The following is a 72,089-nucleotide window of genomic DNA, read 5'->3' on the forward strand; positions in this document are numbered from 1 at the left end:
CATATGAATTGTTTATCATATGTTTGTTGAAAGCATAGCAATCCTAGCACATTGTGAAGACACAAATATAATGCATGATAAGAACACCAAAGAACCCATTAAAGTATGTCTGAAAATCTCCATTAATATGAAGTTCACTTCTACAAACTAATTACTTGGATAGAAATTAAACTAAAAGTGGGGCACCTGGGTGGCTCAGTGGGTTAAGCCTCTGCCTTAGGCTCAGGTCATGATCTCAGGGTCCTGGGAGCGAGTCCTGCATTGGGCTCTCTGCTCAGTGGGGAGCCTGCTTCCTCCTCTCTCTGCCTGCCTCTCTGACTACTTGTGATCTCTCTCTGTCAAATGAGTAAATAAAAAGTCTTAAATAAAAAAGAAAAAATTAAACTAAAAGCAAGCACAAATAAAGCATAAATATAGTCAGCAATCCCAAAATAAGTGGAGTAATCTCATGTATGTAGATAAGATCTAGGCGGGCCCTCACTAAAAATTAACGGAATTTAGTCTCACTTCTGATAAGCACGACTATTTAATCCACACTAAACCCTGGAAATTAGAACCCTGTGTTAGTAAGATTAGCAAGTGTTAGTAAGATTAAACACTCCATGCTAGAGATGGTGCTACATTACAGTATCCTAAGCAACACAACATTCTTAGGTGAGACATTGCAATGACTCACAGATAGGAAATAGAAGTCATAGGAACCTGGGGAGCTTCATCATTCTTAAATTCTGGAAGTCACTTTTAGCATCACCAACTCTTGTTCTCTTCACCTTTCTACTTTGCTTCAATCACTATTCCGAGTGAAACCCCCTACATGTTGAATAAATGGTCAGAGGTTGGAGTGATAGGTAGTGGGGACACTTCTTACATCTCTATTAACAAAAGAGAGTGGACTTTCAACATGAACTTCACTTAGAGACTTAAGGAAAAGGCTAAAAAATACGAATTGCTTGACATTCTTAAACCAGAACTGGTCATAATACCTTTGGATATGAACTCATTGTGATTGGCAAAACTGGGTCATGGCACTACTAGATTACAGTGACTGGAATACACAAAGGAAGATATTTCTTTTTCTAGGGAGGTTGGAGAAATGTTATTTGGAAAAAATAGAACAAAACAAGTTAAATAAAGGAAAACAAAATAAAACCAGTAGCTGTCTACTAGACCTGCCAAAGAGCACAATGACATTATTGAGAAAAAATATAAAAAACATGATTCAATAAAAAAATTATTAAAGGATACATAAGAAATGAACTCAAATAGAGGCCTTTAAGAGTTTGATTGGGAGTTCTTAGAAAATACATCCATTATACTTTTATACAAGAATTAGGAATTAGTGTACTTAGAGAATGCAATTCATCATGGAAATGGTAAGTCATCTTTGGAATGCTACCTTTAAGAAGACAGACAAGTATGCTGATATATATCATCTTAACTGACAGCACCTATGTAAGAGCCAACAAAAGTCTTCCTTTCAATCTTGACAAAGCATTAGAATCACTTGGGAGCTTTTTAAAGTCTGGATATTATGTAATATCACAGACCAATTAAATCAGAATACAAAATTGTATTTAACCTATTATCTTATTGATGGATATTGGAGTTGTTTCCAAATTTTAACTGTTATAAATAAAATTCCTATAGATAATCTTAGAGATGTGTTTTCTTGTTGCAGCTGTAGTATTTATTTTATGGTATTGCATTATGATATTAATTTTTAATTTCCTAAGTGCAAATTAAAATGTGAGAATTCAAGTACACTTTTTTTTTTTTTTTTTTTTACATTACTTACTAATTTCTAGGAGTCCTTTATACATACTTTGTCAGGTATGTGTGATCTTTATTTATTGTCAGATAGGTGTAATCTTTATTTATTCCTCATGAGTGGTCTGTCTTTTGGTCTTCTTAAAAGTGTTGTTCAGTGCCAGAAGTTCTTCCCTTTTCTTAATTATAAGTGATTATTATTACTTCCGGGCTAATCTTTTTAGAACCTCAATTATTCCAAAGTCATGAATTTTTTAAATAATTTTTCTTCTACATTTTTCCTTTTATGTTTAATGCTTAGGTCTATGACCTAGCTGAAATTAATTTATGATAAATCTCACTATTCATTCATTTATTTTTGTATATGAATTGCTTCATTTATTGAAAAGATTTTTCCCTTTTGAATTTTTTCACTGTCATTCTGTTCCTTCTTGTGTGTTGGTTTGCAACCTCAGGAATTTCTCAGGTAAAATCTGAAAAGGACCCCCATACAGGGAGGGCAAGCAGAGACCAAAGAAAGAGGCAGAGCCCTCCACATTTGTAGGTGGCAGGTTTAGTAAGCAAGGAAACATATATGAGATTTGTCTTGGGAAGTCGTAAAATGAGTAAATGTCCACACCTGCCTCCAGAATCTTAAAAAGTTTATATAGAGGCTTTAGTGGGGGTCAGTCATGTACACCATCCAGATGGTCTCAATAACACTGTGCTTTCTCGAGGCTATGTCCTTGAACATTTCAGGGCTCCCACTGTGGGAATGGTGCACAGAATGTACATTCTGAAGATTGGGAGGGGGTGAGGACCCTCCGATTATCCAGGCCCAGCTAATGGATCAGTTGACAGTCAGAGCCTCCTGATGAATTCCTCCAACATTGTGTCAATACCACACCCCTATATAAATGTAGCTTTATTTAGAGTTAGTGAGATCCAACAACGTTTTTCTAATCTTGCATAGTGTAGATCTTTTGCATTTCCACACAAAGTTTACAATCGCCTTGTCAGTTTCTACAATAAAAGCTATTAGGGCTTGATTAGGATTTTGCTGAGCCAACTTATTCTTAGGCACCTGAGTGGTTCAGTCAGTTAATTGCACAAGTGACACCTTTGGCTCAGATCATGACCCAGGGTCCTGGGATTGAGAGTCCCATATCAGGCTCCCTACTCAGCCTGGTAACTGCTTCTCCCCTGCCCCTCCCCACCGCTTGTGTTCTCTCTCTCAAAAATAAATAACATCTTTTAAAAAAAAGTGGGATCTTCAAAAAGATAAAACTAACTTACTCTTGTCCATTGATGAGTGAATAAGGAAGATGTGGTATATTCATACAATCAAATATTACTCAGCCATAAAAATGAATGAAATCTTGCCATTTGCAATGACATGAGTGGATCAAGAGAGTATGATGCTAAGCAAAATAAGTCAAAGGAAGACAAATACCATTTGGTTTCACTTATATGTGAAAATTAAGAAAAAACAAATAAGTGGGGAAAAAAAGGACAAAGGTGGGAAAGAAGAGATTAAAGGGCTCAGATTTTTGGTTTGTGAAAATTGAGCATCAAAGTGTATTTTTATGATGAGTCCCTAAGAAGAGGCAGATTTAGGAAAGGAGAAAATGATGTCTAATTTGGATATATTGGTTTACAGGGATATTAAATTAGTGATCCAGGACTATCTGGAAGGAGGAATCCAACTTGAGTGAAGTCTAGGCTAAAATACACATCATAGGGTGTTTGTCTTGCATCACTTTTTTAAGGACACAAACTCAACTCCCAGCATCTCTGCTTTGACTCTGACGGGCAGAGGAATATCTGAGCCAAATATCAAACAGAAGTCTCAGAGATTTTGCTCAGCATTTACCACTACCATGTCTCTTCCATACCTCGTTACTAAGGTCCTCTTTCTAATGAAAACAGTTCCTAATTCATGGTCTAGGTGCTTATTACATGTCCTTGGTATTAACTTTCTCTGGATTTCCTGCATCTGCATGTGTTTATACGCTTATTTTCAGAACAGATGCAGCCTGGTTGCAATCGCCAGAGAGTTCAATGCCCCTAGAGCTGGTGACTGGGGAAATAAGAAGGGGGAAGCCCTCCTATATGAGGAGGAGACTTTCTGGCAGTCAAATTCAATGACTTCTGCGATTTTATACTGAAAGCCCTCAGTTACTATCAAAGATGCTCTCCAAAATATCCACTCCCAGATATCCTTCTTTTTAGTATTCACTTATATTTTAATTTTTTAAAATTCGTATTTTATTTTTAATTTTTTGGTAATCAACAGCACAGAACTTCGTATAGAGCAGGGAGAAGCCTCCAAAAGTCATACCTCTAGCAAGAATTTTCCTTTCAGAGACTAGTTAAAAAGACTGTTTACTTTTTGGAGGATCAGCCTTCAATAGTATTTAAATCCTCCTAAATTGCAATATTGACCGCACCAGGTTATTATTCTTCTGGCAACACTACACAAGTGTTCCACAAATTCCAGGCTGAAAGAAATGAGGTATAATCTGTCAGTAATCTCTACAAGGACTTCCCTGACAAATATATACATGATTTGAAATAGTAATGATTTTTAAAGAAGGTTTAAATAACCAATTTTCAGATGGCAAGAAACAGAATTAAGGAGAGTTTAATTTTGAGAAGGCTATATACATTTGTGGGAAGGGTTAGGAAGAAAAAGAGTATGAAATCCCTTTGCCTTTAATAAGTGTCACTTTGGGAATCATATATTCTACCCAATAATAGATCTAGGACATGAAAACAAAACAATAGACAACTCAAGGGAACTGGTTGTGATGAGTGTCAGGTGTTGTATGTAAGCAATGAATCACTCAATTTTGCTATCGAACCTCATATTACACTATATGTTAACTAACTAGAATTTAAACAAAAACTTGTCAAGTTTTTGTTTAAAAAACTAAAAAAGGGATGGGATTGACGACTGGTTATTAAAACACTACCAAAAAAATGAATTCAGACCTGTATCTGAATGCAAAATAAAGGGGTGCCTGGGTGGTTCAGTGGGTTAAAGCCTCTACCTTCAGTTCAGGTCATGATCCCAGGATCCTGGGATCAAGACACGCATTGGGCTCTTTGCTCAGCGGGGAGCCTGCTTCCTCCTCTCTCTCTCTGCCTGCCTCTCTGCCTACTTGTGATCTCTGTCAAATAAATAAATAAAATCTTGAATGCAAAATAAAGATCAAGTTTCTTTATAAGGAAAATATGGCCAGCAGTAATTTTTCTAAGCTAGGATATCTGAAAAGTCTAGTTCAAAGTGGCATGTATTTTTTACTGTATGGCAGCCACATAAATGCTTTGTTCTGTCAAAAGAGCTGAAAGAAGCTCTTCAAAAAACTGCTTTTTTTCTGTGATATTTTCAGATCCTCATATTTTACTAACTCAGCATCTATCTCTCTCATTGTAGAGCCCTCTAAATGTATCATGTCCATTATCAACATAGTATATGTTGAAATCACCACCTTCTTCCTGGTTGGGATGCCAGGGCTGGAATATGCACACATCTGGATCTCTATCCCCATCTGCAGCATGTATCTTTTTGCTATTCTGGGAAACTGCACCATCCTTTTTGTCATCAAGACAGAGCCCTCCTTGCATGAGCCCATGTTCTACTTCCTTTCCATGTTGGCCATGTCTGACATGGGCTTGTCCTTCTCTTCTCTACCCACCATGGGGAGGATCTTCTTATTCGATGCTCCTGAAATTTCTTCCAATGCCTGCATTACTCAGGAATTCTTCACCCATGGATTCATAGTAGTTGAGTCCTCAGTGCTCCTGATCATGTCGTTTAACCACTTTCTAGCCACCCACAGCAATCTGATATACAGTTCCATCCTGACTCCTGTCAGAGTTGCAAAAATAGGAATGGCATTAGTTTTCAGGCATTTCCTCGTGGTTCTTCCCTTACCCTTCTCTCTGAGAAGTTTGTAGAAAAAGCCAATTATCCCATTCCAACTGTCTCCACCAGGATGTCATGTAGTTGGCCTTCTCTGACTACCAAATTGATGTCTTCTATGTTTTTTTTTTTTTTTTTTTTTTGGAGTACTCTGCCCTATGGTAGACTTTATGCTCATTACTGTGTCTGACATTCTGATCCTCAAGACTATGCTGGTAATTGCATCCCAAAAGGAGCAACTCAAGGCCCTCAATACTTGTGTTTCACACATCTGTACAGTGCCCATCGTCAGCTTGGCCATCATCCATTGCTTTGTCAGACATGTCTCACCTCTCTTCAATGTAATTAAGTCATTACAAGAAATGAGTGTCTTTTTTATTTAATTATTTTTTAAATATTTATTTTTTATAAACATATATTTTTATCCCCAGGGGTACAGGTCTGTGAATCACCAGGTTTACACACTTCACAGCACTCACCAAAGCACATACCCTCCCCAATGTCCATAACCCCACCCCCCTTCTCCCAACCCCCCACCCCCAGCAACCCTCAGTTTGTTTTGTAAGATTAAGAGTCACTTATGGTTTGTCTCCCTCCCAATCCCATCTTGTTTCATTTATCTTCCCCTACCCACTTAAGCCCCCATGTTGCATCACCACTTCCTCATATCAGGGAGATCATATGATAGTTGTCTTTCTCTGCTTGACTTATTTCGCTAAGCATGATACGCTCTAGTTCCATCCATGTTGTCGCAAATGGCAAGATTTCATTTCTTTTGATGGCTGCATAGTATTCCATTGGGTATATATAACACCTCTTCTTTATCCATTCATCTGTTGAGGGACATCTAGGTTCTTTCCATAGTTTGGCTATTGTGGACATTGCTGCTATAAAAATTCAGGTGCATGTGCCCCTTCGGATCACTACGTTTGTATCTTTAGGGTAAATACCCAGTAGTGCAATTGCTGGGTCATAGGGCAGTTCTATTTTCAACATTTTGAGGAACCTTCATGCTGTTTTCCAGAGTGGTTGCACCAGCTTGCATTCCCACCAACAGTGTAGGAGGGTTCCCCTTTCTCTGCATACTCGCCAGCATTTGTCATTTCGTGACTTGTTGATTTTAGTCATTCTGACTGATGTGAGATGATATCCCACTGTGGTTTTGATTTGTATTTCCCTGTTGCCGAGTGATATGGAGCACTTTTTCATGTGTCTGTTGGCCATCTGGATGTCTTCTTTGCAGAAATGTCTGTTCATGTCCTCTGCCCATTTCTTGATTGGATTATTTGTTCTTTGGGTGTTAAGATTGCTAAGTTCCTTATAGATTTTGGACACTAGTCCTTTATCTGATAGGTCGTTTGCAAATATCTTCTCCCATTCTGTCAGTTGTCTTTTGGTTTTGTTCACTGTTTCCTTTGCTGTGCAAAAGCTTTTGATCTTGATGAAATCCCAATAGTTCATTTTGCGCTTGCTTCACTTGCCTTTGGTGATGTTCCTAGGAAGAAGATTCTGTGGCTGAGGTCAAAGAGGTTGCTGCCTGTGTTCTCCTCAAGGATTTTGATGGATTCCTTTCGTACATTGAGGTCCTTCATCCATTGTGAGTCTATTTTTGTGTGTGGTGTAAGGAAATGGGCCAATTGCATTTTTTTGCATGTGGCTTTCCAATTTTCCCAACACCATTTATTAAAGAAGCTGTCTTTTTTCCATTGGACATTCTTTCCTGCTTTGTCGAAGATTAGTTGACCATAGAGTTGAGGGTCTATTTCTGGGCTCTCTATTCTGTCCCATTGATCTATGTGTCTGTTTTTGTGCCAGTACCATGCTGTCTTGATGATGACAGCTTTGTAATAGAGCTTGAAGTCCAGAATTGTGATGCCACCAACGTTGGCTTTCTTTTTCAATATTCCTTTGGCTATTCGAGGTCTTTTCTGGTTCCATATAAATTTTAGAATGATTTGTTCCATTTCTTTGAAAAAATTGATGGCATTTTGATAGGGATTGCATTAAATGTGTTGATTGCTCTACGTAGCATAGACATTTTCACAATATTTATTCTTCCAATCCAGGAGCATGGCACATTTTTCCATTGCTTTATGTCTTCCTCAATTTCTTTCATGAGTACTACATACTTTTCTGAGTATAGATTCTTAGCCTCTTCGGTTAGGTTTATTCCTAGGTATCTTATGGCTTGGGGTGCAATTGTAAATGGGATTGACTCCTTAATTTCTCTTTCTTCTGTCTTGTTGTTGGTGTAGAGAAATGCAACGGATTTCTGTGCATTGATTTTATATCCTGACACTTTACTGAATTCCTGTACAAGTTCTAGCAGTTTTGGAGTGGAGTCCTTTGGGTTTTCCACATATAGTATCATATAGTATCATGTCATCTTCGAAGATGATAATTTGACTTCTTCTTTGCCGATTAGGATGCCTATAATTTCCTTTTGTTTTTTGATTGCTGAGGCTAGGAGTTCTAGTACTATGTTGAATAGCAGTGGTGATAATGGACATCCCTGCCATGTTCCTGACCTTAGCGGAAAAGCTTTCAGTTTTTCTCCATTGAGAATGATATTTGTGGTGGGTTTTTCATAAATGGCTTTGATAATATTGAGGTATGTGCCCTCTATCCCTACACTTTGAAGAGTTTTGATCAGGAAGGGATGCTGTACTTTGTCAAATGCTTTTTCAGCATCTATTGAGAGTATCATATGGTTCTTGTTCTTTCTTTTATTGATGTGTTGTGTCACATTGACTGATTTGTGGATGTTGAACCAACCTTGCAGCCCTGGAATAAATCCCACTTGGTCGTGGTGAATAATCCTTTTAATGTACTGTTGAATCCTATTGGCTAGTATTTTGGTGAGAATTTTCGCATCTGTATTCATCAAGGATATTGGTATATACCTTTCTTTTTGGATGGGATCCTTGTCTGGTTTTGGGATGAAGGTGATGCTGGCCTCATAACATGAGTTTGGAAGTTTTCCTTCCATTTCTGTTTCTTGGAACAGTTTCAGGAGAATAGGAATTAGTTCTTTAAATGTTTGGTACAATACCCCCGGGAAGCGGTCTGGCCCTGGGCTTTTGTTTGTTTGGAGATTTTTAAGGACTGTTTCAATCTCCTTACTGGTTATTGGTCTGTTCAGACTTTCTATTTCTTCCTGGTTCAGTTGTGGTAGTTTATATGTTTCTAGGAATGCATCCATTTCTTCCAGATTGTCAAATTTGTTGGCGTAGAGTTGCTCATAGTATGTTCTTATAATAGTTTGTATTTCTTTGGTGTTTGTTGTGATCTCTCCTCTTTCATTCATGATTTTATTTATTTGGGTACTTTCTCTTTTCTTTTTGATAAGTCTGGCCAGGGGTTTATCAGTTTTATTAATTCTTTCAAAGAACCAGCTCCTAGTTTCGTTGATTTGTTCTATTGTTTTTTTGGTCTGTATTTCATTGATTTCTGCTCTGATCTTTATGATTTCTCTTCTCCTGCTGGGCTTAGGGTTTCTTTCTTGTTCTTTCTCCAGCTCCTTTAGGTGTAGGGTTAGGTTGTGCAGCTGAGACCTTTCTTGTTTCTTGAGAAAGGCTTGTAACGCTATATATTTTCCTCTCAGGACTGCCTTTGTTGTGTCCCACAGATTTTGAACCGTTGTATTTTCATTATCATTTGTTTCCATGATTTTTTTCAATTCTTCTTTAATTTCCCGGTTGACCCATTCATTCTTTAGAAGGATGCTGTTTAGTCTCCATGTATTTGGGTTCTTTCCAAACTTCCTTTTGTGGGTGAGTTCTAGCTTTAGAGCATTGTGGTCTGAAAATATGCAGGGAATGATCCCAATCTTTTGATACCTATTGAGTCCTGATTTAGGACTGAGGATGTGATCTATTCTGGAGAATGTTCCATGTGCACTAGAGAAGAATGTGTATTCTGTTGCTTTGGGATGAAATGTTCTGAATATATCTGTGATGTCCATCTGGTCCAGTGTGTCGTTTAAGGCCTTTATTTCCTTGTTGATCTTTTGCTTGTATGATCTGTCCATTTCAGTAAGGAGAGTGTTAAAGTCCCCTACTATTATTGTATTATTGTTGATTTGCTTCTTTGATTTTGTTATTAATTGGTTTATATAGTTGGCTGCTCCCACGTTGGGGGCATAGATATTTAAAATTGTTAGATCTTCTTGTTGGACAAACCCTTTGCGTTTGATATAGTGTCCTTCCTCATCTCTTATTATAGTCTTTGGCTTAAAATCTAATTGATCTGATATAAGGATTGCCACTCCTGCTTCCTTCTGATGTCCATTAGCATGGTAAATACTTTTACACCCCCTCACTTTAAATCTGGTGGTGTCTTTGGGCTTAAAATGAGTTTCTTGTAGGCAACATTTAGATGGGTTTTGTTTTTTTATCCATTCTGATACCCTGTGTCTTTTTTTTTTTTAAAGATTTTATTTGTTTATTCGACAGAGAGAGATCACAAGTAGGCAGTGAGGCAGGCAGAGAGAGAGGAAGGGAAGCAGGCTCCCTGCTGAGAAGAGAGCCCGATGTGGGACTCGATCCCAGGACCCTGAGGTCATGACCTGAGCTGAAGTCAGCGGCTTAACCCCCTGAGCCACCCAGGCTCCCACCCTATGTCTTTTGATTGGGGCATTTAGCCCATTAACATTCAGGGTAACTATTGAGAGATATGAATTTAGTGCCATTGTATTTCCTGTAAGGTGACTGTTACTGTATATTGTCTCTGTTCCTTTCTGATCTACCACTTGTAGGCTCTCTCTTTGCTTAGAGGACCCCTTTCAATATTTCCTGTAGAGCTGGTTTGGTGTTTGCAAATTCTTTCAGTTTTTGTTTGTTCTGGAAGCTTTTAACCTCTCCTTCTATTTTCAATGATAGCCTAGCTGGATATAGTATTCTTGGCTTCATGTTTTTCTCGTTTAGTGCTCTGAAAATATCATGCCAGCTCTTTCTGGCCTGCCAGGTCTCTGTGGATAAGTCAGCTGCCAATCTAATATTTTTACCATTGTATGTTACAGACTTCTTTTCCCGGGCTGCTTTCAGGATTTTCTCTTTGTCACTAAGACTTGTAAATTTTACTATTAGGTGACGGGGTGTGGGCCTATTCTTATTGATTTTGAGGGTCGTTCTCTGAACCTCCTGAATTTTGATGCTCGTTCCCTTTGCCATATTGGGGAAATTCTCCCCAATATTCTCTCCAGTATACCTTCTGTCCCCTCTCTCTTTCTTCTTCAAGAAATGAGTTTCTTGATAATCATCTCTAAAATAATGATAAAGCAGATGTTCAAGGACAGTAGATATTACATTTTTGTATAAAAATTGATAAATAGAATTTTTTCTGAGGAACGTACCTCGACTCACAGTAGTCAAGAGAAACAATATATACAATGTATCAAGCAAATATCAAACATACACCAAGAACATCAAGTAAAGAGATTCAGTGAGTCTTGAATAGGACCTAGACATCTTCATTTTTATAAAACACCATAGTGAACTCTATCTGTATCTCCATTTAAAACCCTTTCATCTTGAAGATGCTCAATGACAATTAAAATTTCAGAATGTTCTCAACTTGTAGAAGAAAAACCCTGTAACTTTCCGGAAGTAAATCTAGTGGAGGAGACTGACACAGAAAGGCTTAGTTACATAATCTGAAACTGCTCTATTATTTACTTGGTACTCTGGGATCATGGGTGGGGTGACCATAATCATACCAGATGGAGCAGAGGAGGCTTCAGAGTGTTCTCCACAAATGACTAATTCTGACACTCTCATGGTCTCTGGTCCCTTCTAAAGGTTCACCTGTGGGGAATTTTCTTTTTCTTCTGAGTACATCCTGTTATGCTGGACTCTCAAGAGGTTTCTGGGCCCCTGGGAAAACATCGAGGATGGCTAGATTGTGTGAGTCAGCATATATCAGTGTGTTTATATATCAGCACAACTCTAGTAACTGTGTGCCACCTCTAGTTCCTCTTTATTGTGATGTGTGGTACAATGATGTGCCTACCCACTTGCTGGTAAGTTTCCTGATAGTCACAGGTGTCAGTCCCTTTTGATTAACTCAAGCAAGCCAGGTCTGTATTATGAGTCTGTGTGCTTCCCCAGTATCGCCCTCGCCCCACAAGGATGACTAGAACCCTGGTTCGGATGCATCTTCTCTCTCTTTATTTCCGCAAGTCTACACACTTATATATGCTTACATGACCAATCAATGAGCAGGGTATAGGAGGGAGCGAATCAGGCTGTGCACCTAAATGAACAACTTCGCTAGCAACCAGTGCTGTTTACTTCCTCTTTGGGCGTTCCGCTTAGTCTCATGAAGCAATCCTAACCTGGCAACTAGCCAGGCGCCATCTTTTAATGGCGGAGGCCACCCTGGCCAGGGGCCTGCCTCTGATATCTCCCCCTTTTTTCTTTTATGGCAGGGATGGTGCCTGTCTTAGGTTGTCAGTGGCGGGGAATATCCTTACCCGTCATCAGACGGCAGATATCAATGATCTGCGTCCTGTCTTAGGTTGGTATATTTCCCCCACCAATCTTACCCGTCGTTGACTACTGATCCAGCATACTTAGCCACACTTGGGGGGATGTTCCAGCCTTGATAGCTAACAAGGCCTGCACCATGGCTTGTTGTTGCCTATGTTTCTGTCGCCTCCAAATTTGCAGTTTCCTTACTAGCAGAATCAAGCCCACTACGAGGATTGTCATCAGACCAATTACGCTAGCCCATTGTTTCGTAAAGGTTAACACATCTTGCAATGTTTTGATTATCTCTGGGAGGGTTGCAAGCTCACCTCTGGTGTTATTTATCCTTGTTATGCCTAGTAGCAGGTGCTGAGTATAGTTTTGGAATTCTGCAGACTAATTCCCCCGCAAGTATTGGGAGAGCTGTCGGGAGGCATTCTGTAAGTCACTCATATTAGTATAGGCTATGGGAGTTACACAAATTGCCGGGAAGGGTACTATACATCCCAGTCCCAATAGGACCCCCCATATGTCCACTTGTTCTTGAACCAAATCTACTCTCTGGTTGACTAGCAGGATTCCTGCTTGCAAATGTGCATTGATCTGAGTCTATGTTTGAAGAGCAGCCACCATTCCTTCTGCAAGGGTGTTCACAGCTTCCGCAGTGGGTATAGTTGCAGCAAGCAAGACTGCTGCTGCCGTGGCAGCTGCTGTAGACATAGCCAATGCTGTCACAACGGCAGCTGTGATACCAAAATGTTTCTTCTTTTTGGATAGCACCACCGGTAACTTGTCCTCTGGAATGGAAACTGGGATAGGAACATGGGTAGGGATACGCATAATCACAGCCAGCTTGAAGGCCGTGACATTCAAGATAGCAAATTCTTAGTGCAATTCAACGTATTATTCAAAGAGTTAAAGCATCCTGTTTCTTCAAATCCTCCCCTAAGTGGTCCCATTGAGGTATGTTTAGCAAGCCTTCATCTAGGAACCATGGAGCCGCCTTTTCTACTGTATTCAAAAAGGCCCGAGCAGTTTTTGCTTTTAGTGGAGTTCCATTGGCTTTCAGCAGGTCTTCTAAAGACCCTTCCAACCGCACTTTAGATGCTTCAGATCCCATTATGAACACATAGACAACAGACGCGGACGTTAAAGACTCACCGGTAAATTCCGGCTCTAAGGCTGCCCCGCTTCTTATTGCAGACTTGTAAAATCCCGGCTCTAAGGCCGCCCCGCTTCTTATTGCGGACTCGCTAAATCCCGGCTCTAAGTCCGCCCCGCTTCTTATTGCGGACTTGTACAAGTTTCCCACCACCTTTGTCATGGTTTTACCCCGCTTACCTGCGGACTTCTCCCTTTTTCTATTTTTACTCCCCGCTTTACCACGGATTTCCCACTTTTGAACGTGTCCTTTACTCCCCGCTTTACCGTGGAATTCCCACTTTTGAACGTGGCTAATGTCCCCGCTTACCTGCGGACCTTTACTCCCCGCTTTCCTGCGGATTACCTTGCAAGATTCCTTTATTTAGTTCCCGGGTGCCGGCGCCATTTATCGCCCTCGCCCCGCAAGGATGACTAAAACCCTGGTTCGGATGCATCTTCTCTCTCTTTATTTCTGCAAGTCTACACACTTATATACGCTTACATGACCAATCAGCGAGCAGGGTACAGGAGGGAGCGAATCAGGCTGTGCACCTAAACGAACAACTTCGCTAGCAACCAGTGCTGTTTACTTCCTCCTTGGGTGTTCCGCTTAGTCTCACGAGGCAATCCTAACCTGGCAACTAGCCAGGCGCCATCTTTTAATGGCGGAGGCCGCCCTGGCCAGGGGCCTGCCTCCGACACCCCAGTACTTAGCATGAATGCCAGAAGTCCAATTTTCTAACAAGTGCAATACATGTGAATGCATAGGTGGAAATTCACGATCCTGCCAACCATGAGAATCAACTTGTTGATAGGTGCAGGTCACAGCAAGAAACTCCAAGAAAAGAACATTGACCTAGATATTGAGTGATGTGGTTTGCTGTTGTCATAGTTGTCCCCTTATGTGATAATATAAGTTGCTTCTGGGTGTGGGTATATGTGTTTACTGAGCTTGAGGTAGGCATCAGAGAAAAAACGGTGGCCTCCATCAGTCTTTCTCCACAGCCTATACTAACCCTGCATGCTTCTGGTTAGATTGAAATCCTTGCTTTACATTTCCCTCCTGATAAACAAGAAAGCAACCTTATGATTCTAACAAAAATGGTATCTATGAGCTCATAGTTTTAAAATCATCTTTTAAAGGTTTTTTTTTTTTTCATAAATTTTATTTAATTTGAAGACACAGCCCTGCAAGATGAGGTTATAAATTTTTCATTCATTCAGTGTTTGTCAGTACATATTGAATATCGCTGACATGGGATCTATGCAGCCAGAGAGAGGAGGCCAAACAGTACTGTCATCACTGGGACCCCACTGTGACCTGAGTTACTGTTAATCCCTGACCGAAAATTTGAGGATTAATTTGGGTACACTTGATAGGAAGGATTAAAAGAAAACAAAACAACAAAACATCATTTCCAAGCTGTAGGAATTATAGGTATTGCTCAAATTTTACAACATTAAAATTATCATATTCTGTCTTAAGCTCACCTAACACAAAGAAAAGAATCTACACTATCATTTGGAAATATGTATCCTTTAAACAAGTGACTGCTGCCCATTGATCAAGCAATCTTGCATTTCAAATCATCTTATAAAGAAAGAGTATGCAGCATGAAGCTCTAAAAACATGAAATATTTAGAGGCTAATAAACTCAGCTGGTAGAACAAAGGACTTAATTGGAGGAGTGAGGTGGGAAAGAGGCTGGAAATGTGTGTAGCCAAACTAGGGAAAGGGCAAGGTCAGACAAGGAATTGGACATTGGAGTGCACTTCTGAGTTTTCTTAGGGGAAGATGGACTGATCAAATTAATGATAGAGGAAGGCAACTCTGAAACCTGGCACAAAGGCAATTGTAACAATTGTGTACCTATACTGTCCCCCCCCCCCACTTTTGACAGTTTTTATTTTAAATCTAGTTAGTGAGCATACAGTGTAATATTAGTTTCAGGTGTACAATTTAGTGATCTGGCAATTCTATATACCCCCGGAGCTCATCACAGCAAGTACCCCCCTTAGCTCACATAATCTCTTTCAACCACCCCCCCCCCACTCACCTCCCCTCTGGTGACCATAAATTTGTTCTCTAGTGTTAAGAGTCTGTTTTCTGGTTTGCCTCTCTCTTTCTTTTTTCCCCCTAAGCTTCTTTGTTTTCTTAAATTTCACATGTGAGTGAAATCATTAGGTATTTTCCTTTCTCTGACTAACTTATTTAACTTAGCATAATATTCTCTAGCTCCATATACATTGCTGCAATTTTCAAGATTTCATTCTCTCTTATAGCTGATATATATATATGAGAAAAGCTATATATATATATATATATATATATGAGAAAAAAAGATGTGAGATATATATATAATATATATATTCTCATATATATATATATGAGAAAAAAGATATGAGATATATAAATCCCACTTCTCACTTTTTTCATTCATCAGCTTGACATTAGTGGTGAGTGTCTTCCAAGTTTCATGTAATAACTATTTAATCAACTTCTTATAGGTTTTTAAACATTTTCCTTATTATTAGCTGCATCCAGAAATTATCCTGCATCCTCTGCTAAGTGTCCTGTTATTCCCTGTTTTATTTCAAAGATTTCTTGCTGTGGATTCAGTTATCATTAAACTACTGTAGGCAATCGAAAGGGACAAACCAAACTGAGCAATAACTTCAGCCCAGGAGAAGCAATTCAGGAGCTCCAGAAATGTGATCACAGAAGTAGCAGCTCAGAAACATACCACGATTACATTGCAGTTTATCAGTCTACAACTAAGAGAAAAATATACAAGAGAGGGAATGATACATACAGAAAGTTAGGTGCAAGGAAGAGAAACATGGAGAAAGGAATTGTGAGAGTATATGTTTAGGAAAGAATGGCAACAATAGAAAACCTCGGCACCTATTATATACAGAAAGCCTCTATCTGTAAGCCTCTTGCAACAGGGATGAGGGAAAGTGAAGACAAGAAAAAAGAACAAAGCAGTGTAAGGCGACATTGCTAGATGCCTCTTGGTGGAAGAATATAAATTCTCTAATGACTGTGTATTATTGTGAATGCAAAACAGTTTAATTTTATATTTATCCTTTAACAATTTGGAATATAGATGGTTTGTTTATAGAGTGAATACTTTTCTTCAATATAATTGCCTTTTTGTTGTCAGAAGAAAACAATAGTCAAACACTAGTTATGGTAACAAATACATCTCTAAATATGTTCCTCATGCTTTCTAGTTGTAAACTAACATTGACTGCCTTGAGATTGATTATTTCTTCAAGAATACAAGCCTAAGGGCATCTGGGTGGCACAGTGGGTTAAAGCCTCTTCCTTCGGCTTAGGTCATGATCCCAGGGTCCTGGGATTGAGCCCCACATCAGGCTCTCTGCTCAGCAGGGAACCTGCCTTTCTCCACCCCCTCTCTGCCTACTTGTGACCTCTCTCTCACTCTCTGTCAAATAAATAAATAAAATATTAAAAAAAAAAAAAAAAGAAGAAGAATACAAGCCTAGTCGCAAGCCAATGTTTGGAGCACAGAATTTGTGTCCGTGATTATTCTTACTTGTTTTGTTCCTGTCTTACATTTCTTTAGCCTCTTTGTGACAAAGATAGATTGTCCAACAAATATTGAACAAGAACCAAATGTATCACAGGATCGAGTGACCAGGAGATAAATATAAAATATCTTCTGCTCTCAAAGAATGCAGTGAGGTTGGGGAAAGAGATGCCAAACAAATGAACCATAATTAGTAGGATAACCTTGCAAGATTCCTGAAGAGGTTATAGACCAAACCATCTGTCATTTTGCAGTGGAAGGCAGGGGAGACTTCTAGAGTTTTTTTTTTAAATGCTGACTCTCTTAGGATATAAGCAAAGACAGACATTTAAAAAAATATATACTATAGAGCACTGGTAGCATTTGCAAAGGCAAGAGATATAAAACAACATTATATTCTGAAAATTAAAAATACAATGGCCAGAACATAAAGAGTTTGGCTAGCCATGAAGAGAGAGAAGGTTGGCAATTAACTTCCCTCTCTGGTCAGGAATACATTAAGAACACATTAAGATTACTATCATAGGTGATTAACCCCCTATTTTCTCTCTTGTTTGTTCAGAACATGAAAAAAAAATGGACATTACTTTCCTAAAAGAATTCAGTGATTTGTTTTGTAGAAAGCAAACTTCCTCTTAATCTAATACTATTATGCCCTTACCATATCAAAAAAAGGTATCAGAAAAGGTATTCCACAATTCTATGACATTAAAATTCCCAATTGTGGCCTCATTTTTTTTATTTCTCAAATTCCACATATGAGTGGAATCATATGGTATCTGTGTTTCTCTGACTTATTTCACTTAGCATAATACTCTTTACTTCTACCCATGTCACTGAGAATGGCAAGACTTCATTCTTTTTTATATCTGATATATATATATATATGATATGCATATATATCTCTGATATATCATATATATGTGATATATATGTATGTATATGCATATATATTTGATATATATATATGTATACACACACACGTATGTATGTGTGTATATATATATATATATATATATATATATATGTACTTCTTTACCCATTCACCTATTGATGGAAAGTTGGGCAGTTTCCATAATTTGGCTATTGTAAATTATGCTACTATAAACACTGGGGTGCATATACCCCTTGGAATTACTACTTTTGTATCATTTGAATAAATGCCTAGTAGTACAATTGCTGGATTATAGGGTAGTTCCATTTTTAAATTTTGAGGAACCTCCATATTGTTTTCCCAAGTGGCTGCACCAGTTTGCAGTTCCATCAACATGAAGATTCTCCTTTCTATGCATCCTTACCAACATCTGTTGTTTCCTGTATTGTCGATTTTAGCCATCCTGACTGGTGTGAGGTAACATCTCATTGTGGTTTTGATTTGTATTTCCCTGATGATGGGTGATGTTGAGCAAGAAAACTCAGAGGTAGCATCTTTCGTGAGTACAGAAACCCTCAAGGGAGGTAGAGAAATATATAGAAGCAGAACAACAATGAGAAAGACACTAAAACAGAAGAAAGAAAAAGTCATGATTAAGGGACAAAGCAATGAGAGAACATCATGGGAAAACAATGGATATATCCAAAACACTGAAATCTGGGAGAAAGAGGAAAAGACTTCAAAGAGATGGAAGCAGACAGAAGTAAAAGGAAATGGGTAAAAAAGTGAAAATATAGTGAAGGCCCGGCAGGAGAGAAAAAAGGACAAAGACTGAAATATGTGTCAGGGAATCAGAGGAGTAAATACATAGACATATACAAAGGAGTTTTATTCATAGGAGATATGGGTACAGAAAAAGAGGATGAAAATAAGCAGAAAGGGAGATAGAAAAGGTCAGAAAGACCTCTCCCTAGGAGAGAACTCGCTTTTGTAAAAACTTATACTTAACAGAACACTGACCTTAACTCTTCCTTTATTCTTGTCTGCTAGCAAGGCATACCTGACTCCCCTTGTCTATCCAGATTGGAGAGACAGCATACCATAGTGATGAAGAGCACAGAGTCTGGAGCCCTATTAGCAAGTCCTGAAATGCTACTTCACTATATCCTTTCTATGACTTCGGGCAAAATGATTTATTGCTGCATGCCTCAATTTCCTTATATGTTACATGAGAATAATAATTTCCTCGTATGGTTGACAAATAAATATTTGTAAGGTGACAAAGCAGTACCTAGAATACAACAAGTTCTTTGTAAGCTTCAGAAGACCAAAAAAAAGGAAGGAAGGGGTGTTTTTGATCATGAGGAGGGAATCTGGAGCACATTTTACTTTGCAACAATATTAAAAACATTAGCTCAGCTCTGCTTACTCCTCCAACGTCTTGAGAATCACCAGACTGGAAATACAGATGGAGAGACGAATTTAAAGGGGATCCTTCAATATTCTTACTAAAAAATATGGTAATGTTCTGTTTCAGGTCATGGCTGATAGATCATTGCTTACTACATTGCACAGAAACCCCAGGATTGAGAAAGTGAGTATCAGTGAGAGATGGAACCAGAAATCAGTTGAGAGACACACTACAGAGACAAGGAGATATAAAGAGACTCAGTCACTTAGAAGAGTCACAGAAACAGAGTCAGAGAGTCAAGGACAGGGAGCTTGAGAAAGAGAACATGATGGGGACTGATGGACATGGCCCAAGAGTAGTGAGAAAGCATGCTTCTAGAAGTAGGGACTTCTGGTAGGTATTCCTACCTGAGGTAGGTAGTAGCTATTCCTAGAACATTGGTAGGTATTCCTAGAATCTAGCATGGAAGAAGACAGACTAACTAATTAATGGAACTTATGTCCATCTTTCATTCTCCATCTCCACCAGGAGTGAGTGAAACATGAGTTCAAAAAGTAGCCCAAAATGTCATAAAGAGACTCCTCATAGTGAGTAGAAATAACTGTTCTTTCTCTGTAGACACAGGTTAAACTTATAATCTGGGATGTATGAGAGAGGTGCATAGATTAAGTAGTAGGGCAAGGTAGACAGGACAAGATTTTACTCGTGAAGAAGGAGAAAAGAATGTTGAAAGTTGATATCATCAGACCCTAAGAAGTAAAGAATTGTTTGGAAATTATGACAGAAAACTCTCTGGATGAGGGTGGTGGGGGGGTGTTTGTATTTGGTTAGGATAGACCATGGGAAGTTAATGAGAAGCAGTCTTTGTGATACAAGGTCCCAGGAGGAGATTTCAGATTAGACTTGTGAGAACATCCAGAGGAGTCAACAACATGTCAGTCCCCTAGGGGGCAGGATGAGAACCTATGGATCAGGAACTGCTGGACTTGGGAACTTGAGAAATGTATTTATACTTTTTCCTGGAGGCCCTGGTTCCATGTTCCTTCTGAACCTTTCAGCTGTTATGTGGAACAAGGCACACCTTAGAAAATAAGGAAGTTAAATTTGAACCCTCAGGTTCCAAACTCTGCATTAAATATTCAGTTTTCTCTACTAGGAAAGAAATCCACATAAATCAGTGCAGGCAGCTGAAACTTAAAAGAAAGCTCAAACTCTCTGCAGGAAGTTCTCACCCTGGTCTGGACAAATACCGGGGACAGATTTTTAAGAGTTTGGAGATTTAGGCATTGTTGAGAAGGGGAAGGGTAAGATCCTGGTATTTTCTGCAGGTTTTTGAAGAAGAGATAATTTGAGAAATGATAACGAAGGATAGAATTTAGTAATCATGAACATCTAATAATACTGTTCTTTATACTATACTCTTCCTTGCACACATACACACACATACAGCATCTTGACAGATGAAAAGAAAAAGTTTATAGATCACCCCCCCAAAAAAAAATCAAAGAAGATGCTACTGAATACTTGTTAATTGCTAGAAAACAGAATGCTTTTCCATGTTTGCAAGAACAGATAAGCAAAAGAAAAGAGTAGTTTAATTTACTGCCTAAAATTGATTTCTGAAGAATAATGGCCAGAGTAAGAAAATTATAAAAAACTTAAAATGGGTTAACTGTTTTGATTAAACCATTAATTTTGTGTTATTTAGTTAACAAATATAATTGATGTATAAAACGTTTAAGAAGACAATTCACAGAAGAATGAAAATAAATAGTCATTTATGTGAAAGAATGATCTAACTGGTAAACAAATGAGAATAGCTTTTTTTATTTTTGAGGGAAAAGGGGCTTAGAGATAATATTTATTAATAGCCAGAGAGAATTTCTTGCATCATTTAGACATGAACTGATGGTAGAAATACTCATGAATTTCTGGCTATTCTGTTTACTGGTTGTATAACCTTGGACAAATTATGAGACACCCCTGTTGTTTTAGTTACTCTGTTTTTATATGTTCGCTACAATAAGTAAATAAGATGAGATATGTATATATACTTAACAGAAGGACCAGTGTCATATTATTGAAGAAATGAATATTTAACTTTAAGTATTATTGTTAAATTTGTGTTGGGCAATGTATATCAGTATATATTATATCTCAGTATATATTGTTTTATTTTTTGATTCAGTATACCCCTTTTGAAAATCCATGCTGAGGAAAACCTTAAGATATAAAAAATTGATTTACATGGAGGCACCTGGGTGGCTCAGTGGGTTAAGTCTCTGCCTTTGACTCAGTTCATGATATCAGGTTCCTGGATGGAGCCCTGCACTAGGCTCTCTGCTTAGCAGGGAACCATCTTCCCCCACTGCCTGCCTGCCTGCTCTTTGCCTACTTGTGATCTCTGTCAAATAAGTAAATAAAATCTTTTGAAAAAAATGATTTACATGAAGATATTCATATAATCGTAGCTGTGAAAATAGTGGCCTCGAAAATTAGTAAAAATATAGAGATACCACATTATATATAATGAAAAAAAGAATATAATAATATTTATACAGTGAGATCAACAACTACATAGACAAATAAACATACATTGGTGAATAATACAGAAGTCAAAATAATGAACATAAAGCAGCATTTCCTTTCTGATTATCTATTTCAACTGGGTAAAGTCTTGTAATATCAAGTAATTTATATTTTGTATACACCAATTCAAATTTATCTGAGAGCAATAAAAAAATCCATTTGGGGATTGGTATATATTTGTCTAAGTCAGTTGGATAATAAACAGAAAAGGGTAACAAAATATCATTACCAAATATTAAGAAAGTTAAAGTTGAGAGACAAAAGTTCTGACTTAAAACTTAATCATACAATTATTAATATTAAATAAAAGACAAGTGCATAAGAAGGTCTATTGTTGTGTGCTTTGGAACCACGTATGCAGGACTACTCAGATTCCTGGAAAAATAAATAAAAGAATTAGAAATTGGAATTCATTTGATATGTAAATAAAAGAACTAATCAATTAAATCATTTTATTTAACTGAGACATGTGTTCATATGTATGAACAACTATTTTTAAACTGAAAAACAGAATGAAGTGAAGAATGGTAAATAAATAAAATGTTATATATCGTTAACAATGAGATTAAGGATATAAGGCTACCCCTGAAGAATGAAAATAAGATTAAGAATTGATCCACAGGCTAATTTGAAGGAGATCAATGAGTGTCCTTATTTTCACTTAAATTTTGTTGTATTAATGCAAATAATTTAGCTAGAGGATTTATTTCTCTATTTTGCATGTACATTAAATTTTTCAAGGCTGTGATGTACACCTGAAGCATCCTACAAAGATCACAGGTTCCTGTATACAGTTGCAACCAGACTGCCTATTTTATAAGCTGTTCCTGACCTGATGATTCAGCTACCTGGGATGTCTTTCTTCCTACTTGTATTTTTGTAAATCATTTGAACACTAATGGTTGATTTTACATGAATATGGTAGAATTTGCTCACCATTCTGAATAGCCTATAACTTTCTCAGCATCTCTCACACCCAAAGGGCTTCTGAAGTGCCACCATGGTGGTCTGGAATAACAGTGGTACTATGGAACCCACCTTTCTCTTAGAGGGTTTCCATGGACTGAAGTCTGTTCATGCTTGGTTCCCAATTCCATTTTGTCTTGCATACCTGGGGGCCTTCCTAGGCAACATCACTATCCTCTCTGTTATCTGGAATGAGTCTTCACTCCACCAGCCCATTTTTATCTGCTGTCCATCCTGGCAATATCTGACCAGAGCATGTCCATGTCTACACTCCCCACGATATTGACCGTGTTATGGTGGGAAGCCCAGGAAATCAAAGTAGGAGCCTAATTCACTCAGCTCTTCTTCATCCACACCTTCACGTTCCTGGAATCTTCAGTGCTGCTGGCCATGGCCTTTGACCAATTCATGGCTATATGTCATCCACTGCACTACTCAGGCATCCTCACCAATGATGTGATTGGTAAGACTGGTTGGACCACTTGTTACAAAGTTCAGGAGTCATGATGCCCACTCTCATATTATTAAGGCGTTATCATTATTGCCACACTAATGTCCTAGCCACCCCTTTCGCCTGCATCAGGATATTCTGAAATTATCCTGCTTGATGCCAGTGTTAACAACATCCATGGGTTGTATGTGGTCATTATCACACTGGACACCCACTCAGTCCTCATCCTCCTCTCCTATGTCCTAATTCTCCATGCTGTGCTGAGCATTGCATCTCGTGAAGAGCAACTAAAGGCACTCAACACTTGTTTTTCCCATGTATGTGTGGTGCTTATCTTCTTTGTACCTCTAATAGGGGTATGCATGGTCCATCACTTTAGGAAACATCTGCCTCCCATAGTCCACACTCTCGTGGTGGTCATTTACCTGCTTCTTCCACCAGTACTTAATCCCATCATCTATAGTGTCAGGGCCAAGTAGGTTCATCTTCAAATTTTCTACATGTTTAGGCAAAGCCTGAGTCTTTAGAAATCCCATGGCATTGGTCTGGAGGAAAATTTTCTCCATCAGATTCTTAATGGTGCAACTTTCTAGATAGGTGGTTTTAGAGAATTCTCTAAATCTCTTTCATTTCTAAGTTTCTTGTTTGTAAATTTGAAATTTTATCTTTGCTCTGATGATGGCTCTGCATTATGTGAACGTCCTCAGCTCGTTTGACATGACCTATGTGAATCCAGGCCCTGATGTCTTCTACTTTTATTGCCATGGGGGTGGTCAGGATGACAGTAAATGGTCCCTTCCAGCGAGGCTCCAAGTTTCCCACTTGATGGCAATGTATCCAAACCAAGTCCCCAGGTTGGTAAGGATGTGGTTCCATCTTTGTTTCCGTCTCCGTCTCATGTTTGGTGGAAAAAGTCTCTATGCAGCCTGAAAAGGTATCTACAAAAACTAACATATACTTGTGCCCATATTTTCTGGGTTTCATTTCTGTAAAATCTATTTCCCAATAAATTCCTTGTTTCTTACCTCTTTCTTTTTTCCCTCTTCCCATTCGAGTTCTTCCCACATTAACTGCCTGGCATTGAGCACATATATCAACTGCATCCTGAACCATACGCCCTAATTTAGAAACCTGGAACTGCTTGCTTATAAGCTCCTTGAGTTTGTGTGTCCCCAAATGAGTAGCCTGATGTATCTGGTCTACTAACTTTTTACCTAGTCTTCGAGAAAGAATTATTTTTCCTGCTTTAGTCTTAGCCCAGTCCCCTTCATAGTCTAACTTAGCCCATTTTTATAAACACTTTAAATCTTCCTCTGAATAGTCCAGTTTTTCTGGGAGTGTAGCCAGGAGTGTAACCAGCTCTGCTTTTTGCGCCAAGGTTCTCTGTGGCAGGTCTGCCATCCAGAGTTCCTGCTCAGGGGAAACCACCACAGCCCACACATACCTCTTTCCATTGACCATGTAGCTACTCCCGTCTGTGAACTGAGTCATCTCTGCAACCAGAAGGGGAATGTCTCTGAGATCCGGCCTACTCCTGTTGCTTGGGTTAGGACCTCCCTGCAGTCATGTAGGTGGTCAGCTAGCTCCTCTGGCAGCAATGTGGCTGGATTTAGCACCGCTGGGGCTGAAGGTCACTCTTGGTTCATTGAGGAGGAGGGCCTGATACCCCGTCACTCGAGTGTTCATCATCCATCAGTCTGGTGGAGTCTGGAGAAGGCTCTCAATAGCGTGCATGGTGTTCAAGATGAGATTTTGACTCAAAGTCAATTTACTTGCATCCTTGACCAGGAGGGCCGTGGCAGCAATTATGCTGAGGCAAGCAGGGAACTGAGGTGCTATTGGATCTAATTTTTTGTTAAGATAGGCTACTGGCCTTTGCCAAGGCCCCAGAGTCTGAGTCAAAACTCCTTTGGCCACCCTTGCTTTTTTATCCACATAGAAGTGGAAGGGCTTCTGGGATGACCAATGCTGGGGCACTCAGGAAGGCTGTTTGTAATTCCCGAAATGCTCCTTTGGCATCAGCTGTCCATTCTATCATAGTGAACCCCTCTTTTGCCAGTTTGTAGAGAGGTCGGGCAATCTCCACAAACTGTGGTATCCACAGCCTACAGTAGCCCACCGTCCCAAGAAACTCCCTTGGGAGTTTGTCGGGATGTAGTAAGGTGGAGATATCAGGTGATCACCTGTTTCCTGGACTCAGACCATGAATGCACTCTCTCATGGAGATCAAAGCTTAGATAAGTGGTTTGGCTCTGACAGAGTTGTGCTTTCTTTGCTGACACCCGATACCCTTTTTCCTGCAGAGTCTGTAAGAGCTCTCGTCCCCCACAACATGACTCATAGTCCTCAGTGGCTATTAGCAAGTCATCAACATACTGTCTGTGACAGTATGTACTGTCATACTGTACAGGCTCTGTACTCATGCAAATTCTTGTGGAGGGCTTGGAGGTTCTGTACTCATGCAAATTCTTGTGTAGGGCCTCGTCGAAGATAGTGGGTGAATTCTTGAACCCTTGGGGAAGTCTTGTCCAGGTGAGCGGCCTTGGAATACTTCCTGTAGGTTGGACCACTCAAAAGCAAAGAGGGGCTGAGACCCTCCTGCTAAAGATATGCAGAAAAATGCATCTTTCTGTGCCATTTGCCCCTTGTACCCAGAGTTCCTCTCTAGATAGTTTTCCCATAGGTTTAAGTAATGATGAAAATTGGGCTCCCGTGTCCACCAAAATATCAATTGATTTCCCCTCCACTTCAATTTTTACCCGAGGTTTGGGGAGGAGCTCTGAACCATGGCCCCTTTAGTTTCTGGTGGCCAGCATTGCCGTCTTCCTTTTGGGGCACTCCCTGGCCCAATATCCTTTTTCCTTACAGTAAGCACACTGATCTGGATCTAAGTCTTCCCACCTGCCTTCTCTGTGCTTAGGCTTTTCCTTCCATTTACCATCCCCTACCTGTCTCCTGTAATGCCAAAACCTTCCTCCTATGCATTCCTGTTGTTAAACAACTTTTCTGCTATTCCCACTAACTCAGTCAGATTCTTCCCTTCAAATCCTTCAATTTTCTGGAGTTTCCTTCTTATATCTGGGGCTGACTAACTGGCAAAAGCAATATTCATTGCCCTCTGATTTTCAGGTGCCTCAGGGTCGATCAGGCTATACACTTTAAAGGCTCCAATAAGCCTTTCTAGGAAAGGTTACTGAGGAGACTCATTCTTACCTTGAGTCACTGTACTAATTTTGGTTTAGTCCGAGTGCATTTTTACTTCTGGAAATTCTTACCCATTTCAGTTCCAGGATTTTAACATATCAAAGACCTGTATTTGTTCTGAAAGTCTCCCATATGAATTTCCTTTAAGGTGGAATTCATCTTACAAGAGAATTAAAACAATTACAAATGACAAAAACTCAGAATAGACATGGTTAAATATCAAGTGATAGGCCTTATCAAAACACCAAAACCTTGGGAAATGTATAGAACTTCTGGAGTAGTTACAGCATTTACCCAAATGTGACCCAAGGTTTATCATTGATTTAGCAGTACTTCTGAGTAACTTAGCATATCATGGAAAATCCTTATGAGTCAAAGAGATCTCATTTACAATTCTGTGCAGGCAAAGAGAAAACCATTTACATTTTAACCAATTGTGAACTGTTACAACAGAATTCAGTTAAGCACAAAACATCTTTACCAGCAGATTTCAAAAGCACAAACCTAATTCCAGCAACCAGTGCTCAAGCATTTTATCCCATTTGTCATCCAAGCAAAACTTCAAAGTTTCAGGTTACCAAAGACTCTGAAAGCTACTTTAACAATTACCCATTAAAACCCTGAGACATACAATTAACCATCAGCCCAGCCATCCCTCCACCAACAAACCTCACGTTCCACCTGGGCCCATTCCACTTCAGACGCCATGCTTTCCCGCCAGCTGGGGGGAGGGGCTAGGCAATCCATGTCGGGCCAGAGAAGGCAAAGAATTCCCCCAAACAAAGAGAGTTTTGGCAGCTGCTTGGGAATATTCCTTAAAGTCTCTGTCTTGAGTTAGACTAACCCCAGTTGGTTCCAGTTATAGCTCTTAACACATGAAATGAGTGAAGGGGAAGCCACACATCTATTATGAGGAACAAAGAGATAAAAGAGTCCCCTCACTCTCTGCCTGACCCATTCCTTTAAACACAACAAAAAACACAGCAGACAACAAAAGGACAAGACAAAGACAACTGCAGGCCCACAGTCCTGCCACTGGTGGGGATTTTCTAGGGGGACTCAAATCCCCTGACTGCCTAAGGGGACTCGAACCCCCAGTGACCACTTAGGGGGACTCAAACCCTCTGACTGCCTAGGGGGACTTGTATAGCCCCCTGACTGCCCAGGGGGACTTGAACCCCCTATCAATCTATCAGCAGAGGGATGGGGCATCCTCGCATCCATTCCGGCCCTGGGGAGCATGGCTGTGTCCAGCTTCTCCCTGGTGGGCCATACCCTAGAACTCCACAAACAGACACACAGACAAGATCCCAATATTTTACCTCTGGAGGCCTTTCCCAGAAATTCCGATGCTATCTCAGTTCTCCTTGTTTGGCCCTGGATGAGCCCCCAGTGTTAGGGTCCATGATCAAAGGAGCGAGACCAACACAAAGTGAAAGTCAAGCAAAGCTTTATTTCATGTCAAGCATCAAAAATCAAACCGACCGGGCGGGGCCCTCTCTTACAAAGAGGCAACGATGACCAGGACACTGAACCTGACGACACCGGTCCCAACTCCACCGCTCCCAACTCCACTTTCCCATGGTGCTGCTCCTGACGACTACCCTACCCAATGACTCTGCTACTGACGACGACCCTTCCCGACGACCATGACACTCCTGACAACCACGACGCTCCCAACGACTACGCTTCCCAGCCCCACAGACTAACTTTTATAGAAGTGGGGTTAAGCCCAGCCCACACACAGGTGGTCATTGAGATTGCAATACACAGGGAAAACTGCACAGTCATGCTAGGTTGGCAATATGGGTGACCAATTGAATTTCAATTTACCATAGTAAATATCTGTGCGCCCCACTGATTGGATGTCTCCATCTGGCCTGGCCCACCCCTATATCCGGGGTTTGCAAGTAAGTTCCTCTGGGAGGGGCAGGGTCAATCCAAGTTTACAAAGAAATGGCTCCCTCTGGCTAACCAGGCCCTTACAGAGAAACCTTGTAATAAACAGAATATTTGGCTGTGTACTTGAAAGAGTGTTAGTTACCCTGAGTAATTTCCCCATTATTTCACCCAGTTATCATACCAGTTACCAAAGACCAAAAGCCATATTTGGTCTTTCCTAACAAAGCCTGAAGAAAAGTCTTGAAGGGGTTAATGCCTTTTCCATGTAACTTTATGAAACACAGGAATAGAGATAAAATATGTATTTAGATAATTACAAAACAATGAGTGCAATTTATTTTGTTTCTTTTCTTTTGGAAACCAACATCCTGGAAGGAGCATACATTATGTCTCCTGCTATATTTTATAGGGTAGACTGCATGTTCTAGTCCCATAAAGACCTGTTCTCAGACCACAATGGGGCCAGTAGGCCTACCTAATTCAATGGATCTGTGTCAGGAATCGTCAGGAATTTCACTGTAAAACACATCTAAACAAGATTGTCAACTGACAGCTTGTCAATGATAAAGTTTAACCTCTTTGTCTTCATTTGTTTGACATTTAAAAAAAAAATCCCTCCATTTGATTCAGAATCAGAGCTCAGATAGGATGAAGGGTTTTTAAATCCTGGGGTGCTTCTTAAATGGCCACACATATTTTTATAAAAATCAGTAGAAGTATAGGAAAAAAAACTTAACAAAATATCTCATAATATTAAGAAAGAAGGAAACCATGACTAAAATATATATAAAGAAAATACATAGAAGATCAATGTAGAAAATAATTTGTCCACAGAGTTATAGAGAGAAAGAAAAAAAAAAGGATATTTTAAGTTAAAAATAATTTCCAACTTTTTAAAAATTTTTATTTTTAAAAATATATCTTATTTATTTATTTGAAAGAGAGAGACACAGCAAGAGAAGGAACACTGTAGTGTGGGTGGAAGAGGGAGAAGAAGGCTGCCTGCAGAGCAGGAAGCCTGGTGTGGGGCTAGATCCCAGAATCCTGGGATCATGATCTAAGCCGACGGCCGATGCTTAAGGACTGAGCCACTTAGGCACCCCTAATTTCCAACTTTTATTGTCACAGATCCATACATTAAAAAGGTCCAATTCACTTTATAAATGAGGATGAATTTTTAGAAACTTAAGAAAATAATAGGGAGTCAAGATGGCGGAGAAGTAGCAAGCTGAGACTTTCAGCTAGCAGGAGATCAGCTAGATAGCTTATCTAAAGATTGCAAACACCTACAAATCCAATGGCATATCGAAGAGAAGAAGAACAGCAATTCTAGAAACAGAAAATCAACCACTTTCTGAAAGGTAGGACAGGCAAAGAAATGAATCCAAAGCGACAGGAAGATAGACCGCTGTGGGAAGGGTCAGCTCCCAGCAAGTGGCAGAACAACAGAGCACAAAATCAGGACTTTTAAAAGTCTGTTCCATTGAGGGACATTGCTCCAGAGGCTAAACCGGGGTAAAGCCCACTCGGGGTCAGTGTGGCCTCAGGTCCTGCAGGGTCACAGAAGGATAGGGGGTGTCTGAGTGTTGCAGTGGTTACAGGTATTAGAACAGGGAAGCCGGCTACAGAGACAGAGGTGAGAGTGAGCTCACAGCTCGGGGTTACCTTGAACCAGTCGCAGGCTCGGTGAGCTCGGAGCGCAGCCGGAGGTCAGGCAGATGGGAGTTATTGGGCGCTGTTCTCTGAGGGCACACTGAAGAGAGGGGCCCCAGGCTCTTGGCTCCTATGGGCCAGAGACCAGGAGGCCACCATTTTCATTCCCGTCCTCTGGAACTCTAGGGAAAGTGCTCAGGGAACAAAAACTTCTGAAAGCAAACCCGAGCAGATTACTCAGCCCAGCCCCTGGTAAGGGCGGTGCAATTCGGCCTGGGGCAAAGACACCTGAGAATCACTACAACAGGCCCCTCCCCCAGAAGATCAACAAGAAATCCAGCCAAGACCAAGTTCACCTACTAAGAGTATAGTTTCAATATCAAAAAGAGTAGCAGAATTCCAGAGGAAGAGAAAGCAAAGCACGGAACTCATGGCTTTCACCCCATGATACTTTAGTCTTGCAGTTAATTTTTTTTGTCTTCTTCAATTTTTTTTTCCTCTTCTTCTGCTAATATTTTTTAACTTTTACCCTTTTCTTTTTTAACTTTTTTTTTTTTTAAGATTTTATTTACTTATTTGACAGACAAGTACACAGAGAGGCAGGCAGAGACAGAGAGAGAAGGAAGCAGGCTCCCTGCTGAGCAGAGACCCAATGTGCAGCTCGATCCTGGGACCCTGGGATCATGACCTGAGCTGAAGGCAGAGGCTTTAACCCACTGAACCAACCAGGTGCCCCATTTTTTAAAGTTTTTTAACTAGTTTATCTAATATATATACATATATATATATATATATATATGTATATATAATATGTTTTCTTTATTCGTTTTCTTTTTTTTTATTGTTTCTTTACTTTCTTTTTTTTTTTCTTTCTGAACCTCTTTTTATCCCCTTTCTCTCCCCTCACAATTTGAGATCTCTTCTTATTTGGTTAAAGCATATTTCCCTGGGGTTGTTGCCACCCTTTAGTATTTTACTTGCTCCTTCATGTACTCTTATCTGGAAAAAATGACAAGGCGGAAAAAATTCATCACAAAAAAAAGAACAAGAGGCAGTACTGAAGGGTAAGGACCTAATCAATACAGGAATTGATAATATGTCAGATCTAGAGTTCAGAATGACGATTCTCAAGGTTCTAGCCGGGCTCGAAAAAGGCATGGAAGATATTAGAGAAACCCTCGTGGGAGATATAAAAGCCCTTTCTGGAGAAATAAAAGAACTAAAATCTAACCAAGTAGAAATAAAAAAAGCTATTAATGAGGTGCAATAAAAATGGAGGCTCTCACGGCTAGGATAAATGAGGCAGAAGAAAGAATTACCCATATAGAAGACCAAATGACAGAGAATAAAGAAGCTGAGCAAAAGAGGGACAAACAGCTACTGGACCACAAGGGGAGAATTTGAGAGATAAGTGAAACCATAAGACTAAACAACATTAGAATAATTGGGATTCCAGAAGAAGAAGAAAGAGAGAGGGGAGCAGAAGGTATACTGGAGAGAATTATAGGAGAGAATTTCCCCAATATGACAAAGCGAACAAGCATCAAAATCCAGGAGATGCAGAGAACCCCCCTCAAAATCAATAAGAATAGGTCCACACCCCGTCACCTAATAGTAAAATTTACAAGTCTCAGTGACAAAGAGAAAATCCTGAAAGCAGCCCGGGGAAAAGAAGACTGTAACATACAATGGTAAAAATATTAGATTGGCAGCAGACTTATCTACAAAGACCAGGCAGGCCAGAAAGAGCTGGCATGGTATATTCAGAGCACTAAACAATAAAAACATGCAGCCAAGAATACTATATCCAGCTAGGCTATCATTGAAAATAGAAGGAGAGATTAAAAACATCCAGGACAAACAAAAACTGAAAGAATTTGCAAACACCAAACCAGCTCTACAGGAAATATTGAAAAGGGTCCTCTAAGCAAAGAGAGGGTCTAAAAGTGGTAGATCAGAAAGGAACAGAGGCAATATACAGTAACAGTCACCTTACAGGCAATACAATGGCACTAAATTCATATCTCTCAATAGTTACCTTGAATGTTAATGGGCTAAATGCCCCAAACAAAAGACACAGGGTATCAGAATGGATAAAAAAAACAAAACCCATCTAAATGTTGCCTACAAGAAACTCATTTTAAACCCGAAGACACTTCCAGATTTAAAGTGAGGGGGTGGAAAAGAATTTACCATGCTAATGGACATCAGAAGAAAGCAGGAGTGGCAATCCTTTTATCAGGTCAATTAGATTTTAAGCCAAAGACTATAATAAGAGATGAGGAAGGACACTATATCATACTCAAAGGGTCTATCCAACAAGAAGATCTAACAATTTTGAATATCAATGTCCCCAATGTGGGAGCAGCCTACTATATAAACCAATTAATAACAAAATCAAAGAAAAACATCAACAATGATACAATAATAGTAGGGGAGTTTCACACTCTCCTCACTAAAATGGACAGATCATCCAAGCAAAAGATCAGCAAGGAAATAAAGGTCTTATAGGACACACTGGACCAGATGGATATCACAGATATATTCAGAACATTTCATCCCAAAGCAACAGAATACACATTCTTCTCTAGTGCACATGGAACATTCTCCAGAATAGATCACATTCTCGGTCCTAAATCAGGACTCAACAGGTATCAAAATATTGGGATCATTCCCTGCATATTTTCAGACCACAATGCTCTAAAGCTAGAACTCAACCACAAAAGTAAGTTTGGAAAGAACCCAAATACATGGAGACTAAACAGCATCCTTCTAAAGAATGAATGAGTCAATAAATGGTGTTGGGAAAATTGGACAGCCACATGCAGAAAAATGAAGTTGGACCATTTCCTTACACCACACAGAAAAATAGAATTAAAATGGATGAAGGACCTCAATAGGAGAAAGGAATCCATCAAAATCCTTCAGGAGAACACAGGCAGCAACCTCTTTGACCTCAGCCACAGCAACTTCTTCCTAGGAACATCACCAAAGGCAAGTGAAGCAAGCGCAAAAATGAACTATTGGGATTTCATCAAGATCAAAAGCTTTTGCACAGCAAAGGAAACAGTGAACAAAATCAAAAGACAACTGACAGAATGGGAGAAGATATTTGCAAACGGCATATCAGATAAAGGACTAGTGTCCAGAATCTATAAAGAACTTAGCAAACTCAACACCCAAAGAACAAATAATCCAATCAAGAAATGGGCAGAGGACATGAACAGACATTTCTGCAAAGAAGACATCCAGATGGCCAACAGACACATGAAAAAGTGCTCCACATCACTCAGCATCAGGGAAATAGAAATCAAAACCACAATGAGATATCACCTCACACCAGTCAGAATGGCTAAAATTAACAAATCAGGAAATGACAGATGCTGGTGAGGATGCAGAGAAAGGGGAACCCTCCTACACTCTTGGTGGGAATGCAAGCTTGTGCAACCACTCTGGAAAACAACATGGAGTTTCCTTAAAGTGTTGAAAATAAAACTGCCTTATGACCTAGCAATTGCACTATTGGGTATTTATCCTAAAGATATAAAAGTAGTGATCCGAAGGGGCATGTGCACCTGAATGTTTATAGCAGTAATGTCCACAATAGCCAAACTGTGGAAAGAACCTAGATGTCCATCAACCGATGAATGGAAAAAGAAGATATGGTATATATACACATAATGGAATACTATACAGCCATCAAAAGAAATGAAATCTTGCCATTTGTGACAACGTGGATGGAACTAGAGGGTATCATGCTTAGTGAAATAAGTCAAGCGGAAAAAGACAACTATCATATGATCTCCGTGATATGAGGAAGTTGTGATGCAACATGGGGGCTTAAGTGGGTAGGAGAAGATAAATGAAACAAGATGGGATTGGGAGGGAGACAAACCATAAGTGACCCTTAATCTCACAAAACAAACTGAGGGTTGCTGGGGGGGGGGAGGGGGGCTTGGAGAAGGGGGGTGGGGTTATGGACATTGGGGAGGGTATGTGCTTTGGTGAGTGCTGATTCACAGACCTGTACCCCTGGGGATAAAAATATATGTTTATAAAAAATAAAAAAATTAAAAAAAAAAGATGATACTATATATTTCAAAGAGGAAAGAAAAGTCAAAAGAGGTTACCTGTAAGAAATAAGAATTACAGTGGTATCAGAATCCTTGATTTCCATATGAGGATAGAGGATAAATGCAATCATGCATATAATGTCATCTTCAACTAATATAACTGTATTATTTCACTAGGGTTGTGGCAAGAAAATGCCACAGGCTGGGTGGCTTAACAGACATGTCTTGTCTCCCAGTCCCAGAGTCTGGAAGTCCGAGAGGAAGGGGTCTGCAGTGCTGCTTCCTCCTCATAACTGTGAGAAAGTGTCTGTTCCAGACTTCAGGCCTAGATTACTTGGTACCTTCCTGATGTACAGGTTTTTTCTCACAGAACGTTTTTGTCTTTTTTTTTTTTTTTAAAGACTTTTATTTATTTACTTAACAGAGATATCCAAGAGAAGAAACAGAAGCAGGGGGAGTGAGACAGGGAGATGTAAGCTTCCCGCTGAGCAGGGAGTCTGATATGAGGCTCTATCCCAGAACCCTGGGATCATGACCTGAGCTGAAGACAGACACTTAAGGACTGAGCCACCCAGGCGCCCAAGCTTTTTTGTCTTAATAAGAGTATCAGTCAGATTGAATTAGGGGCCTGCCCTACTCTAGTATGACCTAATTTTGGCTTAAATTATTGGATAATGACCCTATTCCCAAATAAGGTCACATTCTAAGGTACTGGGTATTAGCACTTCAACACATAAATTTATGGCAGGGAGGGACACAGTTTAACCAGTAATGACTAAACCAACAATATCAATCATAGTTGAGAGCAAAGAAATATTTCAGGCATACAGAGATGTTAAAATTCTACCTCCTCTTCATTATGACTTTGAAATTTAATATAAAAATGTGTTCCAGAAAAAGGGGATATGAAAATGAAAAAAAAAAGGGGGATTCCAAACAGGAGAATAGGATAAGCATTTATATGGAAGCTCTGGGCACATGAAAAAGAACCAATTCAGACTGGAGCAACAGAATTGAGGCCACTGTGAAGGAGGTCTTTCGAGAAAAAAAAAAAAATCTGTATCTGTTGAGATAGTTTACATTTTAAGTTTCTGAAAAGATAATCCCAACTGTCTTTGTCATTAAAAAGAATTTATTGTTTTTTTACAACAGTAAAGATTCTGGTCTGATTTTATATAACAGTTATTTGAAGAAATAAACTGTGTCAGTGGGGACCAAGTTTGTTTTAAAATTTGCTGTTGAGAATCTGTGTCTCATCTTGATCCTAAAATTAGCTGCCTTTATGGATCCTCGATATCTCTTAGCATCTCTCAAGATTTGATGTGTCCTTCCTCACATTCAAAGAAGGAAGAAATGTACCATAAAGTAAATGTCTTAAAATTGATTTTGATTATGTGTAAAGACCTTATTGGATCCAAGAGAATATTTCATTGTATATGTACAGGCAAACAAAAGCTATAAATTTTCAGGAAATAGCTTGAATGTTTGTAGAGAATGATGGAGAAGATTGGCATGGTCAAATGAAAGAAAGATATTACTTCTCATGCTTTGTAGTCAGTGTTTTATTTCATAAGCCTAAGTGCTATTTTAGGAAGTTCCCAGAAACTTCAGTTGAGTGATAAAGGGATATAATTTTTTTAATCCAAAAAGATCACATTCTAATAAAATCTACATGATATATGCAAGATTGATTCTAACATTTGAAAAGAAAAATTTTTTAAAGATTTTATTTATTTATTTGAGAAAGAGAAAAAAAGCCTGAGCCAGTTGGGGGGAGGGGCAGAGAGGGAGGGAGAAGAAGACTTCAGGCTCAGCAGGGAACCTGATTTCTTGATCCCAGGACCCTGGGATCAGGACCTCAGCCTAAGGCAGATGCTTAACAGACTGAGCCACCCAGGTGCTCCTGAAAAGAAAATATTTAATGTTATTAGAAATTTCAGAAGAAAAATGGCTACAGAGTTGGTAGTGATTGGTGATTCCTAAATTTGCTCTGCCTGAATAATATTTATGCAGCTGTTCTTGTGAGCTGAAATTTAGAAGAAGAAGAAGAAGAAGAAGAAGAAGAAGAAGAAAAAGAAAAAGAAGTTATGATTGACCACATACTATGTATATGGCACTAATCTAAATGCCTCAGAGAGATTAAATTTGTATTAAATGTACCCAGTGAGAAAGACATTATTTTGATCCCCATTTTATAGTTAAGGAAACTGAGGCACAGAAATGATACATAAGTCATCTAAAGTCATGCAGCTAATGTGGCAGAGCCAGAACTTGAACCAGCACTCTGGTCCCAGGATTGAAATTTTGACACTAATCAATAGGACTTCTGAAATTTGTGCAGGTGAAATCGTGTTGTGATAGGGAATTCATGCCTAGAAAATAGTGTGGAAAAATGATCATGGATCTCTGTCCTTAGTGCTACTTGGGGAAACTCAAAGCAGCTTTATGAGAGGAGGTTGGAAAAAACTTAGTGAAAAGAAATAGTAAAATGAAAAAAAAAAAAAGACTTCTATACTAGTTCCAATATTTGAATTTAAATTACCTAGTTCCAAAAAAAAAACCTAGTTCTATTAAAAAATAAACTAAAAAATGGACAAATAAATAAATAAGCCATTTTCTTCTCTATGTAGGTCAGTAAGCCCTTGAATTGGACCACAGAGCCACATTCACACGGAGAGACAGTCTGTTTTCACATGTGTCAAGTATAGATGACAAAAACCATGTGCTTTATCCCTACTTTTCAACTTTTGCTTCCATATTCTTCAGTTTGCTTTTATGTTCCTTGAGACTTTTGGTCTGGGGAATAGAATCTGGAGGACTGTGCGCAGTCTCCAAGGACTCAATCCCAGAGCTTCACATAAAGCTAGGATTAAAATGGGATGTTTTCTTAGAAATATCCCTTAGGTGCTAGGAGCCTAACTTAAAGACACTCCCCATGAAGTCCTCAGAGAGAGGTATAAGGGCCTCCCTGCTCTATGCTGTGGGGAAGTCTCGATTCCTATGGAAGGAAAATGTGACTCAGCGGCTGGTGTCTGGTGAACAGGTGTGGTGGGAAATGCAGAGATCCGTGGGCAGAGCAGCCTGAGAGCTGGACCAAGCAGCCAACTGAAACAGGCAGGAAAAAAACCAAAATTGTATCTTTAAATGGGGATGAGATTATCTTTAAATGGGGATTATATTATGTTTAAAAGTCTCTGGAAGATGCAATGCCCTTAATATCATCCTGTCAGTTGCATTAGATGAAATCAATTTCCATGTCAGTAGGAAGGGATGAGGCCAGTGGAGAGCTGCTGTCGTGAGTGGGCTCCTAGTGTTGTTCCATATTAAACAACAGGGACTCTCCAACTTGGCTTTGGCCATCACCCTTCTAGGCACTGGTTTTTTACTTGGCCAGGGTGTTGAAGTTTTTACAGACAAAGACAAGTCTGTGCACTTTGAAGCACTGTTCTTTCTTCATTGGACTGAACTCAGAAATAATTGTTTGTTTGTTTGTTTGTTTTTACCTTGATATGTTTTCTACATTGAATAAATATAAAAATGATAAAGTGAAGCTATTACAAGGACAAAAATGAATATCTGTTTTTTTAAAAAATATTTATTTATTAAGAGTGAGAGAGGGGTGCCTGGGTGGCTCAGTGGGTTGGGCCGCTGCCTTCAGCTCAGGTCATGATCTCAGGGTCCTGGGATCGAGTCCCGCATCAGGCTCTCTGCTCAGCACGGAGCCTGCTTCCCTCTCTCTCTCTCTCTCTGCCTGCCTCTCTGCCTACTTCTGATCTCTCTCTGTCAAATAAATAAATAAAATCTTAAAAAAAAAAAAAAAGAGTGAGAGAGCATGTGTCTGCGGGGGAGGGGCACTGGCAGAGGGAGAGAGAGAACTTCAAGCAGACTCATGCTGAGCTTGGAGCCCAATGAGGGATTCAATCTCTTGATGCTGAGGTCATGGCCTGAGCTGAAATCAAGAGTCGGACACCATGCAGGTGCTTCTATCTCAGCTTTATTTTTTATTACAACTGCTGAACCATACATTCCAGGACAAGTTCCTTTACCTCATTCTGAGCAGTTTGATGCATTCTGTAGTATTTTGAAGGCATTACTTAAGTGTCTTTAACTGTACTGTGGGCAGAACAGCCTTAGATCTGTACCAAGTGGCCAACTGCACCAGGCAGGAAAAAACCAAAATTGTATCTTTAAATGGGGATGAGATTATCTTTAAATGGGGATGAAATTATCTTTAAATGGGGATTATATTATGTTTAAAAGTCTCTGGAAGATACAATGCCCTTAATATCATCTTGTCAGTTGTATTAGATGAAATCAATTTCCATGTCAGTAGGAAGGAATAAGGCCAGTGGAGAGCTGCTGTTGTGAGTGGGCTCCTAGTTTTGCTCCATATTAAACAACAGGGACTCTCCAGCTTGACCTTGGGCATCACCCTTCTAGGCAATAGTTTCTTACTTGACCAGGTGTTTATGATTTTACAGAGAAAGAAGAGTTTGTGCACTTTGAAGCACTGTTCTTTCTTCATTGGACTGAACTCACAAGTGAAGGTTTATTTTTTTTTACCTTGATATGTTTTCTATATTGAAAAAATAAAAACAATAAAGTAAAAGTATAACAAAGACAAAAATGAATATCTCTGCTTTTTAATAATTTTATTTATTTATTGAGTGTGAGAGGGCATGTGTGAACAGGAGAGGGGCAGAAGCAGAAGGAGAGAGAGAGACCTCAAGTCGACTCCATGCTGAACGTGGAGCCCGCTGCACGACTCATTCTCTTGATGCTGAGGTCATGACATGAGCTGAAATCAGCTTCACCAAGCCACCCAGGTGCTCCTATCTCTGCTTTATTTTTTATTACAACTGCTGAACCATACATTCCAGGGCAAGTTCCTTTACCTCATTCTGAGTGATTTGATGCATTCTGTAATATTTTGAAGGCATTACTTAAGTGTCTTTCTCCATACCCTTTAGATCATTGCAGAACTAGATTCTTCTCTATTAAGACATGATTGTCCCAGAAAACTGCAGAAAATATCTTTTTTAGTACAAAAATCATTTGAGGCTTTTTACCCAACTCACCTCTCTTCCCGGGGTCTTGGACTGGTAAGGGAAGTGTTGGCTCCGAGTGTTGGCTCCGTAGCAGTGGTAAAATGAACACCGATAAGATAACAGGTGCTCTGAGAGTACTGGTTATGTTGTGAGAGTGAACAGGTGTGATATGGCATTAGAAAACCCTCCTTTTCCTTTTCCCACCTGATACTCGATGCTGCCTGTAAATCATAATAGTTCCTGTTTCTACTCCAGGCCAGGCATCCCAAGGGGTCGCCCTTATTTTCTGATTTGGTTTGTATGAGAGGTTGCTGGGCCAAGGTCAGAGTTTTTACAGATCAGTCAGAAGAATTCAGATTTTAATTGTGTGAATACCTAGACTCCTGGATCTAGAGTTTGTTTTCTTTACGAATTTTTAAAGGTATTTTCTTTCTTTCTTCTTTTTTTTTCTTTCTTTCTTTCTTTCTTTTGCTTCTCTTTCTTTCTCTCTCTCTCTCTTTCTTTCTTTCTTTCATGTCTCTGTCTTTTTCTGCTTAAAGGCATTTTTGACTGCCTCTGTAGTATAATAACTTGACCTCATCTGTAGTCTTGGTGTTGCCAATGTCACTCATCAGAGTGATATTTCCCAGAGTGGAATCACATCCTATCTCCTTCAAAGTGAATGATAAGCTCTAATTATTAGAAATCTTCACTGAGCTTGCTGCAAGCCTCCATATTTGGGATTAGAACTCAATCCGCAGGCAGGGTGGAAACTCTGAATATGACCTCAACCTGCCTTATCAAATGGCTGTAAGGTATCTCATATATGTCCTTCATTGGCACACTTACTGTGCATTAAGCTTGACATCAACTCTATCCTGAAACACTGAGCCAGCAAGTGACATGACATCCCCTTCAGACTTTGATCTCTCTTCTGATCTCTTCAACTTAATCTCTCTCATTTTTACCCTAGATGAGGAAAGTTTCACCTCCTTTGACCAGTGACAGCATGACATACCAGAACAGGAGTATTTTTCACCCAACCACATTCTTCCTCATTGGAATCCCGGGTCTGGAAGGGGCCCATGCCTGGATCTCCCTGCCTTTCTGCTCAGTTTACCTTGTGGCTTTACTGGGCAATGCCACAATTTTGCTGGTCATCAAGACAGAGCAGAGCCTTCAGAGGGAGCCCATGTTCTACTTCCTGGCCCTCCTTTCAACTATCGATTTGGCCCTTTCCACAACCTCTGTGCCCCGCATGCTGGGTATCTTCTGGTTTGATGCTCATGAGATTAACTTTGGGGCTTGTGTGGCCCAGATGTTTTTGATCCATACTTTTACTGGCATAGAAGCTGAGATCTTGCTGGCCATGGCCTTTGACCGCTATGTGGCCATCTGTGCTCCACTCCACTATACGACCATCTTGACATCCCGGGTGCTTGTGGGCATCAGCATGTGTATTGTGGTTCGTCCAGTTGTGCTTACTCTTCCCATGGTGTATCTCATTTACCGCCTGCCCTACTGTCAAGCTCGTGTAATAGCTCATTCCTACTGTGAGCACATGGGCATCGCAAAACTGTCCTGTGGAAACATCCGTATCAATGCCATCTATGGGCTCTTCGTGGTTTCCTTCTTTGTCTTGAACCTGGTCCTTATTTGCATCTCCTATGTCTACATTCTGCGAGCTGTCTTCCGCCTCCCATCACAGGATGCTCGGCTAAAAGCGCTCAGCACATGTGGCTCTCATGTTGGGGTCATCTGTGTTTTCTATATCCCCTCAGTGTTCTCCTTCCTCACTCACCGATTTGGACACAACATACCACGCTACATTCACATTCTTGTTGCCAACCTCTATTTGGTTATCCCACCTTCACTCAACCCCATCATTTATGGTGTAAGGACCAAACAGATTCGAGAGCGAGTACTCCATGTCTTTATCAAAAAATAAGACTCATGACATGTTCTTTCACTAAGGATTTTGATGCATCTAGAAAAACATGTGTGTTCTTGCTTTAACAAACATCTCCTAGTTCTAATATGTTGCTTCCAGGTTGAGATACACTTTGATTTATTCCTAGCTACTGACTAATGGATTCTAAGACTTGTGGAAATGTCACTGGAGCTCAAGTTCAAAGGCTAATGGAGTGTCTGGATGGAGCTGTGTGGCCTCTGTCCACATGTCTTCATGCCAAGTCCTTCATAGGAGAAAGATTCTCTTTTTCTGGGTAAAGAACATTTTATACTGTTATTTATTTATTTATTTGCATTCTGTAATTAGAGAAATGTGGCACTGGAAATTTGACCCTGTATCCTACTTCATGTGTTGTTTGGTTTGTCCATTCATTCATTCATTCACTTTATTATTCCTTTCATTTACATTCATTTTGTGTTTGTTATATGTCTTGGATAATTCTAATTGCTAGGGATATATCCATGAACCAAACTAACACAAAATGTCCGGCTTGTGGAGTTTGAATTGTGTTATGTTCTTTAAAAAGAGCAAACTTCATAGGTTCAAAAAAAAATTTTCCAATCTGTGGCTTGAAGTGGAATGATCTGCCAAACATGTAAGATTCAGAAGAATGATAGCCAAAATAAACATGCAATTTTGAAAGTATTTCTTTTTTGTTAGTTTTTAGGTTTATTTAGTTATTTGAGAGAGAGAGAGAGAGAGAGTGGGGAGGAAGGGCAGAGGGAGAGAGAGAGAATCACAGATTTCCCACACTGTGCACAGAGCCCGATACAGGACTCAACCTCAGGAGCCTAAGATCATGACCTCTGATGAAATCAAGCATTGACACTTAACCAACTGAGCCAACTAAGTGCCCCTCGAAACTATTTCTTACATATCAACAGTACCACATCACTGACTGTCTCCCTCTAGTTAGGCCCATAAATACAAGTGTAGTTTTATAATTCAATCATGTATTGTATTTTCTCTATTTATGTGATGCATGCTGGCCTTTGCCTATCATTTTATTCACTTTTTTCCTCTCAATCTGCATTTGACCATGAAATACTCCCTTCCAAAATGAAAGGGCTCTCATTCTAGGTCCATGATCTATCTCTCATTCCCCCACTGACTTTGATGTATAAGTTTTCAAACCAATCTATGAATAGTCACCTTTCTTTGATCCTACTGATGGCTTTCAGTTAATTCAATAGTAATATTTCCCAAAGACCAAGCAATGACCTGTTGCATCATCAAACTTGGCATATTGCTTTACATTAATTTTTTTCTTTTTCAGATTATTTATGAAAAAAAACTAAAGTAAATGTATAATGCAGACCTTTGTTCCTACAACTTATGAATTAACGACCTTCAAACATTGAACTCATCTCAAATGTGTTGCAATAAAAATATACACAGAATAAAGGTGGAAATTACTTTCAACACTGCTCCAATACAAATTTTGTGCTATTTTTCCAGAGGCAAAATGTATCATTTGTTTATCTGACACACAGTACAGAAATTTTAAATTTTATAACCATTGCAGTTTTTTTTTTTTTAGAGATTTTTATTTATTTATTTGACAGACAGAGAGATCACAAGTAGGCAGAGAGGCAGGCAGAGAAAGAGAGAGACTGCAGGAAGCAGGCTGCCTGCTGAACAGAGAGCCTGATATGGGGCTTGATCCCAGGACCCTGAGATCAGGACCTGAGCCAAAGGCAGAAGTTTAACCCAGTCACCCCAGTCACAATGTTTTAATTAGGTCATTTGTTATTTATTTATATGGCTTAAAATATTTCATGTTTTATTTTTAACATTTGGTTTTATTTATGCAGTCATCTCTTAATTAATAGATATTCACATTATTATTATTTTTTAATTAGAAAGTATCCTGCATTTCCTTGCATTTATTTCTTGGTGAATTTTAAGAAGTTTATGCATGTTTTTATAATTTGCAGTAAAATTATTGAGTAGCAGAATTGCCAATAAGAATATATTTCTGATTTCTTCATCATTGTTTTTGATCACTTCTTAAAAATTTCACATGTATTGCATGGAGCGCTGGGTGAGGTGCATACACAAGAAATTTTGAAACACACAAAAAAATAAAATTTTTTTAAAAATTCATATTATTCAATACTTTCCTTTTTTCTAACTTTCTTGCTTCCTTAATTTAACTTTGTTCCCTAGTATTAGTCAAATATTAGTTTTCTAATTATAGTAATTTGTAGCTACCCTACTCTGAACAAAACAAAAATTCTAGCCCTCTTGCTTTGTCCTGTTCTTGTACAACTGTATCTCTCATTTTGGAATTACCTGGAACTGTGATTCTAGGCTTAAAAAACCTTCTTAAATGGCCATTTTATTTGATCATATATATTTTTAATTATTCCTTTCTGCAATAAATCTTTACGAATATTTTCTTGCTCTGAGATTCACAGTGTTTGTGAAGAATATCTATTTTTCCCACTTCCACAACCCCACCTCGTTGGTGTTATTTAATTGCATTTTCATGGCTAAATATGTTTTCATCTGCTCTCATATTTGAAAAATAAATTAAAAATTAACAGAATTTTGGAACCAAGTTCTATTCCACAACCTTTCTGAATCCATTGTTCAAGTTTTTGTTTTCTTGCCACTAAAGTTGTCAGTGGAAAATAAGCCGGTTATTTTTCTACTTTTTTGAAAGATTTTTTCTTTTTCTTTTTCTTTTTTTTTTTTGGTATCATCTTTACTTCAGTGTTCTGAAATTTCATTATGAGACTAGATTTAAAAATTTTTTTAAAAAGGCATGTTCAGTATTCAATCAGCCCTTCTTTTCTTACATGATATATACCAGATATCTATTACTTCCAGATATTTCTCTATTACTTTTCAAACTTTATTTCTTTAACTAGTTCCTTCCCCACTTACCACCATATTCTTTTGTAAATATGTAAAAATAAGGTTGGGACACCTTATCTTTATTCCATGTATTTTAACTTTTCTTTCCTTCCATTATTTATTTCTTTTACTATAATCCTAAAAATATATCTGTCTATTCTTAAAACCCCCAATTTTTTAAAAAGATTTTATTTATTTATTTGACAGACAAGAGATCACAAGTAGGCAGAGAGGCAGGCAGAGAGACAGAGAAGCAGGCTCCCTGCCGAGCAGAGAGCCCGATGTGGGGCTGGATCCCAGGACCCTGGGATCATGACCTGAGCCGAAGGCAGAGGCTTTAACCCACTGAGCCACCCAGGTGCCCCAAACCCCCAATTTTTATTTTCAGAAGTTTCCATCCTATTCTTTAGTCCCCTAATGTAATTATTTCAACATTTAAATTTTCTATGTTTGATCCTTTTCTTAAAATTCAAATTCAATTATCCAACGCATAGCACATCATTAGTTTCAGGTGTAGTGTTCAACCATTCATCAGTTGCATATAACACCCAAGCTCATCACATCCTGTGCCCTCCTTAGTGCCCATCTCCCAGTTACCTCATTCCCCCATCCACCTCCCCTTCAGCAACCTTTAATTTGTTTCCCATAGTTCAGAGTCTCTCGTGGCTTGTCTCCCTCTCTGAAGACTTCCCATTCAGTTTTCTCTCCCTACCCTTACAGTCCTGTACACTGTTTGTTATACTCCATATATGAGATCCTTTTAATAAAAAAAATCCCTTTCTTCATGATGGCAATTCTCTCTCTCCTGTCTTTAAGGCTGCTAACTACATGTATTTTAAAACTCTGAAGGGTTTACTTTTAGTTCGATTTTATACAGTTTCTTATTATATTGTTAGTTCTTTTTTTATTTTGTTAATAATCTTTGGACATTTGGTTACTATTTACTGTGAGTTTTTCTTTGCCATTGTGATTTCTTGGTAGGCTCTTCAAACACCCCTGCTAAGCAATGTTTTCAGGTCGGGTTTCTTAGAAAGCACATTCTGAGATGGAGATTTGCCTGGAGGCAGAATAATGTCCCTTTAAAGAGGTCCTCATCTTAATATTCAGAATTTGTGAATATGTTCAGTTTCATGGCAAAGAAGAACTAAATTTGCATAGAGGATTAAGGTTGATCATGATAGGGAGAGTGTCTTGGACTATTGAAGCAGAGCCAATATAGTCATGAGTCCTTGGAAGTGGAAGATAATAGAAACAGAAAACAGAGCCAGAGAAAGATGTGATGACTCAATTGTGTAATTATTTACACATTCATTTTTTTTTACAAGTTTTTATGTAAATTCCAGTGGACACACAGTGTGATATCAGCTTCAGGAGTGGGAATCAGTGATTCAACACTTCCATACATCACCCGTGTTCATCACAAGTGCCCTACCTAACCCCAATCACCCATTTAATTCATCCCTCCCCAACTCTGCTCCAGCAGCCCTCAGTTTGTTTTCTATAGTTAATAGTCTGCTTTATGGTTCACCTATTTCTTTTTTTCCCCTGCTATGTTCATCTGTTATGTTGTTTAAATTCCACAAATGAGTGAAATCATATGATGTTTTTCTTTTTCAGACTGACATATTTTGCTTAGCATCCTACACTCTAGCTTCATCCAGGTCATTGTGAATGGCAAAAAAAAAAATCTCATTCTTTTTGATGGCTGAGTAATATTCCATTGCATACATATACCACTATTCCTTTATCCATTTATCAGCTGATGGGCATTTGGGTTCTTTCCATGACTTGGCTATGGTTGATAAAATTGCTATGAACATTGGGGTGCCTTTACATGTTTGAAGCAAAGTCAGAGCAATATCATATGTGTAGGACTTAAAACTTCATTCCTGGCTCTGAAAATGGAGAAGAGAGCCATGAGTTAAGGAATGTAGGTAGCCTATAGAAGCTGGAAAAAGGTAAAACAAACAAACAAACAAACAAAAAACGTTCTCCTCTAGTGTCTCCAGAAACAGATGCAGACCTTCTGAAAACTCGATTTTAGCTCAGTGAGATATGCATCAGCTTTCTAACAAACTGAACTGCAAGATAATAAATTTACATTGATTTAAGGCACTATATTCCTGGTAATTTATCACAGTGGCATTAGAAAACTAATAATGACTTTGCTCCCAAGATCAGCACTAGGGAGAGGTGAATGAAGAAAGAGGGAGAAAATGATTTGTAATGAAATATGAACAAAAGTGTCAGCCAGAAGTTTACACAGGAGTGCTGGAGCTGGAGTGTCCCTTCATTGTTGTCCTCATTGTGGTGAATCCAGTAAGCTCTATGCTCCTTCATCAACCAGGCATTATGGGGGTTCTCTGGGAGGGGGATTTGACCTCAGCTGAGGAAGGTCCATTAGACAATAGAAAGAAAGAGGGCCATATTCTCAGTAGTTAGATGATTGAGAAATTCAGATCTGAAAGATATGTAGATGACACATTGTAGCATACAGGGTAGGAGTTTTGTGTGGCAGAGACACTACTATGAAACTCCACCTAATTCTTTAGGAATTTGCCTTTTGGTGCTTTTTGCCTCTGGCTTTTCTGAAAACCTCAAGACAGAAACCTTCACATCCCTTCCCTGTCTTTGAAATCTAACTACCCTATCCTGTGTTTGCAAGTATATGCTAGACTGCTCACTCTTGTCCTTTAATGACTGCTTCTATTGATTTTGAAGATATATATCTTTAATTAATTATAGTAACATTAATTTAATGAATGTTAATATACATATATATCACTTCGTTTTAACTTATATATCACTTAGTTTTAACATCAGTTTTAATATATCTGAAGCTTTCTGGGGGAATAAGAATAGTTACATAGACTGCCATCTTGACAGCAGAAACTAACATTTTTTAAAAGCTTGGGAAACCAACTTTTTTTAAGATATCGCATTTGATAATAGGTCTGATCTGAGTGGAGTAATTTTTTCAGTTAGTATTCATTTATGATAGTTTTTGTTGTCAGATTGTTGTATGGTCTCATTACTTAAACACTTCAAACTCCATAAATTAGAATGAGAAGCAATAATATTGTCTGTATTCCAATACCCCCCCACACACATTATGACATTGTTTTGCTGTTTCAAAATATGTTGTTTTGTATTTTTGACTTGTTCATTGAAATTATATCATATTATTTTATATAGTTCATGTATAGCTATAAATGAAAGTGTATACATTATGTGTAGATGCCTAATATACTTTGATCTTAGTGAAAGTGTAATATCTTTGAGTGAATAAAATCTTCTGTGCATTTAAGTGCTTATTTTTTTGCAATAATTCAGAGTAGTATAATAACAATTTTTGTGCACAAAGCTCATTTGATATTTGAAGTAGATAACATGATTATTCAACATTTCCAATGATCCTCCTTTCTTCATTAAAAAGCTTTGGACATTTAAAAGCTTTGGACATTTTCCATCAGCTGGTAGTAATCCTTTAGCATTTCTTATTGTGCCAATTGGCTGGCAAAGGAGTCCGTTAGTTTTTATTTATCTCAAAATGTCTTTATAGGTAACTGAAGATGAAAAATAGAATTTGAGTAGACATTTTTAGTTGAATTTAGTAATCAAATATTTCCTATAATGAAAATCTTAGGCCCACGTATGTTCCCTGGTGAACTCTATCCTATGTGTAAAGAGTAATTAATATCTCATAACAGTACAAACTCTTTCAAATCGTATGAGTGGGAAATCCAGTATCTGAACTGAATCAGACCAAGTCTAGGATAGGATATATTCACCACTTCTCTCTGTGGCTTCTGTGACATAGATATGATAAACTATCCAGGAGGAAGATTGAGAAGATCAATCATGGACAAAGGATAATGGGACCAAAAGCTCACAGATGTCATTCCATAGTCAAACATTCAATGAACCTAGGTCACGTGGTCAGGACAGTGCAGAGAGATAGCGAGTACTCATGTTGAAAATAGGATCTCCTATACCCGGCTATTATTTTTGAAATTAGAACATGGATTAAGTACACTTTGATCTAAGAAACAACAATCCATAGAATTACGCTGCAAAATATTACTTAGAGGGAGAGAGGGTGTATCTATCTTTATATCATATAGTAATGATAATATTTGTGTGATTTTGCCCCACATTTGTAGTTTTCTCTCTATAAATTCCTATTCATGCCACTTTTTCGTAGGCTTCTATTTATCTAAATCATAGTCTAGGAGTTTTGCCCACAATCTCAGAGGATTCAATCCCAGGGCACAATTTATACTAGAAAACTGAGTTCTACTTTTATAAGCAGCTAAAGCCTCAGTATAAAATGACTCTCCTTGGACTGTATTTTTTTTTTTTTTTTAAGCACACAGAGCTGTGCTACTTGAGATTTTCCTTGTTGTCTCTATTCCTGTGGAGGAATGGATCATCAAAATAAAAAATGAAATTTATTTTGATTTCAGTATGTACTGCAGTCAAATGAAAGAGAGATAGTCACAGGTAGCTGAGAAGAGCTACTGGCTTGTTGTGATATGATATTCTATGCATCATGTGGTCCAATTTTTGAATCTAATTGGGGAAGAAACTTTATATATACATTTTTTTTCCGAAAACTTTTTTCATAGTAGTTTTTGTTTTGTTTTGTTTTGTTTTGTTTACTGTTTTAAGTTTAACCTTGTAATTTTTTTTTTTGTAACTTTTCAAATTTTAAATGGAGATTGGGTGTTTTTGAAAATATCTAGAAGATCCGAGGCATTATGATTATATAATATATAATAAAGTATCATTTCTGTTTCTCCTATGGGTTATAAGGAATGAATGAGATGGACTTCCAAAACACAGTGGAAACCTGAGGTGAGCAGTGCCATGTTATTGAGAGTTTATTTTCAGAGAGAAACCGAAGGCAGACATCTGGGTCTTAGAAGGCCTGTTCCTGGGTAGCATCGCACTACTGGACAGTGCCTGTTACATGGAGTTTCAGTTCTTGGGGAAAAAAACAAAACAAAACAAAAAAACATAAATAAGGGAGGCATTGCAAAATACAGCTCTTCTCTCCCCTCCACAAACACACACAGTCTAATCTTAGAATGCATATAACATTATTTTTACCTTGTTATGCTTCCCAGAGAAATATGAAGCTATATAACACATAAAAACTGGAGCCTGTGCTACTATTTCTGACCTCAAACCACTCTGTCTCGAGGTGGAGACCTAGAGAATGTCCATTTATTTCATTATTTGAGCTAATCAGTGACTAGGTGCTTCATCATTTTGAAGGCATTGCAAAAGCCACCTTCTCTGTGCCCTTTAAACAACTACAGAGAGCAGTTCTGTACAGACCGTTTTCTAGACAGTTTTGTGCTGCTCAAAATGCCTTCTTCACGTCCCTGCACCTTGAAGTCTTCTAGGCAGTCTGTTACCCACATTCCTAGTTCATTATGCAGAAGGAGTGAACGCAGTACATGCTCATTCTGTAACAGTTGTAAACTTGGCAGGTTTTCCCAGACGAACTGATATGGCATGGAGAATAAATAAAGAAGCTTTCAAATACTGCTAGAAATCACCATTCCCTTAACACTCTGTAATACAATAACTATGCAATGGGTTAGTCTTGGAAACATAGAGACATGAACAAAAACAGACATAGTTTATCACTATCTCTCTTTCTGGGATGTTTCAAGTATAGAGGTGTATGACCTAGTGTGTGCTTTTGATGATGGCAATGTACTTCTAATATTCTGCTTATCTTTGATAGAATGTTTGGCCAGATTGTGGCATTTTCTCTATGTCAATAAGTGATGAATGAATCATTAGATAATTTCTGCATTTCCTAGTTAAGGAAGTGTCTTGTACATCTGTGCCTGTCATGTTGCTTCTAGCTGATCTGTCGCCTCTTGGATTATGTCTGCATTTCCATGTGGACATCCTTCATTTTTTGCATATCTCTTTTCAGACAGGAGCTTTACAAAAGGTACAGAGCATACAAGATTATTCCATATTTGATAGCTCGTTTTGTGCCTTAAAATTTTGCCATTGGCTTGCTGATAAGCCTTGTAGGTTAAAAGAAAGAGGATTGAATTCTTTGAGAGTGGCTCATTCAAAATGAGTATTCCTTGGCTTATAAAAACAAAATACATTAACAAAACCTTTCAAATAGCAACCTTTTTCATTTTCACTATATATCGGATCATTAAGCTAGTCATTTTCATGACCACCTTCAAACTTTTCCCCCTCTTTATAGGAATGACATCTCCTTCTCTGTCATTTGGAAGGATGTTTTATCCCAACAGGAGCACTTTTCATCCAACCACATTCTTCCTCACTGGAATCCCGGGTCTGGAAGGGGCTCATGCTTGGATCTCCCTGCCTTTCTGCTCAGTTTACCTTTTGGCTTTACTGGGCAATGCCACAATTCTGCTGGTCATCAAGATGGAGCAGAGCCTTCAGAGGGAGCCCATGTTTTACTTCCTGGCCCTCCTTTCAACTATTGATTTGGTCCTTTCTACAACCTCTGTGCCCCGCATTCTGGGTATCTTCTGGTTTGATGCTCATGAGATTAGCTTTGGGGCTTGTGTGACCCAGATGTTTTTGATCCATGCCTTCACTGGCATGGAGGCTGAGGTCCTGGTGGCCATGGCCTTTGACCGCTATGTGGCCATCTGTGCTCCACTCCATTATAGAACCATCTTAACAACCCGGGTGTTAGTGGGTATCAGTGTATGCATTGTGTTTCGTCCAATTCTATTTACACTTCCCATGGTGTATCTCATTTACCGCCTGCCATTTTGTCAGACTCATGTAATAGCTCATTCCTACTGTGAGCACATGGGCATCGCAAAACTGTCCTGTGGAAATATTCGTATAAATATAATTTATGGGCTCTTTGTGGTCTCTCTCTTTCTGCTGAACCTGGTCCTTATCTGCATCTCCTATGTCTACATTCTGCGAGCTGTCTTCCGCCTCCCATCACAGGATGCTCGGCTAAAAGCGCTCAGCACATGTGGCTCTCACGTTGGGGTCATCTGTGTTTTCTATATCCCCTCAGTGTTCTCCTTTCTCACTCACCGATTTGGACACAGCATACCACGCTACATTCACATTCTTGTTGCCAATCTCTATTTGGTTATCCCACCTTCACTCAACCCCATCATTTATGGTGTAAGGACCAAACAGATTCGAGAGCGAGTGCTCTGTTTCTTTACTAAAAATTAAGTACTCTTACATTTGTTTTCCAAGAGTTTCAATACAGCAAGGAAAATGTGGTTCTTTTCAGAGATTTTTCTCCGCCTTAATTTATTGCTGCCATATTATATTTCAGAGCATTTGATCTTGGCCATTGTTGATTCTATGATTTGAATAATCTTCAAAATATTTCAAGTTCAAGGACTAATTCCTTGGAAGGAAGAACTGTTTGTATTACTTCACTCTGTGAGAGTGAACAGTCCAAGAATTGACCCTTCCCATCATTAATTTGCACTGCTTTTTTTTCTCCCCCCATTTTTAAATCTTACTTTTGTCTCCATTCAACAGAATAAGACAAGGAAACATACAACAAATACCTTTATTATCACAACATGGAATTAAAAATTATTATTACAGTGGCTTATTTATCTTGAACGTTAATCAAATATATGAGACATTTAATTTGAAATGACTTGTGAGTCTTATCCCACCCAGTTCCAGTTTTGTCTTATCCTCAGAGATGGGAATTACCACTGCATCCTTTTCATCTTTCTTAGAATCTAAATTGATATTTTTAAATTTAATAATTTCTATGGGGTTTGGGATTAAAATTTTTCATTTCATGTAGATGGTATTGCAGTGTGAACCATTTCACAGAGAGTTGTTTCACTATTAAATTTAGAGATCAATGTTGATACATAGGGGATATAATTTTCCTTTTTAAATATACTAGAGTCTTTAATATGTGTTTTTATCTTTTCATATTTGAATATATATATTTTAGGTATTTTTAATTCAGAATCAATATCATGACATCTTTAAGAATCATTTTTGTTTATATTTGAAAAAATTTAAGGTTCTATACTTAGAAGAAGTAGGATCATCAAATAGTAGGTTTCTGATTGAATAGGTCATGCTCTTCTTTATTTTTATGGTGTTTATTTACTGATTTCCTTGCCTCCTCTTCAAGTTTCTGCCTAGCTTCTTAAAAGTCTCATAGCATGATTTTTTTATTACACTTGACAGAGTAAGACTTTCTTATAAGCCCCTTATCTTTAGTACCTTATTTTCATATCGTAGATTAAATTTTTAAATGAAATAAATACTAATTATATTACCTGTAACACATGAATTTATCACTTTAAAACTTAGGACTTCTGCATAGATTTAATATATATATCAATATCCCAACACCTGTTGTGAATGGGGTGTGTGTATGTTAAGTTTTACTTTTAATTCCAATCTAACTACAATTTATTTTGAGGCAAGATTTAAGAAAATGAAATGACTTTCTGTTTCTATTTCTAACCTGTTTATTAACATAAATGACTTAATAACTCATTACTTCAAAACTGATTTTTACTTATTTTTTCTTCATATTAAATTTCAATTTGTAAAAGGGTCTGCTCTTCATTTGTATAGTTGGTTTATCTGTTCTTGAACTGGTATCCCAAGGTTTTTCATCACTACAAAATTTTAATATATTTTAATAACTTTTAAAGATGATTATCCTCCTACACTTTTCTCACTCTCCCTTTGTTCTTTAAACTAATTTGTAGAAAAATAAAATAACAGGCTGAGATTTTTTTTTTAAAGATTTTATTTATTTATTTGACAGACAGAGATCAGAAGTAGGCAGAGAGAGAGAGAGGAGGAAGCAGGCTCTCCGCGGAGTGGACAGCCCGATGCGGGGCTCGATCCCAGGACCCTGGGATCATGACCTGAGGCGAAGGCAGAGGCTTTAACCCACTGAGCCACCCAGGCGCCCCCAGGCTGAGATTTTTTGTACATAAAAATACCCTGATGGAATTTTGAGTTCATTTACTATTTGGTTCATTTACTATCAATTAATTAAACAATGTGTCTTTAATTCCTTAAAGTATTAACTGTGAATTAATTGTGCTCCTCACTTGGTCAAGCACAGATGATAAAGTGTGCCTTGGTGAGTGACTGCACTGTGACCTTGCTAGCACTCTGTTTCCTGCAATTCTCTTCTTTATAAGTTTCCAGTTTAGAGTTGGTCACATCAGAAATGCATATCCTCTGGGAGCCAATGGGAAACAGCAACCACTGTTTATTGTAGTTCAATATTTGCCATCAGAGACAGAGTGACACAGTGATACTAGAGAATTCTCATTTCTCCTCATGTCCTTCAGCAACACCAGCTTGCCACAGCTACTGACCTGTTTATTAACAGTGATAACAAATGCACCACCAGATATTTTACTGCAAACACAGAAGCAGTAACCAGGAATAACAAACCATCTTCTTAAATTTCTACACTCACTTCCTTTATGATCCCGTCTCAGAAGCTGAGAGTACCTGGTTTTCCTCCAACACCGACTCATTCATGCAGGTCTGATCTGGCTAGAAATTTGTTTTTGGGTTTTTCTTTTTCCCTACATCCTCCCACAATTGTATCTAATTTCTTATAATAAATTCTCTATTCCTTAATACTCATAGTAGTTCTGAACCCTAATTGACGAAAGTATAGATACCAGAAGAGCTTCCCGGGTAACAAATTCTTAAGAAAGAAAATTGGCATTAGCTCCTCACCTAATTAGCCTTAGGAAAATAGGGCCTATGCTGCTGTTGGCAAAGGAGACATTGGTGGTATGTAGAATATGATGACAAACATATATTTTTACTTCCTATAAGCAAGTGCTTAAAGAAGGCAAGGATTTGAGTGTCCAAGTATTTCTGCCAAATATTTTAGTAAGAATGAGAAAAATATAGATTTGCTCTTTCTGGGATAAACAAGCTGGAAAAGGAGGATAAAGGAGATAATGAGTCAATGACCTCAGGGCTTTAAATATCTAGCCTAAGGCCCAGACAAGGATATAAAGTATGTTAGACTATATTAAACAAACAAACAAACAAAACGAAACATAACAAAACAAAACAAAAAACCCTCCTAATGTTCTGATAGGTCATTTTTTTTAGAAAGAAATAGAACTCTAAAATTAGAATGGCATTATGTGAGTAGACTTCAGTGAAGCAAATCCTAAGTTCTGCCAACTCCACTTCTGGTTGAAGTAGTAGCCCTTCTTCTCTTGTATGAGGTACATAGTCTCCCCCTATTCAGAGAAAATATAATATCTTCCTCTGAGGTAAGTGGCTTAAAGTGGACTGATGATCTATGCCCTAAAAATTCCCACCACTCTTATGGTTTCTGAGAATAGTGGTGTCTAATAGGAATAAAATGTGGGACACTTGTATTATTAAAATTTTCTCTTGACCATGTTATGAAAGCTAAAAATAAGTAATAGAATACTTAATCTAAGTTAATATTATCTAAGTGTATTTAAATATAAAATCAATCATATATCACAACTAAATGTTTGATATCATTTAAATGATAAAAGTAGGTCTTCTTAATCCAGTATTTAACACAAAACACAGCTTATTTTGTACACTAAATTTTCAATAGCTAAAATAAAATGAAAAACAAAACATTATGTTGAACTGAAAAAATATTTTATATGGCTTCAGACTTTAAACTTTAATTAAAATGAATAAAGATTAAAAATTCATTCCTTCAGTTGAATTTGCCACATTTCAGATGTTCAATAATCAGATATGGCTAATGTCTGGCGTGTGGGGAAGTACGATTCTAGATCTATGATTGGACACAAATGCTAGAAGGATCCAGAGATAAAATATATTAACCAAAGAACTGTAAAGTTTTGTCAGTTTATACAGATAAAACCTGAGGAACATGTGGGATACAAAATTACTGGATCTGAGTAAAAGAAATATGACATAACATTAAGCTGAATTGTATCTAAAATGAGGACCTTAAGAGAGATTCTGGACCCACTGTATTTGAGAATGTTTAGATAGTTGACTGATACCTGTACTCAAAGATGGTCTTCAGTAAATGAACTGAAATGGCAGAATATTCCTGAGGAAAACCAGAAAGGAAAGTTTCCAAAGACTCAGGGAACATAGAATGTTAGAGTGGATTTAGCATACCTAATCCACTAGCCCTTAACCCTGTCCTAGAGTCCTTAAAAAACATTGTCCACATCATGAGTGTGAGAAATATATTCCTGAGGAGAACCTAGGAAACCAGGATAAGTTCAGTTTGGGCTACTTTCAACAGGTCAGGAATGATGTCAGGAATTTTTGCTGTCAGGCTGTGTTTCCTGAATTCAATCTTGAGACCACTCTGAAACCTGGAACCCATTGAACTGGAGGCTGTCTTCCACTGAAGAAGGATCCTATGGAACAGCCAAATATACGCTGGTCTTCTTGAAAGGGACATGCGATCATTGATCTTCAAGACAATGCATTGAAAAAGAAAAGCAAAGCTGGAGGCATCATAATTCTGAACTTCAAGCTCTATTACAAAGCTGTAGTCACCAAGACAGTATGGTACTGGCACAGAAACAGACACATAGATCAATGGAACAGAGTAGAGAACCCAGAAATGGACCCATAACTGTATGGTCAACTAATCTTCAACAAAGCAGGAAAAAATATCCAGTGGAAAAAAAGACAGTCTCTTCAAAAATGGTTTTGGGAAAATTGGATAATGACATGATAACAATGGAACTTTCTGGTCCCTACACATTAATGAATTCAAAATAGATGAAAGAACTAAAAGTGAGACAGGAAACCATTAAATCTTAGAGGAGAACACAGGCAGCAATGTCTTTGACCTCAGCTGCAGCAGTTTCTTGCTAGTCAAGTCTCTGTAGGGGCAGGAAACCAAAGTAAAAATGAGCTATTGGGATTTCATCAAGGTAAAAATCTTTTGCACAACTAAAGAAACATTCCACAAATTTAAAGGCAACTTTGGAATGGGAGAAGATATTTGCAAATAACATGAATAAAAAAGGCTTTGTATCCAAAATGTATAAAGAACCTGTCAAACTCAAAACCCTAAACACAAATAATACAGTTAAGAAATGGGCAGAAGACATGAACAGATATTTTTTCAAAGAAGACATTCAGAGGATTAACAGACACATCAAAAGACGCTCACCATCGCTTATCATCAGAGAAATACAAATCAAAACTATGATGAGATACCACCTCACAATGACCAGAATGGCTAAAATGGACAATCTAGGAAGTAACAGATGTTGGTGAGGATGCAGAAAAAGGAGAACTACCCTACATCGCAGCAATTACATTACTTGGTATTTACACAAAGGATACAAAATTACTGATTCTGAAGGAGTCCATGCCTCCTGATGTTTATAGAAGCACTATCAACAATAGCCAAATTAAGGAAAGAGTACAAATGTCCCTTGACTGATGAATGAAGAAGAGGTGATACACACACACACACACACACACACACACACACACAGGAATATTATTTAGCCATCAAAAATTTTGAAATCTTGAAATGAAATCTTGTCATTTGTAGATGGAGCTAGAGTGTATTATGCTAAGCTAAATAAGCCAGTCAGAAAAAGACCAATATCACATGTTCCACTTATATGTGGAATTTAAGAAACAAAACAGAGGAACATATGGGAAGGGGAAAAAAATGAGAGGGAAAAAAACCATCAGAGACTCTCAATGATTGGGGAGCAAACTGAGGGTTAAAAATATGGATGACAACTTTCTAATTATGAAAATAAATAAAAATATTTACATCAGAAGTTTGAAATAGTTACCAGCCTATAATATAAAATTATGTCACACCAGATGCATTAAAATTTCAATTGATCAAAGATAAAGGGAAAATAACAGGAGATATAAATATGAAAATTCATCAGCGAAAAAAGGAAAGACAACCTGGTCAGATACAATATTCTTAAAGACAACATAAATGGCATTCAAGAATTAAATACTTTTTAACTTTACTATTTTTTTTCTATTTTTACTATTCTGAAAAGAAAAAAAACAGACGATCTCTTTAATAGAATAGCTTGGTACAGAGATGATAGAGAAAAGTATGAAGTTTCTTCAAAAAAAGAAAAAATAACACTACTATATGATCATGCAGCTCCACTTCTTGGTAAATACCTTAAGGAGTAACATCAGTAGCTCAAAGAATGTGCACTCCTGAGTTCACTAGATTATTGGTCATGGTAGCCAGATAAGGAGTATCCATTGACAAATGTATCCACTGACAAATGAATAGATAAAGAAACCGTTGTACATGTAAACAATGGAATACTACTTAGTCTTAAAAAGAAAGAAAACTTTCCAAGAGGGTTTATGCTAAGTGAAATAAGCCAGACACAAAAACAAATACTACATGGTCTAATTTTTATATAGAATCTAAAAAAGTCAATCTCATAGAACCAGACAGTAGAAGGGTGGCTAGGGAGGAGAAATATTCATAACGGGTACAATCTTTCAATTATAAGATGAATAGATGCTGGGAATCTAATGTCCAACATGTCAACTGTAGTTAAGAATACTGTATTTTATTCTTAAAATTTGCTAGAGTAAATATTAAGTTTTCTCACTACAGAAACAAAAGATAACTATGTGAGGTGTTGGATGAGCTAACAAAATTTATTGTGCAATCATTTCATAACATATACATATAAAATAATAACCTGTACACATTTAAAAATCACATTGTACAAGCTAAATATAGATCGCTTTTATCAGTCATATTTCTTTTCTTTTTTTTCTTTTAAAGATTTTATTTATTAATTTGACAGAGAGAAATCACAAGTAGATGGCGGAGAGGCAGCCAGAGAGAGAGAGAGAGGGAAGCAGGCTCCCTGCTGAGCAGAGAGCCCGATGCGGGACTCGATCCCAGGACCCTGAGATCATGACCTGAGCCAAAGGCAGCGGCTTAACCCACTGAGCCACCCAGACGCCCCCTATCAGTCATATTTCTATAAATCTGGGAGATCCCTGTTGATTTATAATACCATATCCTCTAAATAACCTTAAAATGAAGATGAAACAAATGCTTTTTTTTTAAGCAAAGAAAGCTCACTACCAAAAAAAGTGTATCAGGTAATATTTAAGTTTATTTCTTTCAGACATGAGTAAAATCATTACAGATGAAATTTTAAAGATGCAAAATGAATGAATAATAACAGACATAGTAAGTATTTGAAAACATTTAAATGAATGTTGACTTTCCAAAACAATAACCTTATGTGTGTAAGTTTCAAAGTTTATGAGAAGTAAATTAAGCCCACAGTAGTATATAAGTCAGAACGTAGAAAAATGAACTATTTTTTTAAATCCTTTATGAATAGAAAACACTAAGGCTGCTAGTTTATACTAAAAATTGATGAGTTTCAGGGGCATCTGTAGGACAATGGGAAAAGTAAATGTAAAATTATGTATAAAATCAAAGCAAAGCAAGTGAGACTTACCAATCATGATTAAAAAAATTCTACCTCCATCAGAAAGTATGAATACCCAACTTTTGTATCAACATGGATGGGACTGGAAGAGATTATGCTGGGTGAAATAGGTCAAGCAGAGAGAGTCAATTATCATATGATTTCACTTGTTTGTGGAGCATAACAAATAGCATGGAGGACATGGAGAGTTAGAGAGGAGAAGGGAGTTGGGTAAATTGGAAGGGGAGGTGAATCACGAGAGACCATGGACTCTGAAAAACAATCTGAGGGTTTTGGAATGGCAGGGGGTGGGAGGTTGGGTGAGCCTGGTGGTGGGTATTAAGGAGGGCACATATTGCATGGAACACTGGGTATGGTACATAAACAATGAATTCTGGTACACTGAAAATAAATTAAAAAAATAAATAAAAATTTAAAAAAATTCTAAAGAAGAAAATCTTTGTTGTGAAATATCTGTATCTCAGGTTGAAGTAAAAGATAGTAAATACGAGATTTAATTAAGAAAAAGAATAATTTTGTTAAATGTGCATGACATTTGTAGTGTATTTAAAATATGAGAGTTGTCAGACTGTTTTAAATATAAATTCTTTTATTGAAGAGTGTATTTTTTCCATTGGATGTTCTTTCCTGCTTTGTTGAAGATTAGTTGACCATAGAATAGAGGGTCCATTGCTGGGATTTCTACTCTGTTCCGGTGATCTGTGTTTCTGTTTTTCTTCCAAAACCATGTTGTCTTGATGATCACAGCTTTGAAGTCAGGCATTGTGATGCCACTGGCTTTGGTTTTCTTTTTCAACATTCACCCAGTGATTCATGATCTTTTATATTCCATACTAATTTTAGGATCATTTGTTGCAGCTCTGTGAAAAACATCAATGGTATTTTGAAAGGGTTTGCACTGAAAGTGTAGGTTGTTCTGGGCAGCAAAGACATTTTGATAACATTTATTCTTTCAGTCCATGGACATGGGATGTTTTTCCATCTCTTTGTGTCTTCTTCCATTTCTATCATAAGTGTTCTGTAATTTCTAGAGTATGGATCCTGCACATCTTTGGTTAGGTTTATTCCTAGGTATCTTATGGGTTTTGGTGCTACCGTAAATGAAATTGATTCTTAATTTCTTTCTTCAGTTACATTGTGAGTGTATAAGAAAGGAACTGATTTCTGTGCCTTTCACCACTACTTCCTTACCTGCCACCACTAACAGGAAGGGTGGCAACAGCACCTTTAAGGGCTAATATGGGGGTCATCTTTAGGAAGAAGCAATCTGCCTCAAAAAAGCAAGACTAGGGGCACCTAGGTGTCTCTGTTGGTTAAGCATCTGCCTTCATTTGCTCAATCCTGAGATCGAGCGAGCCCTGCATTGGGTTCCTTACTCAGTAGGGAGCCTGCTTCTCCCTCTGCCGGTTGCTCCCCCATCTTGAGCTTTCTTGCTTTCTGTCATATAAACAAATAAAATATTTTTAAAAAGGGCAAAAAAAATAGTCTTTGATACTTGTAAATGGAGACAAGTTTACTTATCAAAATATGAAAAGGCTGGAAAAAAAAGGATAGAAGTTTATAAGTTGAGTTTGCTGAATAATTTTAAACTATATAAATTCCATATAGTCAGGGAAAGTGGAATCATCATCATGTTATCCCCAGCAGCTTGCAGTTATGAAATACACACTCAGAAAGTGATTATATTCAGAGAAAAAAGAAGCTGCATGAAATATCAACTAATTTAGTGTCAATGGATGCCTTTAAAACTGTTGGTATGTAAATATCAATCAGATATTTAGATGAATAGAGCAAAATGACACGACCTATTACATCGAAATTTTAAGGGGCAAAGAGGATGCGACAATGCATGTGGTAAATGGTCTGAAAAGCACATGGAAATTAAACACATTTGAATACTTACAGAATAGAGCCAATATAAATACATATTTTAACATACTTTCTTGGAGAAGGCATCTTTCTGATTTAATTTCATGAAATTTCAGATTGAACTGAACACGTATTAGGTGTCATTCTGTTTCCTTTCCTTGTTTCTGTAATAATATTTTCTTCACACGGTCATAGATCTGCTTGGTCCTGACTCCGTATATGATAGGGTTGAGCATTGGTGGCACAACAACATAAAGATTGGCCAAGAGTATGTGGATATAGTGGGGGACATTTCGGCCAAAGCGATGTGTCATGAAGGAAAAGAGGGCCGGTGTATAGAAGGCAAGGATGACACAAACATGAGAACCACACGTGCTGAGGGACTTGAGTCGGGCTTCACGCGAAGGAAGACCGAAAACAGCACGGAGTATCTGAACATACGACAGGGCAATGGCTATGATGTCAAAGACTAGGTTACAAATTGCACATAAGCCATAGATGATGTTGATCTTGATGCTGGCACAAGAGAGGCGAGCAAGACCCATGTGTTCACAGTAGGTATGGGGAATGACATGATTCCCACAGAAGGGCAACCGTAAGATAAGAAATACAAATGGGATCACAAAAATAAATGCTCTCACTAACACACCCACACCAATCACAGAAACAACCTGGTTGGTGAGGGTGGTGCTATATCGGAGTGGATTGCAGATGGCCACATAGCGGTCATAAGCCATTGCCAACAGGACCGCTGACTCCATAAGTGTGAAGCTGTGAATGAAAAACATCTGCACAAGGCAGGCTTCAAAGATGATCTCTCTGAGGTTGAACCAGAAGATTCCGAGCATCTTGGGGATGGTAGCTGTGGACAGACCCAAATCAATAGCAGCCAGCATGGCCAGGAAGTAGAACATAGGCTGGTGTAGGCTACTCTCAGCCTGGATCACAAACAGAATCGTGAAGTTCCCAATGAGTGCAATCACATACACAGCACAAAAGGGAAAGCCGATCCAGATGTGCAGTGTTTCCATTCCTGGGATCCCCAGCAACAAGAAGGAGAAGAGGTGGAATTGGGTGTCATTGGGAAGGAGCATTCTATTTTGTAAGGCATAAGTCTTCAGAAATGTGTGTTGACCTAAAGTACAGGTTACCAGAGAGTCTCTGTCCTATAGGAGACCTAAAGATAATAGAGGACACTTAATTAGCTACCTTTTCTCATTATCAAAATCATCACCAACTGAACCTCCCCCTTCAGTTCTGACCAACTTAGGATTCTCCTAGCTTCTAAATATAACAATGGAAATTAATTCCAGTTGATTGACAACACTCTGGGATTAGCACACGGGATGAATAATAACATAAAATAAAATAAAAGCAGCAGTTGCTCACGTGAACATAGAGATTATGCCGCACATTTTTACAGTCACTTTATCCCTGGCCTTCAGTCAGCAAGTTTTCCCACTCCCTCCTATCCCATTATCTACCACTCTTTTTCTTGTGCTCAGTTGGCCACAGATAAGACCCATACTTGCAAAGCATTGCTTACCAACAAGGACTCCTGGAGTAGTTAGAAAATCTCCCCTAGCAACCTTCTGATCTCCTTTTGCTTTGGTGGGAGGATTTTTTTATACTGTGGCCAAGCCTCTAGAGTGGGAATTTGGTCTGTGTTGGGATTCCCTAGGGAGAGTGGGGGTAAGAAAGCTCTGAGATCTGGATTAACTCCTTTTCTAGTGGAATAGAATATACCAGACTCCAATAGACCATGTTCTGATTCTGGACCTTGGCTTCCAAATCTACAATTAGCATATTTCCAGGAAGATGATGATGATGATTACATATTATTATTGTTTTGGTCTTGTAAATTTTTTAAAACATTTTTTTCCAATAGGGTTCCTGGAATCAATTTTAGGCTATTACTTTTGAATCTCTGCAAGGGAGGGGGTGGCTTGTCCAAAGCTCCAAATATATATAAGCTAAAGGTTATATTAAGTCTGGGTATATCTTCTTAGTATCATGCAACTACCACCTTGAGTCAATATTTATTAAAAGTGAAGTGCTAAAAAGTAAAGAAGTACACTAACATTGCATCATAATGACTCAATATTTAGCATAATTGCACTATCCTGAAGTGAGGAAATGCATACAGTTTTGAATCATACAGAAACCTATCATGTCATCCCAGTGGAGGAGGTTTCCCATCAGTAGTGGAAAGCAGGAATAAAAATGCAGAAGGCAGAGGCTAATCATTTTAATCACTCTTTTTCCTGACTAGTTATTTAAAGCCATGTATGAATTACCTTATCCTTTTAATCTCCGTTTTGAAACCTGAAAAAGGGGGACATTTGTCAAACCAGTTTCAGTGTCCTATAGTCCTAATATCATCAATATCATCATATGAGGATATCAACTCTTTTGCCGATGAAGAGACAGAAACAGAAAAGGAAGAGTAGTTCATATGGAGAGGTAGAGTTGAGTGTTTAAGCTTCCATTCTAGAGGGTTTTCCATGAGTAACAGGAGCTGACCTTGGACATTCAAATGGATACATCAATTTTATCATTCACTCACTGATGAATTGAAACAACTATGCACCAACCATCTACTATGTGTCAGGTGCCATTTAGGCACTGCCTGTAGAGTAGTAAACAGCACGGACAGTGAAATACAAGAAACAGAATAAAAAATTACATAGATGACAAAAATGAACTGTGTTGAAATATAAGGCTCTGAAGTTGGAGAGGATGCTGATGGTGAGAGTTAGTCACTCTAAGTAACATTGTCAGGAATGTGACTTTAAGGTAAGGGTAAGGGAAGGTGGAGCAAGTCATGTGGAATCTGGAATGGAGTGATGGCTGCGGGAAAGCTTTCCAGGCAGAGGGAACAGCAAATGCAAAGACACTGAAGCTGAAGCATGTTGGATGTCATCAAGGAAAATGCAACTTTCACAGAAACCGAGTCTCAGATGTGGACAACATCAAGCCTCCTCAGACTTCCACACTCTTACAAGTCAGAAGGTCATCATTCAACAGAATAAATACCAAAGAAGATTCTCTCATACAGTGGCTGATTGTTAGGATAGTTCATGGCTACTCTTTCAGTCAAGAAGCCAAATTTAAATCAACTCAATTACTTGTTTGTTTTGTTTGTTTTATATAGCAAAACATGGCAACAGAAAAATAGAAAAAAAAATAACATGTTACCAGAGTATCAATAGTGAACTTTTCTTTTAATTGTCTGATAATACATAAATATATTTGCATGCCTTCTCATTTTTTATTTCTTCTACCAAATTACAGTAATCACTATGGGATATTTAAAGATCTCAAATACACAAAGAAACAGATATTACCAACCTTGGTAATAGGCAGAAAATGGCCCATCTCCCCAAAAGGTATTCATATTTGGGTCCTAGGAGACTGTGGGTAGGTTACCTTGAAGAATAAAGGTAAATTTAGATTGCTATTAATCAGGCCTTAAATTTGAGACTTTATTCTAAGTTATCTCAATAGGGTCAAGGTAATCACAAAAGTCCTTAAAGGTGGAAATGAGAGGGAGCAGAAATCTAACATCTAAAGGTAAGATGTGAGAAACCCTTGGTGTGCCTGGGTGGCTTAGTTGGTTAAGCATCTGTCATCGCCTCACTTCATGATCTCAGAGTTCTGGGATCGCAGTCTGCCTCTCTCCTTCCTTCTGCCCCTCCCCTGCTGCCTGTGTTTTATCTTTCTTGTGATCTCTCAAATAAATGAAATTAAACAAAAAATAAAGATGAGAGAAACTCTTGACTAGCTCTTATAGACGATGTGTCTCCCTCCAAATTCATATTCTGAAATCTAATCCCCAATGTGATGGTATTTGTAGGCATGACCTCTCAGAGGGGATAAGGTCATGAAGATGGAGCTTAATTATGGAATGGAGGGGAGTTAATATCCTTTGGAAGATACCCCAAAGGGCTCCCTCCTCCCTTCTCTCATGTGAGGACATAGCAACCATCTGGGAACCAGGAAGCTTCTACCACAGACTGAATCTGCCTGCACCTTGATCTTGGACTTTAAATTTCTGTTGTATATAGGCCACCGAATCTATAGTATTCTGTTACAACAACCCAAATGGCTGACATCAGCAATTGCCAGTCTTGAAGACTGAAGGAGGCACATGGTCAAGGAATGTGGGCATCCTCTGGAAGCTGGAAAAGTCAAGACAAAGTATTTACCTCTAAAGCTTCCAGAAAAGAAAGCTATCCTGCTGACTTTCTGATTTTAGTGATATGTTTTTAATTTCTAACCTACAGAAATTTATAACTTTAAGGTAATAAGTCTGTGTTGTTTTAAGCCACTAAACTTGTGATAATTTATTATGACAGCAGGAGGAAACAAATCCAACCAACTTCAGATCTGAAAGGAGAATGTGGATGACACACTATAGCATCCAGAGTAGGAGTTTTGTTTGGCAGAGACACTGCTATGAAACTCCACATAATTCTTTAGGAATTTGCCTTTTGGTGCTTTTTGCCTCTGGCTTTTCTGAAAACCTCAAGACAGAAACCTTCACATCCCTTCCCTGTCTTTGAAATCTAACTACCCCTTGTGTTTGCAAGTATATGCAAGACTGCTGACTTTTGCCCTTTAATGGCTCTTTCAACTGATTTTGAAGATCGATCGATCGACCTATCACTTAGTTTTAACTTAGTTGTTACTTAGTTTTAACATCAATTTTAATATATCTGAAGCTTTCTGGGGAATGACAGTAGTTATATAGACTGCCATCTTGACAGCAGAAACTGTAACATTTTTTAAAATCTGGGGAAACCAATTTTTTTAAAGATATCCTTTTTGACAATAGGTCTGATATGAGTGGAGTAATTTTTTCAGTTAATATTCATTTATGATAGCTTTCATTGTTAAATTGTGTATGGTCATTACTTAAAAATTTTAAACTCCATAAATTAGAATGAGAGACAATAATATTGTCTGTATTGCGGTGAACCGCAAACATTTTGACATTGTTTTGCTGTTTCAATATATGTTGTTTTGTATTTTTGACTTGACTTGCTCATTGAAATTATATCATATATTATTTTATATAGTTCATGTACACTTATAAATGAAAGTGTATACATTACGTGTAGATTCTTTATGTAGTTTAATTTTAATGGAAGTATAATATCTTTGAGTGAATACAGTCTTCTGTCCATTTAAGTACTTTTTTTTTTGCAATAATTCAAAAATTTGGGGGCACAAGGCTCAGTTGATAGTAGTTAAAATGATTATTCAGCATTTCCAATGATTCTCATTTCTTCATTTATGGCCATTTAAAAAGCTTTGTGTGTGTTGAGTTTGAGGAGTTCATTATAGATCCTGGATATCAACCTTTTGTCTGTACTGTCATTTGCAAATATCTTCTCCCATTCCGTGGGTTGCCTCTTTGTTTTCTTGACTGTTTCCTTTGCTGTGCAGAAGCTTTTGATTTTGATGAAGTCCCAAAAGTTCATCTTCGCTTTTGTTTCCTTTGCCTTTGGAGACATATCTTGAAAGAAGTTGCTGTGGCTGATATCAAAGAGATTATTGCCTATGTTCTCCTCTAGGATTCTGATTGATTCCTGTCTCATATTGAGGTCTTTTATCCATTTTGAGGTTATCTTTGTGTACGGTGTAAGAGAATGGTCGAGTTTCATTCTTCTACATATAGCTGTCCAGTTTTCCCAGCACCATTTATTGAAGAGACTGTCTTTTTTCCACTGTATATTTTTTCCTGTTTTGTCGAAGATTATTTGACCATAGAGTTGAGGGTCCATATCTGGGCTCTCTACTCTGTTCCACTGATCTATGTGTCTGTTTTTATGCCAGTACCATGCTGTCTTGGTGATCACAGCTTTGTAGTAAAGCTTGAAATCAGGTAACGTGATGCCCCCAGTTCTATTTTTGTTTTTCAACATTTCCTTAGCGATTCAGGGTCTCTTCTGATTCCATACAAATTTTTGGATTATTTGCTCCAGCTCGTTGAAGAATACCGGTGGAATTTTGATTGGAATAGCATTAAAAGTATAGATTGCTCTAGGCAGTATAGACATTTTAACAATGTTTATTCTTCCAATCCAAGAGCATGGAATGGTCTTCCATATTTTTGTGTCTTCTTCAATTTCTTTCATGAGTGTTCTGTAGTTCCTTGAGTACAGATCCTTTACCTCTTTAGTTAGGTTTATTCCCAGGTATCTTATGGTTCTTGGTGCTATAATAAATGAACTCCTCAAACTCAACACACACAAAACAGACAATCATATCAAAAAATGGGCAGAAGATATGGACAGATACTTCTCCAATAAAGACATACAAATTGCTAGCAGACACATGAAAAAGTGTTCATCATCACTAGCCCTCAGGGAGATTCAAATTAAAACTACATTGAAATATCACCTTACACCAGTTAGAATGGCCAAGATTAGCAAGACAGGAAACAACATGTGTTGGAGAGAATGTGGAGAAAGGGGAACCCTCTTACACTGTTGGTGGGAATGCAAGTTGGTGCAGCCTCTTTGGAGAACAGTGTGGAGATTCCTCAAGAAATTAAAAATAGAACTTCCCTATGACCCTGCCATTGCACTCCTGAGTATTTACCCCTAAGATACAGATTAGTGAAAAGAACGGCCATCTGTACCCCAATGTTTATAGCAGCAGTGGCCACGGTGGCCAAACTGTGGAAAGAACCAAGATGCCCTTCAACGGATGAATGGATAAGGAAGATGTGGTACATATATATTATGGAGTATTATGCCTCCATCAGAAAGGACGAATACCCAACTTTTGTAGCAACATGGACGGACCTAGAAAAGATTATGCTGAGTGAAATAAGTCAAGCAGAGAGAGTCAATTGTCATATGGTTTCACTTATTTGTGGAGCATAACAAAAAGCATGGAGGACATGGGGAGTTAGAGAGGAGAAGGGGGTTGGGGATAATTGGAAGGGGAGGTGAACCATGAGAGACTATGGACTTCGAAAAACAATCTGAGGGGTTTGAAGTGGCAGGGGGGTGGGAGGTCGGGGTACCAGGTGGTGGGTATTATAGAGGGCACGGATTGCATGGAGCACTGGGTGTGGTGAAAAAATAATGATACTGTTATGCTGAAAATAAATAAATAAAAATAAATAAATAAAAAACTTTGGACATTTTCTATCATTTCTTATTGTATAAGCGTTTCTTATTGTGTCAGTTGGCTGGCAAAGAAGTCTGTTAGTTTTTGTTTATCTCAAAATGTCTTTATAAGTAACTGAAGATGAAAAATAAAATTTGAGTATACATTTGTAGTTGAATTAGTAATCAAATACTTCCCATAATGAAATCCTAGGCTCACGTATGTTCCCTGGTGAACTCTATTCTATGTGTAAAGAGTAATTTATATCTCATAACAGTACAAACTCTTCCAAATCATATGAGTGGGAAATCCAGTATCTGAACTGGATCAGACCAACTCTAGGATAGGATATATTCACCACTTCTCTCTGTGGCTTCTGTGACATAGATATTATAAACTGTCAAGGAGGAAAATTGAGAAGATCAATTATGGACAAAGGACAGTAGGACCAAAAACTCACAGATGTCAATCCCCATAGTCAAGCATTCAATGAACCTAGAGCACATGGTCAGGTCCATGCAGGGAGATAGTGAGAAAATGGGTCTCCCAGGGCACTGGGGTAGCTCAGTGGGTTAAGTCTCTGTCTTCGGCTCAGGTCATGATCTCAGTGTCTTGGGATCAAGCCCTGTATTGGGCTCTCTGCTCAGCAGGGACCCTGCTTCCCCCCCCACCCACTGCCTGCCTCTCTGCCTATTTGTGATCTCTCTGTCTGTAATATAAATAAATAAAATCTTAAAAAGGAAAGAAAATGGGTCTTCTAGGCCAGGTTATTATTATCATCATTATTATTAAAGATGTTATTTATTTATTTGACAGAGAGAGATCAGAAGTAGGCAGAGAGGCAGGCAGAGGGGCAGGCAGAGAGAGAGAGAGAAGCAGGCTCCCTGCCAAGAAGATGTGGGACTCGATCCCAGGACCCTGAGATCAGGACCTGAGCTGAAGGCAGAGGCTTAACCCACTGAGCCACCCAGGCGCCCCAGGTTATTATTTTTTAATGTAGAATATGGATTAAGTATCTTTTTTTTTAAATATAAGAAACAACAATCCATAGAATTAGGCTGCAAAATATTACTTAAGGGAGATAGGAGGTATCTATCTTTATATTATACAGTAATGATAATATTTGAGTGTTTTTGCCCCACATTTGTAGTTTTCTCTCTATATATTCCTATTCATGTCACTTTTTCTTAGGCTTCTCTTTCTCTAAGTCATAGTCAAGACTTTTGCTGGTAATCTCAGAGGATTTGGTCCCAGGGCACAATTTATACTAGAAAACTGAGCTCTAATTTTATAAGCAATTAAAACCTCAGTATAAAATGATTCTCCTTGAGCTGTTTTTTAAAAGGAAAAAAAAAAAAAAAGCACATAGAGCTGTGCTACTTGAGATATTCCTTGTGTCTTTCTTCCTGTGGATGAATTCATCATCAAAGATGGATCTTATATTAGAAAACTGAGTTCTAATTTTATAAGCAACTAAGACCTTAGTATAAAATGATTCTCCTTGAAATTTTTTTTTTGTTGTTAATGTTGTTTTGTTTTGTTTTTAAGAAAAGCACACAAAGCTATGCTACTTGAGATTTTCCTTGTGTCTCTCTTCCTGTGGAGGAATGCATCATCAAAGATGAATGTGGTTTTGATTTCAGTATGTACTGTAGTCAAATGAAAGGGAGATGGTTAAAGGTGGCTGAGAAGAGCTACTGGCTTGTTATGATATGATATGATATGCATCATGTGGTCCAATTTCTGAATCTAATGGGGGAAGAAACTTGCAACATATTTTTTTTTTCCTGAAAATTTTTTTTTCATTGTAGTTTTTTTTTTGTATTTTTTTTTTTTTTTTTTTTACTGTTTTCAGTTTAACCTTGCAACTTTTAAATGGAGATTGGGTATCCTTAAAACCAGGTGGTGGGTATTATAGAGGGCACAGATTGCATGGAGCACTGGGTGTGGTGCAAAAATAATGAATACTGTTATGCTGAAAATAAAAAATAAATAAATAAAAATCTAGGAGATTCAAGGCATTTAAAAATGCATCTGAAGAATGATTATATAGTTGGTCAATAAAGCATCATTTCTGTTTCTGCTGTGGTTATAGGGAATGAATGAGATGGACCTCCGAAGCACAGTGAAAACCTGAGGTGAGCAGTGCCATGTTATTGAGAGTTTATTTTCAGAGAGAAACCCAAGGCAGGTGTTTGGGGGTTAGAAGGCTTATTTCTGGCTAGCATCCCACTACTGGACAGTGCCTGTTACATGGAGTTTCAGTTCTTAAAAAAGCACAAATAAGGGAGGCATTGCAAAATACAGCTCTTCTATCTCCCCTCCACAAACACACACATCTAATCTTAGAATGTATATAACATTTTTTTTTACCTTGTTATTCTTCCCAGAGAACTATGAAGCTGTATAACACATTAAAAACTGGAGCCTGTGCTACTATTTCTGATCTCGAACCACTCTGTCTGAAGGTGGAGACCTAGAGAATGTCCATTTATTTCATTATTTGAGCTAATCAGTGACTAGGTGCTTCATCATTTTGAAGGCATTGCAAAAGCCACCTTCTCTGTGCCCTTTAAACATCTACAGAGAGCAGTTCTGTACAGACTGTTTTCCAGACAGTTTTGTGCTGCTCAAAATGCCTTCTTCAGGTCCCTGCACCCTGAAGCCTTCTACGTAGTCTTTTGCCCACATTCCTAGTTCATCAGGCAGAAGGAGTGAATGCAGTACATGCTCATTCTGTAGCAGTTGTAAACTTGGCAGGTTTTCCCAGACGAACTGATATGGCATGGAGAATAAATGAAGAAGCTTTCAAATACTGCTAGAAATCACCATTCCCTTAACACTCTGTAATACAATAACTATGCAATGGGTTGGTCTTTGGGACATAGAGACATGAACAAAAATAGACATATGGTTTATCATTATCTTTCTTTCTGGGATGTTTCAAGTATAGAGGTGTATGACCTAGTATGTGCTTTTGATGGTGGCAATGTACTTCTAATATTTTGCTTATCTTTGATAGAATGTTTGGCCAGATTGTGGCATTTTCTCTATGTCAATAAGTGATGAATGAATCATTAGATAATTTCTGCATTTCCTAATTAAGGAATTGTCTTGTACATCTGTGCCTGAAATGTTGCTTCTAGCTGATCTGTCGCCTCTTGGATTATATCTGCATTTCCATGTGTGATACTTGATTTTTTGCATATCTTTTCAGATAGGAGCTTTACAAAAGGTATAGAGCACACGAAATTATTCCATATTTGATAGAACTTTTTGTGTCTTATAATTTTGCCATTGGCTTGCTGATAAGCCTTGTAGGTTAAAAGAAAGAGGATTGAATTATTTGAGAGTGGCCTATTTAAATGAGTATGGCTTGGCTTATAATAACAAAATATATTAACAAGCCCTTTCAAATAGCAACCCTTTTCATTTTCACTATATATTAAAGGACAAAGCTAGTCATTTTCATGATCACCTTCAAACTTTTTTCCCCTCTTTGTAGGAATGGCATCTCCTTCTCTGTCATTTGGAAGGATGTTTTATCCCAACAAGAGTATTTTTCACCCAACCACATTCTTCCTTGTTGGAATCCCCGGTCTGGAAGGGGCTCATGCCTGGATCTCCCTGCCTTTCTGCTCAGTTTATCTTTTGGCTTTACTGGGCAATGCCACAATTCTTCTGGTCATCAAGATGGAGCAGAGCCTGTGGAAGGAGCCCATGTTTTACTTCCTGGCCCTCCTTTCAACTATCGACTTGGCCCTTTCCACAACCTCTGTGCCCCGCATGCTGGGTATCTTCTGGCTTGATGCTCATGAGATTAGCTTTGGGGCTTGTGTGACCCAGATGTTTTTGATCCATGCCTTCACTGGCATGGAAGCCGAGGTCCTGGTGGCCATGGCCTTTGACCGCTATGTGGCCATCTGTGCTCCACTCCACTATACGACCATTTTGACGTCTCGGGTACTGGTGGGCATCAGCGTGTGCATCGTGTTTCGTCCAGTTTTGTTTACACTTCCCATAGTCTATCTCATCTACCGTCTGCCCTTCTGTCAGGCTCGTGTAATAGCTCATTCCTACTGTGAGCACATGGGCATCGCAAAACTGTCCTGTGGAAACATCCGTATCAATGCCATCTATGGGCTCTTCGTGGTCTCTCTCTTTCTACTGAATCTGGTCCTTATCTGCATCTCCTATGTCTACATTCTGCGAGCTGTCTTCCGCCTCCCATCACAGGATGCTCGGCTAAAAGCGCTCAGTACGTGTGGCTCTCACGTTGGGGTCATCTGTGTTTTCTATATCCCCTCAGTGTTCTCCTTCCTCACTCACCGATTTGGACACAGCATACCACGCTACATTCACATTCTTGTTGCCAATCTCTATTTGGTTATCCCACCTTCACTCAACCCCATCATTTATGGTGTAAGGACCAAACAGATTCGAGAGCGAGTGCTCCGTGTCTTTGCTAAAAAGTAGGTACTCTTGCCTCTGTTTACCAAGAATTTTGATTTAGCAGGGAAAATGTGGGTTCCTTTGTGAGATTTTTTTCTCTGTCTAAATTTAGTGCTGCCACATTATATTCCAGAGCATTTGATCTTGGCCCATTGTTGATTCTGTGATTTGAATAAATTTTAAAATATTTCAAGTTCAAGGACTAATTCCTTGGAAGGAAGAAGTGTTTGTATTACTTCACTCAGTGTGAGAGTGATTAGTCCAAACAATGACCCTTGTCATCATTACATTTGCAGTGCTTTTTTTCTCCCCCCATTTTTACGTCCTACTTTTCC

General features: G+C 38.3%; 4 protein-coding genes and 2 pseudogenes across 4 annotated transcripts; 5 read left to right on the top strand and 1 right to left on the bottom strand.

Annotated features, from left to right (window-relative positions):
- The first annotated feature begins 5,202 nt into the window (after positions 1-5,202).
- Positions 5,203-6,057, top strand: LOC131834476 (olfactory receptor 51A4-like; annotated as a pseudogene).
- A 16,658-nt stretch (positions 6,058-22,715) lies between these two features.
- On the top strand, positions 22,716-23,611 carry LOC131834539 (olfactory receptor 51L1-like; annotated as a pseudogene).
- Positions 23,612-40,000: 16,389 nt separating this feature from the next.
- LOC131821072 (olfactory receptor 52J3) lies at positions 40,001-40,939 on the top strand. Its single transcript, XM_059156845.1, has one exon. It carries the CDS (start codon positions 40,001-40,003, stop codon positions 40,937-40,939), a length of 939 nt encoding a protein of 312 aa, XP_059012828.1.
- A 9,162-nt stretch (positions 40,940-50,101) lies between these two features.
- On the top strand, positions 50,102-51,040 carry LOC131821082 (olfactory receptor 52J3-like). Its single transcript, XM_059156852.1, has one exon. The coding sequence runs from the start codon at positions 50,102-50,104 to the stop codon at positions 51,038-51,040; it is 939 nt and encodes a 312-aa protein (XP_059012835.1).
- A 9,277-nt stretch (positions 51,041-60,317) lies between these two features.
- LOC131821093 (olfactory receptor 52E2) lies at positions 60,318-61,271 on the bottom strand. The gene has a single exon (XM_059156855.1). The coding sequence runs from the start codon at positions 61,269-61,271 to the stop codon at positions 60,318-60,320; it is 954 nt and encodes a 317-aa protein (XP_059012838.1).
- Positions 61,272-70,839: 9,568 nt separating this feature from the next.
- Positions 70,840-71,778, top strand: LOC131821103 (olfactory receptor 52J3-like). Its single transcript, XM_059156862.1, has one exon. It carries the CDS (start codon positions 70,840-70,842, stop codon positions 71,776-71,778), a length of 939 nt encoding a protein of 312 aa, XP_059012845.1.
- Positions 71,779-72,089: the final 311 nt, after the last annotated feature.

The sequence above is a fragment of the Mustela lutreola genome, chromosome 1 (assembly GCF_030435805.1).
Source record: "Mustela lutreola isolate mMusLut2 chromosome 1, mMusLut2.pri, whole genome shotgun sequence".
NCBI classification, from domain to species: domain Eukaryota; kingdom Metazoa; phylum Chordata; class Mammalia; order Carnivora; family Mustelidae; genus Mustela; species Mustela lutreola.

Coding starts and splice junctions, on each gene's coding strand:
- LOC131821072 (XM_059156845.1), top strand. CDS start 40,001: ATGACATACCAGAACAGGAGTATTTTTCACCCAACCACATTCTTCCTC.
- LOC131821082 (XM_059156852.1), top strand. CDS start 50,102: ATGTTTTATCCCAACAGGAGCACTTTTCATCCAACCACATTCTTCCTC.
- LOC131821093 (XM_059156855.1), bottom strand. CDS start 61,271: ATGCTCCTTCCCAATGACACCCAATTCCACCTCTTCTCCTTCTTGTTG.
- LOC131821103 (XM_059156862.1), top strand. CDS start 70,840: ATGTTTTATCCCAACAAGAGTATTTTTCACCCAACCACATTCTTCCTT.